Genomic DNA, 72,089 nt, shown 5'->3' on the forward strand with positions numbered 1-72,089 from the left:
AGAAGTGCAGATTCCAAAAGGAACTATAAACCTCCAGTACCTATCTCAGAGACTTCAGATAAGGATTTAATGAGATGACATGTTTAAGAAACTGGGGACAGTGCCTGGGACCTGGTGAACACTCATTAATGTGTAGCTGTTATTATTATCATCGTGATTTATCCTTCAGGGTTCCATTTAAATATCATGTCCTCTGCAAAAATTCCCTATGGCTAATCACACTTACCCTGTAATCCTTATAAGATCATTACAGGTGTGTTGCTCTTTGCCTCTTCATGTGATTAGTTTTTTGCATGTTTGTCTCCACCTGCTCCTGACTATAATATATTTAATGGCAAAGTATTTTGTATTTCCAAATCTGTACACTCCCAGTGCCTTTCTAGGGTCCATAACATCTCTTTCCATCTCTTCCCTCTGGTTTACCTGGATTCTCTTCCACATCCATTGAAGACAGTAATATGATTCTAGCTTTGTAGAAAAACTTCCTACTCAGAGATATCATGACTTCTCCCATTTTGTCTGGTGCAGACAGAATGTTATTAACTTGTATGATAGAAGCAAACACCCCTTCTTGGAACAGGATCTCTGCCTCTGATTACTAAGCTAGATGCTACTAAAATTTAAACACCTTCAAGGCTTGACATGGGTAATGTAATTTTTAATATCTTTGATAGAGATTTCTTTCATTTTACGTAATTAAATGCAGTTTGAAGAAACTGTCACAGGGATTTAAAAATCATTTTAGATTCCTTCTACTAGAGGAAACACTTAACTTTTAATAAAGTTTATTTGTTTTGAGTTGAGAGTATGATATTTCATTTTCATAATAGGTTTATGTAAGCTTAAACTCTGATGGTCTGGGTTTTTTTTTTTTTTTTTTTAATGTCAGCTTGTTTTTTTCTTTTTTAATCAGCCCTTAAAAGAGTCTAACTTGATTTCACAACTTTACATACATATACCTCCAAAATTTCTTGAAATTATTGTTTTGGGTGTAAAAAATATTATTCAAGAGATTATTAGATGCAGAGAGTAATAACACTAAAGATGAATTTGCAACTTTTGCAGAGGCCCTAGTAAGTGAGAGCTGCTTGATCCTTTGGGTTTATAAGAAAGAAGGGAAAAGGAATTTATAATAAACAACAAAAGATTAAGAATCGATTAGGTTGTTTAGAGTTAGGAAGGACTTCAATATGGAAATGAAAATGGGATTTAACTGAGATTACAAAGTGATTTTGTAGGGTTGGTAACTGTAACCTCTTGGAGAGCAGAAACTTGGTCTTACTAGTATTTGTTTCTTCCAAAAAAACTTGCATTTACATGTCATTGGCAGATATTCAATTAATACTAAAGTGATCTTAAACAAAAAAACCAACCCCGTTGCCATTGAGTCGATTCTTATTTATAGCAACCCTGTAGGACAGAGTAGAACTGGCCCATAGGGTTTCCAAGGCTATAATATTTACAGAAGCAGACTGCCACATCCTTCTCCCACAAAGCGGCTGGTGGCTTTTGGTTAGCAGCTCATCACTTAACCACACTGCACTACCAGGGGCACCTTTATGTGAAGAACCTTTTCTCTGCATTTTTTTTTTTTTTGTAAGTTATAATATATAGGTGCTTACAATGGCTCAATAGAAGTTTGGAAGAAAGATTGTGAAAGCACTTAGGAGGTGTATAGAAATGGATGAAGAATAAAGTTGATAGAGAAAAAGTGATGGCATTTTGAAGGGAAGGAGACGTTATGAAGAATTTAGTGCTTCTTAATTTGCTTGGTTAAACAAGCTGAACTTTCCAGAAACTCCATCTTTTAAAACATGACCATCACATATAACAATAAAGATAATAGCAACAATAGATAATAGATCTTCAAGAAGCTCTCTGGGTATACACAATGCGTTGTGCCTCCGGGATCAGTTCTTGACTTACAACCGTAACTTTTTTAAAAATTTCAAATATTATCTCCATAGTCAATTTCTACAAGCTTGGAAGTGTATAGTTAAAGATGAAAATGTTAAAAATTGGTTTTGTTTAATTACCAGGGCTTTTAAATTCTATGTTATCATTACAGTTATATGTTTATATTTTGAAGATTTAACCAAGGAGATAAATTTCTCATGTATTAATAGCTCTTTTCCTAATAGTTATTATCTATAGAAATTATTATGACTAAATTGTTTTAGCACTGATACATACCACTTTAACATAAGATAATTTTTATTTGAACATACTATAAAGATAGCATCCAGAATAAAAAAAAAAAATTTAAATCAATTGCATTTCATTTAAACTACTTTTGCTGTTAGCATTCGTTAAAAAAACTGACAATAAAAAAAATTTAAAAAAACATTGCCCTCCAGTTGATTCCAACTCATAGCGACCCCATAGGGTTTCTCAGGCTGTAAGTCTTTACGGAAGCAGACTGTTACATCTTTCTCCCACTGAGCCGCTGGTGGTTTTAAATGTCCAACCTGACAGTAGTGGATTTTAACTGAATGTTCTGATCAATAATAGAAGTCAGAACTTCAAAAAATAAGAATTACTAGCGGTTAATGTTCTTGAAATTGTTTATGTCAGTAAAAAGTTAAAAAAAGAAAAAGAAGAAGTAAATCAAGTTCCCCAGAATGAAAGAATAATCACTGTATGAACTGTCTTGTTGCCTTACCTTCCTGGACTAACATATTCAGAAATTAAAATACTCAACATATGCTATTATATGCTATTAGAGAAACAGTGGTGGTCTTCAGAAATCATACTTACTTCAAGCAAAGAAAATAACTTCAGTGAGAACTAGCTGAAATAATGACAGATTTGTAGATCATGGTCAAAATAATGCCATTACCCAGTGCATGGTTGCTACCTGCAGTTTTGAAATCTATACAGATAGTTTTAGAAGGCCTCTCCTATGTAAATGCAGTTGCAATAATAGTGATAATATGCAAATACAGAATAATTTGGGAGAGGAAATTTCACAGGAGTTATGTTTTAGAGCTAAAGCTATATTTGTGTAATGGTATGACCAATTTCACCTTTGGTAAAGCATCTCTTGAAATGAGAATTTTAGTATTTTAGGCATTATTACTTGAGTCTTCCTCTTCCTCAGCAAGGTGGAATTGACACAGTGATGGTGACAATGGGTTCAGGCATAACAATTGTGAGGATGAAGGACTGGGCAGTGTTTCGTTTTGTTGTATATAAGGGTTGCTGTAAGTCGGAACCAACTCAATGGCACTTAATAACAACAACTTGAATCTAGAAGTGACATTTTCCTGATTTATTTATATGCTGCTTTATATGCTCCATTCAAAACCGAGCACTCCCCAGGATGTCTATGTTTAAAAAGGAGACCACAGCTTCATATTGTTTTTATTGTTCTTAGTTGCGGTTGAGTTGATTCCGAATCATGGCGACCTCATGTGTGCAGAGGAAAACTGCTCCGTAGAGTTTTCAAGGCTGTGACCTTTCAGAAGCAAATCGCCATGCCTGACTTCCAAAGTGACTCTGGGTGGGATCGAACCACCAATCATTTGGCTAGTAGTCGAGCATTTAACCGTTTGAACCACCCAGGAACTCCCAGCTTCAAATACTCCAGAAAATATTTTTCTTTATTCAATTTCCAATCTCGAACGGAATTTAGTATTGAACCGAGTTTACTGATTGCATACAGTTCATTGTGGATAGATTTAACGCAGTGCCGTCGAGTGGATTCCGACTCATAGCAACCCTATATGCATGAATTGATAGATTTACATATGTGTAATGTAAAGCTTTTTTTAAAAAAGTGTTTTAGAATGAGGTATGTTGAGAAAATGAAAAAAGAAATTTACTTAGAAAAAATGTGAAACAAGAACATTCTATCCTTTGCTTCAGAAGCGAGGTTGGTAATATGGTCTCTCTATCTAATATTCAGCCAGCTTTCCTGCTTCCCAGTGAGCTCTGCCAGTTTTCTCTGTTCTATTTCAACAAACTACTTAAGGAGCTGCCCTAAGATGGTCATTCTGCTACTCAGTGTCTTGCCCCAAACCACAAATCAGCTCACAGATTTCCTTTAATATCCTGTAGAAAGGGATGAGATTGGTTGGGAAAGCATCTAAAAACCCATTGCCTTCAAGCTGAGTCCATCTCATGGTGAGCTCACATGTTAGAGTAGAACTGCTCCACAAGGCTGTCTTCACTGTAATCTTTCAGGAAGCAGATCATTGGGTCTTTCTTCTGCAGGCACAGCAGAATAGGTTCGAACTGCCAACCTTTAGGCTGGTAGTTGAGCCACAAACCTTTTGAGCTACACAGGGGCCTTTTGGGAATCCATGTAGAAGAAGTTATTTCTAAGAATATTATTTTTTATTAAAAAAACAAAACAAACAAACAGAAACACCCATGCTTCTCCCCTACTTCAGCACCCCCAGGTTAAAGACTATTTCTTACTTACGTCTATCCACTGTTTTGTGTATAGAAAATCCTTTCCTCGTGAATGTTTATAGAATAAGTTAGAAATTAGAAGCAAGAAGGATTCTTTTTTTTTTTTTTCTCATTGCTTTCAGGGTTAAGGCAAAACTGCTGGTATAAATCTTTTTTTTTTTTTTTTTTTGTAATGAACTATGGTCTATAGAGAGCAAGAGAAAGAACATCAGAAAGGGGAAGAGAATTAGCGAAAGTTGGTCAGTACTTAGTCAAGCCTTCCATTTTAACTTAGCATTTAAGGCCCTTCCCAATCAGCTCGTCTGAAACTCTCACCAGGCTTTAATGTGCCATACTTTTTATAACTCTATACATTACAGGTACCGTTCCACATGCGTGAAAAGTCTTGCTTTCCTTTTCCACCAGAAAAATGTCTGCTGGTCCTCCAAGGCTTTGACACATCCTTTGAAAAATCTTCCCTTCCTCCCCCAGGCAGAGTTGATTGTTCTTTTTTCAGAAGGTACATATCTCTATCACAATGAATGATTTTCACATTGACTTACAAATATGCATTTATATACATGTCTGCTCTCAGGCTAAACTGTCAGCTCCTTAGAGCAGGGACTATTTCTTACTTATCTTGAATTCCCAATACCTTCTATTATGCTTTTCATAGTTGGCATTCTATGAAAGGCTGATTGATCTCTCTAAGCATTCAGTCAGTCTAGAACAATAATAAAATACATTTATGATAAAACCATGTATGATCCCAAACAGAGGTTTATGCTCTCTGTTGCCTCGTTTTCCCCCCATAAAGTACTTAATTACAGGGGAAAAAAGCAGAACACCAAATTTAGGAATGAAACAAGATTTGCTTCAGAAACACTAAGTTGGATAATTTATATAAAATATCCAGAGTAGTGTGAATATCATATTAAGAGAAAACTGAGATTATAAAGTATTTTTCCTGAAAGTTGGTCTCCAGGAATGACTTCAGCCAAACCATAAACAGGTCCATAAAATAAACAATAACACCTGAGAGGAATGTGTTCCTGAGAACAATCAATTATACGAGAACAAAAGGGCAACATGTGCCCAAAAGCAAAGATGAGAAAGCAAGAAGGGGAAGAAAATGAGGACAAAAGGAAACAGGCAACCTAGGATGGAAACGGGGAGAGTGCAGACACATTGTAAGGAATAAAACAAACAAAAAAAAAAGAGAGTAAGAAAAAGTATATATTTTTCCAAACTGTCTCTCAGTTCTTCCTAGACAACTGAATTGTAGAGTAGAAAAAAAAATTAGATAATATCTTGTTCAATTACACTGTAAATGTACATTGAATAAGTGAATGACTGAAGCCCAGGATGTTAAGTGGCATACTCATGACCTATCTGTTGGCAGCAAGACTAGGACTAGAACTCAGATCACAAGGTCAAGCCAAAAATAAAATCTTGATATTTAAAATGATGTGATTTTTTTTTAACTTTTTGATTTTCAAATAATTTTAGACCTATAGAAAAGCTGCAGAAATAACAGAGTTCACATATATCCTTCATCCAGTTTCCCCTAACGTTAACAACTTACGTAACCGTAGTGAAGTGGTAAAAACTAGAAAACTGTAATAGCAACTCTGGGATCCCACGTTACATTTTGTTATTGGGCCTCTTTGTCTCCTTGATCTTTTACAGCTTTTCAGTCTTCTCTTCTTATGACCTTGACACTTTTGATGAGTCCTGAACAGTTGTTTTGTACAGTGTTCCTCAGTTTGGGTTTGTCTGACGTTTTCTCATCATTATATTAAGGTGCTGCGTTCTGGGCAGTAATAAGGGATGTGCCGTTCTCAGCATAACGTATCAGAGTATGTGGTGTCCACATATCTATTACTGGTGAAGTTCACCTTGAATGAAGTTCACCTTGATCACTTGGTTAAAGTGGTGTCCACCAGGTTTGCCAACGTAAGGTTACCGTTTTTCTTTTTGTATTTAATGTTAATCTAGGGGGAGATACTTTTAGATTATACAAATATCCTGGTTTTCTTCAATCTTTTGCTCACTGATTTATTTTGTGGCTCAAATTATTCCAGCTTTGGTCATTGGGGATTTTTTTTCAGGCTGGCTTCCCTGTTTATTTAACGTGTGTTTTTCCTTTTTTGAGCACTTTGTTTTTTTGGATCACAAGATATTCTAGATTCCTCTAGTGTTCCCCTAACAACCTTGAAATCAATCACTTCTGCAGGGAGTTCTGGTTTCTTTTATTGGAAAATAGTATTTAGAAACCAAGATCTGGGTGATAGATACGCTTAATGCTTGGAGTATTCTTACTTACAGGCCCTCTTAGAGACTACAGCTAGGGAATATATGTATGCATAGACACTCATCCATATTTTTTTGTATATTTCTCTCTCTGTACTGGTGTATTAGCAACTTCAAGTTATTACTGGTATCTGTGATTCCAGCCTTATACCCCAGGGTCCATTCTAGCCTTCCACCTTTACTTATTATTTGTGACTCTTTTCTCTAATGGTGAAAAATCCTTCTCTTATTATCTGTGCTATACTTATGTATTTTTTCAGTCCTAGTACACACATAAAGTGGTTACAGAGTTGGTAACCCTTACTCCTGTGAGAAACAGATTTACTAACCAAAGTAAAGTAATTATGTACAGTTGTTTTTGCCTTACAGGAGCCACTCAAAATATTTTGTTTTTCCAAAATTGCTCTGCTTAGTTATTTTCTTCCTCGTCCCCTTCGTTGGGGTTATGTTATTGATTTATAATATAATTAAGTTCCTTTGTTAATATTCCTGTTCACTTTGTATTCCTCTCACATTCTGGTTGATTTTAATGTTTTATTAATTTGGGGGGGGGCATGTGAGAATTTTCTAGAGCTATAGGAGGCAAAACCATTTCAAACGTTATACTCAGGAAGTGCTGCTCCTTCACGATCACACTTCCCCCTTCCCACCAGTTCCTCTCTCACGCCCTGTAGGTAACCCATTTCTTTAGCTTCTGGTTTATCCTTTCTGTATTTGAGAAGATACATGTTTATTTTCTTCTATAACCTTCTTTCTTTCAAGAAATGTAGCCTGCTATAGATACTCTAGCAATTTGCATTCTTTATTTAACAGTTGATGATGGAAACCACTCCACATCAGTTCATGGAGATCTTCCTCATTCTTTTCTATGGCAATATTGTACTCCATTATGTTGGTCTAATTTAATATATTCAACAACTTTCCTGCACATGAGTATTAGATCCTTTCCAGTTAAAAGCACACTGCAATAAATAACCTTGTGCATATGTATTTTTCTTACTATTAGGGTTGAGTTTTTAGTGTAGATTCGTAGAAGTTGGATTGCAGGGTCAATAGGTAATTGCATATGTAGTTTTGTTAGGCATTGCCAAATTTTGTTCCGGAAGGGTTGGCCCAATTTGTATTTCCTCAGTAATGTGTGGGAGTACCTGCTTCCCCATATCCTCATCAAGAGAATGTTATGTCATTCATTTTTGCCAACCAGGCTTATAGTTGAGAAATGGTATCTCAATGTCATTTTAATGTACCCCTCACTAATTACGAGTGAATTAGAACATTTTTGTGTATTAGGGAGCTATTTTTATATCTGCTTGTGGAAATTGTCAGTTCACATGTTATTCTAATTTTTATATCATGTTTTGATATTGTCCCTCAATTTTTAAGGAAGTGTTCTTAATATATTTTGGTTTGGCTATTTGTCTGTGATATATGTTCCATTTTGTCCCAGTATTTTGTTGTCTTTTGACTTCAAAAACTTTCTTGTGAAGACTTTTAAAAATTTGTATGTAGTCAAATTTACCAGTCTTTTTTTTTTTTTTTTTTTTTATTGCTTCCGGGTTTTTAATCATCCTTTGAGAGCCTTTACCTAATCCATGGTTAAAGAGGAATTTACTTATATTTTCTTCTGGTACTTGTATGGTTTTATTTTTACATTTATATTCCTGATTAATTTGAAGTTTATTTTTGTGTATGCTATGAGAAAGGTACCAAATTTTTGTGTTTTCCCAAATGGATACCCAGTTGTTTCAGCAGCATGTATTAAAATGTTTATCTTTACTTAGTGATTTGAAGTGCCACCTTTTACATGTCCCAAATTTTAGTATGAACTTGAGGCTGTTTCTGGACTTTGTATTCTATTTTCCTGAATTGTTTGTCTAAGTATTTGTAATACTACACTATTTTGGAAACCCTGGTGGTGTAGCAGTTAAGAGCTGTGGCTGCTAACCAAAAGGTCAGCAGTTCGAATCCACCAGGCGTTCCTTGGAAACTAAATGGGGAAGTTCTACTCTGTCCTATAGGGTTGCTATGAGTTGAAATCAACTCGACGGCAATGGGTTTGGTTTTTTGGTATTTTGGTAATATACTGTTTTAATTATAGAGGGTTTATAATATGTTTTAGTATCTGGTAAGACTATCCTCCCATATTTTTTTTTCTCTTTCATTGTTTTCTTGGCTATTCTTTCACATTTCTTTTTTAAATGAACTTTATTGTTAACTTGTCTAACTCCGTAAAATAGCTTGCGGGTATTTTTATTGAGATTTCATTGAGTTTGTAAATTAATTTAGGGAGAGCTCACATCTTTATAGAGCTGAATTGTCTTAGTAGAGAACTGGATATGTCTTTCTGTTTGTTTAAGCCTACTTTTATATCCTGAAGGGGTATCTTAAACTTTTAAAATTTTCCACATTTCTCGATGAATTAAACCTTAAGAATTTAATTTCCCTTATTGCTATTGGAAATGGGATTTTCTCTGTCTTTACCTATGTCCTCTAACTGTTCGTTTATTTGTATATTGAGCCTAGTGGTTTTTGTATTTTAATGTTATATCATGCTGCTTTACTTGATTCTTTAATTGTTTAAATTAACTTTATCACTGATCCTCTGGGTTTTTCTTGGTATACTATCATATCTGAAAATATTATTTCTTCTTTACCTATTCTTATGCCTCTAGTTAATTTCTTTTATCTAATTGATTGGCTTATACCTTGAGTACAATATAGGATAATCTTAGTGGAAATGCCTCCACTGTTTGTTTGTCAAGTTAGGCACTGGCTCTTATGAACTAAGACATATGTATTCATATTACCCCTGGTAAGAAATTATCCCTCAATTCCTGTTTTTTTGAGGTTTTTATATTATACTTTAGGTAAAGGTTTACAGAGCAAATTAGTTTCTCATTAAACAATTAATACACATATTGTTTCGTGATGTTGGTTGCCAATCCCACAACATGTCAACACTCTCCCCTTCTCAACCTTTGGTTCCCCATTACCAGCTTTCCTGTCCTCTTCTGCCTTTTTGTCCCTGAGCTGGTGTGTCATTTAGTCTCCTTTTGTTTTATGGGCCTGTCCAATCTTTGGCTGAAGAGTGAATCTCAGGAGTGACTTCAGTACTGAGTTAAAACGGTGTCCGTTTTTTGTTTTTAATGAATGGGTATTTAATTTTGTCAAAGCCTTTTTCAGCATCTGTAGAAACTTATGATTTTTTTCCTTAGATCTATTAATGTAGTATATGATGGTAATAGATTTCATAATAGGGAAGTGACCTTGTATTCCCGGAATAAATTCCACTTGGTAATACCCATTGCCGTCAAGTAGATTCCGACTCATAGTGACCCTAAAGGACAGAGTAGAACTGCCCCATTGAGTTTCCAAGGAGCACCTGGTGGATTCAAACTGCTGCCGTTTTGGTTAGCAGCAGTAGCCCTTAACCACTATGCCACCAGGGTTTCCACCTGGTCATAGTGCATTATTATTTTCTTAATTTGGTGTTGGATTCTGTTTGTTAATATTTTATACCATATTCTTGAATTAGTATGTATGTGTGATATTGGCCTTTCAATTTCTTTCTTTACGATGCCTTTATTTTGTTTAGGTTTTATTATTATAATTGTTTTTAAAAAGGAATTATGAAGCTTTAATTCCTTTCTGTTGTATTAGAATAATTTATAGAATCTTTGGAATATATGGTGTTTGAAATCATGGTAAAATTCCCCTTTGAGATCAACTTGGCCTGGTGGTTTTTTGTGCAGTAATCCTTAATAACTGTCTCTATTTTTCTATAAGAATTGGTCTAGTTACGATTTCTAACTATAATGGAATCATTTTGGTAATCTTTATTTCCCTAGGATACCAATGCAGTTTTTCAAATTTGTTTGAATAACATTCTGTTTGTGTGTGTGTATGTGGTAATACCAATTGTTATTTCCTTCTTGTCATTTCTTATTTTGCATATTTATGCTTTCCTACTGTTTTTTTGATCAAGTTAGTGAATGGTTTCCCCTTTTGTTAATATAAAAAAAACAAAATTTTGATTGATCTACTGGTTTTGTGTTCTGGTATTTTCCAATTTTTCTTTTTTTATCTTTATTATTTTGTTTTTGTTTCTAGTTTTTTGAATGGGGAATTCAATTCATTTATTTCCATTCTTTCATTCTTATTAATACAAGTATTCAGTCCAATGATTTTTTCTTTTATTGAATGTGTCGTGCTTTCCTTGTCATTATTTTTAAAATTTTGCTGTTTTGGTTGTATTTTACCTGTCACCCAAGAGTTGTTCAATGAAAAGTTTTTAAATTTTTCATCTATGGAAATTACTGATATTTTCTCTGCAACCTAATATATGATGCATTTTAATGAATATTCTATGAGTCCTTAAGAACACGTACTGTCCATTATCAGGAAGGAAACTGTGGTGGTGTAGTGGTTAACTGCTATAGCTGCTAACCGAAAGGTCCACACTCCTTGGAAACTCTATGGGGCAGTTCTGCTTTGTTCTGTAGGGTCGCTGTGAGTCTGAATCGACTCGATGGCAATGGGTTTTTATGGGTTATTATCAGGAAAGAGAGTTTAATATATATCCTTAAGATCTACCTTGTTGTTTATGTTGGTTAGCTCTTCTACTGCCTCACTTATTTTTGTACACTTGATCTGTCTTGTGCTGTGATGTTATTAGAGTTTCTTTTTATTAGTGTGTTTCTTATGTCTCCTTGTATCTCTGGTAGATTTGGCTTCACAAATGTGATATTGTGATTTCTTTAGACCCTTTCCAGTTAACATGTTTCCATGGATGATTCATAAGCCCTATCTCATTTAAAGAATGGGTAGAATGCATTGGAACAGTCTTAACACTTAACCAACAGAAACAAGGTTCTATTAGCTCTTCAGTCCATAAATCATCTGGACAGAATTCAAAATAAATTCAAAGATTTGTCCTTTCTTAAAATGAACTCTGTACCAAATTATACTGTAGAGCACTGTCTATATTTGTCATTATAAAACACTTTTTTCTCAAAGATAGCTTATTTTATATTATAATATTTAATATTAAATACTTCAGACCCTTAAACTGCTAAAATTTCATAAAATTTAGCCTAGTGCTCCCCAATTCTGGTTGTGTATCATATGAGGAGCTTGTTGAACATGTAGCTGCAAAGATCCCACTACTGGGATTTTGGTTCAGGAAATCTGAATGTGGCCTGAGTTCCTAAAGCAGGAAGTCTGGGACTACATTAGAGAATCACTGATACAGTCCTAAAAATTTTGCAGGTGTTCCTCTTAATCAACAGTTAAGGACTCTTCCAATCACTTTGATATCCCCATGAATTTAAAACTGTTATGGTGCTTTGCTGATGTCCTCTTCTGGACCTTTGGTATTTTGACTTAATGACTGTGGCACATATTCAACTATTCAAGACATGTTTCAGTTGGCAGCACACATACCAAGGTTCTCTCCTTGATGGAATATAATGCTTTTCCTAAATTTATCACCCTTATCTTCCCAGACAAGAGAAGTCAGAGGAAACGTACTAATACCTGATCTAACACCTTTAAATAAAACTAAAGGATGTGAAGCTTTAATAAATTTGTGCCCATAATACTAAGCTATAATAAACCCTTCTATGCTGTAAATATCTGGACATTTAGTAAAGACCGTGTGAGTTATATTGAAAATACAAAGAACAAACTTCAAAAGAGATTGTTCAGAAAACTGCAAAACTAAACTATAATTAGCAAACTCAATCAAACAACAGGAATATTAGTTAGGAGTGAGGCTTTTTATAGGTTAAGGTTTTCCTAGACTTTGAAACTACTGGTTACTTCATAATGACAGGTAGAGCAATATCCTGAAAAGTCTTTGTTCTGGGTTTTTAGTTATTTTGCTAAAGCCCCAGGCTCAGTTTCAACCAAGCCTACATTACAAAATTATTACACTGAATTCTCATTCAATAACTGAACAAACTGACGAATAGGAGCATCCCATCCCTACAATTCTCTACAAAATGCAAAGAAAAAGACTGCATAAATTTACTGAGGTTAAGAGCTGTGGCTGCTAACCAAAAGGTCGGCAGTTTGAATCCACCATCCGCTCCTTGGAAACCTTGTGGGGCAGCTCTACTCTATCCTGTAGGGTGGCTATGAGTCAGAACTGACTCCACAGAAATGGGTATATTGCAGTTTAGGGAGCCCTGGTGGCACAGTAGTTAAAATGCTTGGCTGCTAACCAAATTGTCGGTGATTTGAACCCACCAGCCACTCCACGAGGAAAGATGTGGCACTCTGCTTCCGTAAAGATTTATAGCCCTGGAAACACTATGAAGCAGCTCTACTCTGTCCTACAGGGTTGCTGTGAATCAGAATCGACTTGATGGTGGTGGATTTTGGGTTTATATCGCAGTTGGTTGGTAGTTTCTGTTAAGCTGGTAGGTAAATTATTTATCCCCTCCTTTGATTGCAAAATAGATGCATTTAGTAATTCTGAGAATACTCATATGTTCTTTGATACTGTGAGTTTCCATGTTGCACGCTGACATTCATTTTACAAAATGATTCTGGGAGCATTTGAGTATTGGTTGTTTTTTCAGTGGTGAAACAGAGATAAAGTGTTAAGGGACGCTCTGCTCCAGGCTATAAATGTAAGCCTCTGGAATGACTAGAAGCTTGGAAAGAAGTTCAAATTCTTGTCTTAATTTTTCAAGCCAGGGTTTCTCTAAAAACAAATTTTTAAATTTTGGTATAAATTTAACCTTTGATTCCTTTTCATAATGGCCATAACCATATGGAGCCTCCTTTGGCCTTATTTCAGAGTTCTTCACCTAATGCTGTTGGACGCAAAGCAGAAGTCAGGGAATTAGACTAATTTGAAAAACGACCAAATTATTATTATCCTGGAGCAGGGCACAGTTGGAGTTTATCAGTGAGTCATTTCGTAGCCTCTGGGAATGTTTCTATCTTCTGAATCCTCTGCTAATATTCTGTATCTTCCAAAGCAACTCTGTGGAGGAATTAAGAGCAAAATTGCCCTTATGCAAGGAAAGCAACTTTATTCACTGAAGGTAAAGCAAATCTTGTCACTTTTTACTCTGACTCAGAAGAAGTAAGACTAAAAAAAAAAAACCTACAGAAAATCATTGTTCATTAAATAATATAGTATAATTTTTTTTTTTTATATACTATGTATGGCATCATCTGTAATACATCAATAGCTGTACCGTGGGAATCTCATCAAATTCCCATTCTTGTTCATTGGAGCAACGTAGAAAACCGGATACAATTAAAGCTCCTTACAAAGTAATTCATGAGTAAAAGGGATTCAGTTACGTTCAGGGTCAAATTATGTCCCACTGGTAGGAGCCCTGGTGGTATAGTGGTTAAGAGTTTGGTTGCTTACCTAAAGGTCAGCAGTTCGAATCCACCAGCCACTCCTTGAAAACCCTATGGGGCAGTTCTACTCTGTCTTGCAGGGTCACTGTAAATCAGATCTACTCAATGGCAGCAGGTTTGGTTTCGGAAACCCTGGTGGTGCAGTGGTTAAGTGCTAAGGCTGCTAACCAAAAGGTCAGCACTTTAAATCCACCAGCTGCTCCTTGAAAGTTCTATGCGGCAGGTTTACTCTGTCCTCTAGGCTCGCTTGAGTCAGAGTTGACTTAAGGGCAACAAGTTTGGCTTCGTAGAGTTTATTTTCCTCATTATTACCCAGAATGCAGTGGCTAAGGGCTTGGCTGCTAACCAAAAGACTGACACTTCAAATCCACCAGCCGCTCCTTGGGAACCCTATGGGGCAGTTCTACTCTGTCCTATATGGTCGCTATGAGTGGGAGCTGACTTGGTGGCAATGGGTTCTATCCATGTCTCATCATGCCACTATTGCACTGTGATCAAGGCAGTGTCAATATTAAGCAAAGAAAGGAAAAATGACACAATTTTGAAATGAAATGACCAGACAGTATTTTATTCCATGTTTCTGATATAAATATGACTGAAGGAAAATCAGTGAAATTAGTTCACTTAAGTGTTAATCATGCATCTCGATAAATACTTAAATATCAATTGACATGCAGATGTTTTGCTGTTCAACAGATGCCTTACGGTGATATATGCACAGCTGCATTCATTTCAGAGTTCCGAATGTGTCAGAAATACCCTGGCGCATTGTTCAGTAGCTAAGACTAAAAAAGACTAGTAAAGGTTTATTTGCACAGATATAGATCTGAGGCAAGGTCGTCATCAGATCCTAGTCAAAAGAAAGCAGAGTCTATAGTTATAATAATACTATGCACATTTTAAACAATATTTAAGGAGCCCATTGTTTTGAACAGTGTCATTGGTGCAAAGCCCTGTGGTAGTGGCTTTTATGCCCATCACGTCTTTTAGAAACAATCATTATTAGTAACAAGATATTAAATACAATTTTAAACAACTTTGGAGCTAAACTTGGTCAGGTAATAATCATTTTTTAAGTAGTATTTTTTTTTTTTTTTTATGTTGGTAATAGCTGCTTCAGATTTATAATAAGCAGTATCTAGGAAACCCTGGTGGCGTAGTAGTTAAGTGCTAAGGCTGCTACCCAAAGGGTCAGCAATTCGAATCTTCCAGGCGCTCTTTGGAAACTCTATGGGGCAGTTCTACTCTGTCCTATAGGGTCACTGTGAGTCAGAATTGACTCGACAGGACTGGGTTTGTTTTTTTGGTTTATTAGAGGGATAGTTTCAGGATTTTTTTTTTTTTTTTTACCAGAGGGGAAAGGAGCATTTTAGTGAGTCTGAGTTCTGCTGTGATCATAATTTAGTTTGTGATCGTAATAATAATGCTAAGAATAATATTGTAGCATCTACCATGTATTCAATATTTGCTTTGTTCCAGGCTTGCTGCTAGACACTTTACATTGATCATGACATTTAAAAATCACAGCTGGTATTATATTAGACATTTCCGCATATACAGAAGCCAGTCTCAGAAAAAAACTAGGTAACTTAACCCAGGGTTTAACTTCTCCGTAATTCATTCTCATTTCTAAGTAAGTCTTCTCTCTTTGGTTAAGCAATATCTTTTGAAAAGCTGCCTTGTTTGCACAGTGCAATAGTGGCAGAATGAGACAAAAATATTATTGTTAGGTGCCTTTGAGTATATTTAGACTCATAGCATCCCCGTGTGTCAGCATGAAACTACCCTGTAGATTTCTTTTGGCTGTAATCGTTACAGAAGCGCGTAGCCAGGTCTCTCTCCCACAGAGAGCTTGGGTGAATTCAAAGTGCTGACCATTTGGTTAGCTGCTCAGTGCTTAACCATTGGCCTACCAGGGCTCTTCACGTAAGGGCAGGCCTCCTTTTTAGGCTTTCTGGGTAATAGTGAGGAAGTTATACTCTACTCAAGGAATAATTTGACCCTGAGCAAAACTGAGCCCATTATAATTGTGAGCTACATTGTACGGAGCTTTAATTGTATCTGGCTTTCTACATTGGTCCAGTGAACAGGATTGTGTGTTTGATGAGATCTCCACGGTATAGACATGATATTATAGATGATGTTATGTACACCATATGAGACAATTATGTAATGAACATTGACTGTTAACATTTTATATTGTCTTTCACTAGCAAATGTTTCATAAGAAAAACTTTTGTATTCTATGACGTGTTGATAGAGTACGTATTGTGTCTAATGGAAAATTATGAAACATACATATTGTATTAAAAATAGACCACTACTGTTTTCTCCAGTGCTCTGTACTTGTAAAGTACAGTAATGTCTGAACATCCATTGAACTGTTGTTTTTGTTGTTAGCTGTTGTTAACAGTTCCCAGGTCCTTCTTCCACAGTGCCACTGTGGATTCAACCCGCCAGTCTTTAGATTAATAGATGATTGCAAACTGCATCACCCAGGTATCTCGGAGTACAGCAGTTTGTGATAAAAATATCAATTTTTGGATATGTTCCCAAAAAGTGCACACTCATTTCTAAATGAGCAAGTAAAAAGATTATATTTTATTTAAAGGAGGGAGAAATTGAGGCAGAAAGGATAACTCCCTTCAAGACAGCCACCACCCTAGAAGAGAGATAGTGAAGGGTGTAGAAAAATAGAAGGATGAACATAATACTTTTATATCTACCAGGGCCTTTCCCTTTTTAGACCCCCTAAACCAAAAACCAAACCCATTGCTATCAAGTTGATTCCGACTCATAGCAACCCTACATAGGGTTTCCAAGCTTATGAATCTTTAAGGAAGCAGACTGCCACATCTTTCTCCTGCAGAGCAACTGGTGGGTTCGAACAACCAACTTTTTTGGTTAACGGGCAAGCGCTTAATCACTGCACCATCAGGGCTCCCTGGGTACTGCAAATGGTTCGCACTTCTCTACTAACCTAAAGGTCGGTTTGAACGTATTCAGCAGTGCCGTCAAAGGATGGCCTGAAGGGTTACTTCCATAAAGATTTCAGCCAAGAAAACTCTGTGGAGCTATTCTACTCTGTAACTTGACACCAATAGGTTTTTTTTTTTTTTTTTGGAATGTGGTTCCTGGTTTGTATTTCTTATTTTAACTCAAGTTATTCAGAGCAAATTATGACGTTAAAGTCCCTAGAGTTTTAATTAAAAAAAAACAAACTTTAAGAAGATATTTAAATGTCCATGTTTATTGAGTACCAACTCTGTGCCAGATACTTTGCTTGAGGCCTGAGGACAGAAATAAATGATCCAGCCTATTGGTTGAGGGATACAAAGAAATCATTGTTTATTTGGGGTTTCTTTACCTGAAGTTCATAGTCCCCATGAAAGTCTGTGGATAGGTTCCAGGACATTCATGAAACACTAAAATTATGTGCCAACTGGTGTGGGTGTAAGGATATGAGCATTTTGCTGGGGAGGGTGCTCATGGATTTCACTGGATTTCTAAAAGTTTCATAATGTAAGGAAAGTTAAGAATTACTAACCCCTTCTTCTTGGCAATGGAATAAGCTAGTTTTAGCTTTGAATTTTGTGACATGTGAAGAAATTGTTGTTCAAAAATGTTACCTAAAGTCAAAACCAAAAAAAAAAAAAAAAACCCACTGCCATCAAGTCGATTCCGACTCGTAGTGACCCTATAAGACAGAGTAGAACTGCCCCGTAGGGTTTCCAGGGAGTGCCTGGTGGATTCAAACTACTGACCTTTTGATTAGCAGCCATAGCTCTTAACCACTACGCCACCAGGGTTTCCACCTAAAGTCAAGTAACCGTTTAATGGCAGATCCTGAGTAAGAATTGTGGTCTCTCTAGCTAGCCTAGCATTTATTTCCCACTACAAATTCATTTCATTAACATTATTTCAGTCTTTGCTCAAACTCTAAAATGTTGACTAGCCATATAACCTGAAAGCTTTTTTCTACATTTTTTCACCTGTTAAATGAAAACATTGGTCTTAATAAGGAACATTCCAATCCCATCATTAAACATCCAAACCCTAATTCAGTTTTTATTTCTGCTCAATTCAAATGGCAACCAGAAATTTTTAAATGTATTTTCCTGGGTGTAGAGCTAATAACAGAATGCTGTTCATCCAAGTTACTATATCTTTTATGTCTCATGATCATTGGTCATTGTAATGGTAAATCACCAAAAAAAGATTCTATTGTATTTCCCCTATTCTTTGCCAACGAGGTCAAGAACATAAACTAACAGAATTTTAGATATTTCAGCAGGATTAGGACATGGCGTCCTGGTTAATGCTGCTATCCAGATATATTAATCTGAGGAGCCCATTCTCCATGCATTCTGATCATCAGTGCTTAGGCTCCCTTTTTTTTTTTTTGCTGAGCTCTCAGGTTTCATTTCTCTGTGGAAATAATTCAAAAGTATCAGAAAAATTGTGTTTATCAGTTATCAGTTTAAATGATAGAAATTCAGTCCTTTCTTACATAATCACAGATACTGTCATTTTTAGCAAAGCTTTTTATATATTTGAAAATTGATTAGAGTATTTACAATCATTGTTTGAGAGCTGTATTAAAGATTTTATTTATTCTTAATTAAAAATTGAAAGCCACGATCTTATCAAAAGAAGTAATGTGCCTTTCCTATTTTGCCATTATGAAGAATGAAGTTAATGTTACATTTCAAGTACTTATCTAGCATTTTGGAACTCTGGTGCTGAAAAATAGAAAAGAATTAGGTCAGGTTTCGCCTTTGAAAAAAGGCATTTTTACTCAGATACACCACTGGGTGGAGTACATTGCTAGCCCAGAGCCTAATATTATTGTGCTCTGGAGTCAGTTTTTCTGTGCCAAAAAGGAGAAACTCCTAATCAATTTTGAGGTTGTGTGTATTGTTTTAAAAATCTGGATATGTTTAATAAAGGCTAAATAGCTAGAATATAATGCCATCATTGAATATGCTCCGGCCTTGAAACTTTCAAGAGTCAATCAATCTTTCCTAGCGCCATGGGAGATAAGGGTTTGACACTCGGCCTAGAAAACTCCAAGGAAATTATTTGGAAGAAGGCCATCTTATATTCTTGTCAAAAGAGCAGCTGCAGTTTGGTCTGAATTAGAGCTTTAACTCTACATGGCAAAGCTTATTTTTGATAATGAAATCAACCTGTACCTAGATACTGAATTTGACTTTTCATTTGATGTTGCTTTGATATACCTTATGTTGGAGCAGAGCCCCAATCTTATAATAAAATGGAGATCTCTCAGATATGCTGTTGGACTGTTGTTGTCAAAGCATTTACTAGAATTTGACCTTCAAAAGTTTACGAATGAGAGTAATTACATAGCAGGTGTTAGTGTCACAAGACTTTCAAGTGTTCATTCGTTTTCTTCTACTTCTCTCATCTTTTCTGCTCTTGTCCCCTTTCTTTAACTCATCCTCTTTAAATGTTGGAGAAAAAAAAAATGAAATTTACCAACCAAGCCTAAAAATCTCCAGCTGTACCAATCAATTGTGCTTTGAAACTTTGGAACTCAGTAAATTTTCTTAATGAAACTATTTAGAATTTATAACTCTACGTAAAGATTTTTATGTTCTTTGAGAGAGAGGAATCTTACTTTGAAATTCCTTTGTCTTTCTTTTATTCCTTTAATTGTATTAACCTGCTTATAGGACTGCTTCATTTCTTCTAAGCTTTCAGCTTTCAGGCTTTGCTCTATAGCTTTCATGCTTCCAAGCCTCTACTCCTGCTCCATTTTCCATTCTAAAATGAGTTCTCTTTCATCTGTTTTTTTTTTTTTTTTGAAAACAACCTCATACTCTGCATTTCAGTTTTTCTTTCCAATGCTGTTAAAGATTCTTTAGCCTCTCCCTTCTCTCCCTCTCCCTTCTCCCAAGTATAGCATCTCATCTCGCTGTGGTTTACCCAGGGGAGGTACTTTCTTGTACGCAGCTCAGTGCTATGATGATTTCAATGGTGCCAGCATATTTTAACCACATCATTATCATGTAGTCCCAAAGTCTTGCTCGCTAAAAACACCATCTTTAACAGGATTTAGTTTCCATTAATCAATTTTAGAACTTGAGATGCAAGAACAGAAAGCATTTATTAGAATGTTCCCGGCTTGTTCCCACATTCATTTCATTCTCTTGACGATGGAAGAAAAAGGAATTGTGCAGGGGTCTTTGCTCCCTTGATGCTTACCTCTCCTTTCTGTACCCCACTGTGCCCCCCAAGCCTATTCTTCCGTACAGTAGTTAAATCGGACCATGCAGCAGGATAGTATTGTGTGAACTGGTGGCCACACAAGTACTTCGTATTCACTGGAGGTTTAGAGGTACAGCAGCTGCATATAAATATGCATAGTTGAGAGATTCATGATGGTGCCTCCTCATTCTAGTGCTGGTTGGCTGCAGTGCAGGCACTACAAATCAATGAACATTTCCCCCATCCATCAGCTGCTCGCTTGCAAGCAGACAAAACACTTACAATGCCAGAAACCCACAGAGAGCTCCTTAGTGAACGAAACCTCACTGTCACAAGATTCAAAATAGCCCTCTCCCTCCCAGCCTGAACCTCCACAGTTCTGGACCTCAAATGTCTCCCGCCCCCCCTCCCCCTACCCCAATGTGGATCACAGCACTTAAAAAAATAACACCAGGAAAGAAGGGGGGGCGGGAAGAGCAATGATAAACCAGGGGTTTGAAGGTCCTCACATTACACTTGTCACAAAACAAAAGAGTCTTTGAGCATTAACCCTTTGAGAATAAGACCCATCATCAAGATGGATCTGCTTATGTTGACTGAATTGCTTTACAGTTGTGGGTTTGAGTGTTAAGCCTTTGCGTATGCAAAACATTGTACCATGCTGTGGCAGACATTTGTAATTTATCTATAGCTATTAGATTGTTCTGGCAATGGAAGAAGTTATGATATGCTGATACGAGAATAAATCATAGATGCATTTAATAGTAGAAATCGTGTTTTCTCCCACTGATGAGTAATTTTAGCAGAGAGGTAAGATATATTTATATTGTCAACCATTCAACCCATATAGAAATTATAATAAAGGCATAATGTCATCTAAAAAATTTGCATGTAATAGATTAATGAACATTTTCCCCATCCATCAGCTGCTTGCTGATGATAAAAAAAATTGAATTTAATTCCTGATGAAAAGCTATAAATTCATAACATCTCTAGATGTAATATCTTTTCCATTTTTGGATGTATTAACATTGGCAATATAAAATAGTTCATACTTGCTTAGAGCACTTGGCTATTAGATAACAGCTTACAATACCTTATTTGATAACTTGCCAGTCAAGTTTCCAATAAAAACAGTAATCCATTCAATTTTCCACTTATTTATTTATTCATTCATTTTTTTCAACTGTCAAATACCGTAGCGCCACGGAACATAAAGCAATATGTGACAATTTCTGTAGACCCTGTTTTTAAAATGTGAATATTCTGGTTTGAGAGGTAGGAAGTATAGCTGTATAAATGGTCATGCTACTTTCAAATTTTAGAAAACCTATAGTTTGGCATGTCAAAGGTACTCAGTAAATATTTGATAAGTGTATGACATTTATTCAAAATGTACCTAGCTGATTAAGTATGCTAGATTACCATATAGCAGGAAGAGTAAAAACAAATTTTGTTAAGTTAGTTATAATTATCCATGACTTTAGCTCAGAGAAGCTGACTGACAGGCCCAACATTTATTTGCTTGTGAGGAGTAAAGTCAACATTTGAACCCCTGTCTGCTTAACTGCAGAGCTTACCCGTTCACTTCCCCTAAGCCATGTTGAATTACAAGGCAGAATGTGATAAATACCCCAATGGATCAGAGGAGGTAAAGATCACTTCCAGCTGGGATGACCAAAGAAGACATCATTAAGAAGGAGTAGCATTTGAGCAGGCCTTTGAAGAACAGCAACAGGAATAAAGCAGAAATTGCAGACAGGGCCAACACTGGCAAAACCTTGACTCTGAAAAACAAGTTGCCAGGCGGATAGGCATCGCTTTGAGTGAAATGAAGGCTTTAAATAACACCACTATTTAAAGACTTGCCAACCAGACGTATTAGAGATAGAATCCACACATGGATTTATATTTCACGTTTCAAGAGAAAGTAATTAAACTCTCTGGGCCTCAGTTTCTTCCTTTCTAAAGCAAGGCAGTTGAACCAAATAACCACAGAAGCCTCCTCTCTCGTTAGTTCCATTTTGCAGTGCTTTTTACTTTTTTCCAGAATTAAAAAAAAAAAGCAAGAAGTAACTGATTCAGCGTGTATCAGTTATGTAACCTGCGCATATGTAGTTATTCTTAGAACACAAAGCATATCTACATTTTACACATCTTTCTATGCTTCTATCTATCTATCTATCTATCTATATATATATATATACAACAGTTATTTGCATTTGCCTGGCTAATCTAAGCTCAAGATTTTATTTCAAGTGAGCATTTTTCTGCCATTTATTTCCCTCCAGTTTGCTTTCCATTAGTGTTTGAGCGTAAACTAATTATTGTAACAATTTAATCAATACACAATGAGAAAATAAACATACAGATGTGATAAACAACAAGATTGGGGTATTATGCATACTCATACTATCTGTTTCTGTATTTCACCATTGAAGAAGCGATACAGACTTGAAATATTAGACCTGAATTCATCAAAAAGGCATTTGCGGTTTTATACAAATTTTTTAGTAGAGTCGCAAATTTTCCATTTACAGTTTCACAAGATTTCCCCAGACAGTATTCAATGCAGTGTTTATCAGATGAATATGTTTGACAGTGTTTACTTATCAGATGAATGTATCAGATATACCAATACACATATATCAAATGAACATACAGTGTGTGTGTGTGCCCACGTGCATGTGTACGTGTATGTAAAAAAGTTGAGGGAATGTGAGAATTTGAAAGAATAATCCAACAATACTTATTTTTTCCTGCCTTGAAATCTTTTTTTTTTTTTTTCTGTCAATATTTTCACTCTGATTTTTCTTCCCACACAAGAAAAGAGAACAAAGAAAGTGGCATTTTGTTTGAATTTGGGGTGAGAAGAAAATTAAACATCATTTTTTTCCCATAATTTTTGCTGAGGTTACTAAGGGGATTTTAACTGGGAGCTCTTCCTACAATAGAATTGCCCTGGATAAAATTCCATCCTGCCATTGTTGTGCCCAAACCCATTCAAAGAGAACTGGATGTCATGCAAGGCCCAGACTCTTTCATTTTCCATCTTACACTTTCTCTTATGTTTTAAAATAGAATGTTTTCACAAAATCTGATTTGGCTTCCAATGTATTTGGAGTTGAGCTGAATTTATTAGGGTAGTTTTAGGGAGCTGAATAAAATTGAACCCAACTTGCAGAAAACAATGCAACGCCTTGATCATATTAATTTTGATTCTGATCCTAAGAGGGGATAGTTCAAGTTCATTTTAGTTAAATGAGTTCATGATCAAATTAGCTAGACTTCTTAACAAATATTAGCGAGCTCCAGCTATATTCATTAGTGCTCAGTGCTGTTAAGATGAAAGGAAACATAGTAAGGTGACTTATCTTTTACGTAGAGAAATAGGATTTGACCCCTGAAAGGTTACCTGTTCAAGGTATTACACAGATAAATTTTCAATGAGTTATAAGTTATTTAAATTGTTTGGAAGTTCATGATAAGAAATTTGCACAAAATCGCCTCTGTGTTAACTAACTCCTGGCACTACTTGATAAAGGAAAGGGCTCCTAAGTGAATTTGCCTTTGGGTACATTGTGAGTAGGTGGGAGCTGAAAATCACTGCTCCAGGTAATGAAAATAAATGGAAAAAAAAAATGAACCAAGTAGTCATTTAATAAAAGAAGATAAAACTATATCTATGGACAGATTGCACAGATTGCAGTAGATTTTGCTATTGCAGCCGAAAACAATAATCCCTTCAGAAGATGCAAGTATGTTTTTGTAGATATGATATTAGGTTAAAAGAATTTTTGTTATCTAAAGATATTTCTCATAATGAATCCCTGATGGTGGAGTGGTTAAACGCTGGGGTCGGTGGTTCGAATCTATCAGCTGCTCCACGAGAGAGAGGTGTGGCAGCCTGCTTCCATAAAGATTAACCCACTGCCGTCGAGTCAAATCTGACTCATAGAGACCCTATAGGACAGAGTAGAACTGCTCGATAGAATTTCCAAGGAGCGCACCCTGGAAACCCTATGGGGCAGCTTGCTATGAGGTGGAATCAACTCAAAGACAATGGGTTTTGGTTTGGAAAGGCATTTCTGGTGAAGGGTCTGAGTTACTTTTAAGTGGGACCATTAACTTTTGTGAAATAAATTTGTGAAATTTATGCCATATAAAAATTAAGGTTTTTTTTTTTAGTAATTTCACAACCAGTGATGGAATTGAATGCTTATATTTTAAGAAAAAGGAATATTAATACCAAGAAAGTACAAAACATCTTAAGACTGGAGCTTGGATGTTATGTTAACCTAATCCAAAAATCAAACCAAACCCGTTGCCAACTCATAGTGAACCTAATAGCGTTTAGTATTTCCTTTCTTTTTTTTTTTTTAAGGTACCGTCTATATTTAATCTGTTCGAAACAGGTGTAGTAAAAAGTTACATTGGAGTTAACTTCCAGAGCATGTGAATTGGCATCAAATTAATCCATTTACTATCTCAGTGAACTTGGATGTGTATTTTTTTTTTTTCCTTTACTATGGAGTTCTACCAAACATTTATTTATTTCATTGTACCCTAGATGAGCATTTACAGAACAAACTAGCTTCTCATTGAACAGTTAGTACACGTATTATTTTATGACATCGGTTAACAACTCCACAACATGTCAACATTCTCGCTTCTCAACCTCGATTCCCTATTACCAGCTTTCATTTCCCCTCCTGCCTTCTAGTCCTTGCCTCTGGGCTGATGTGCCCCTTTAGTCTCGTTTTGTTTAATGGACGTGTCTAATCTTTGGATGAAGAGTGAACCTCAGGAGTGACTTCATTACTGAGCTAAAAAGGTGTCCAGGGGCCATACTCTCAGCGTTTCTCCAGTCTCTATCAGGCAGTAAGTCTGGTCTTTTATTGTGTTAGAATTCTGTTCTGCATTTTTCTCCAGCTCTGTCTGAGATGCTATGTTGTGATCCCTGTCAGAGCAATCAGTGTTGGTAACTGGGCACCATCTAGTTGTACTGGACTCAACTGATGGAGGCCATGGTAGTTGTGGTCCATTAGTCCTTTGGACTAATCTTTCCCTTGTATCTTTAGTTTTCTTCATTCTCCCGTGTTCCTGAAGGGATGAGACCAGTGGAGTATCTTAGATGGCCGCTCACAGGCTTTTTAGACCCCAGTTGCTACTCACCAAAGTAGAATGTAGAACATTTTCTTTATAAACCGTGTTATGCCATTTGAGCTAGATGTTCCCTGAGATCATGGTCTCCACAGCCCTCAGCCCAGTAATTCAGTCCCTCAGGGATGTGTCTATGGTGCTTCCATGACCTTGCCTTGGACAAGTTGTATTCGCTTCCCCGGTACTGTGTACTCTCTTACCCTTCACCAAAGTTACCACTCATCCATTAGACATGTATTTTAAACCTTCTTAATAAAGCTCAGTTTTCTTTGCAACAAAATGTCAAATAAAAATTTCGGCTTTACCTACCTTCCGGAATGACTGTGAGGATTCTGTAAAAAGTAAGTGAGCATGCTCGAACAATGGTCAAGTCCACACTTGAGACGTTGTCATTGCTGTTGTATTACCTGCTTTGTTCTCTATTTTTTTTCCTTTGTTCTCTATTTTTTTCATCACCAGTATGTTTTAAATTCTACCTTTTAATAAATTTTCTGTAGGCAAAAATTATCAATGCTCTATTACTTTAGTCCTCTGTCCTTTTATACAACTCATAAAATCCTTACCTAATAAGTTTGTTTATTATTTTAATCTGTGGTTGGGTCAGAGGTGAAGTGAGAAAATTAAAAAGAACTGTAAAATGTAGTCACTAGAAAAATCTAATTTTGGGCAAAATAAATTATGAGAAAATAACCAAAAAAAAAAAAAAAAGCCGAAACCAAACCCATTGCCTCCAAGTTGATTCTGACTCATAGCGACCCTATAGGACAGAGTAGAACTGCCCCGTAGGGTTTCCAAGGAGTAGTTGGTGGATTTGAACTGCTGACCTTTTGGTTAGCAGCCAAGCTCTTAACCACTGTGCCATCAGGGCTCTGAGAAAATGACAAAAATTAATTATTAGGTTGTAATTGGTGGGCTCTTTAACAGTTTTATTGAGCACTGATTTTCCAAACCATGTTATTTCTTAAAAAACCTAAGTCTGTTGAAGTAGTTGAAGAACAATGCTTAAATGAACATTTAAAAAACAGTTTTTATATTCAAAAAGTACTATTGATTCTACAGTAAAGTACCACAAGGCAGAAATATTATTAGCTAAACAAACACATATTTGATTGAAAATAATTAACTTTAACCAAGTTGCCATTTTTTAAATCAGTGGCCATGAACCTCATACTCAGTTTTCAAATAAAACTTTGAGCACCAAAAAGCTTAGATAACAGGACACCATCTAATCTACAGAGTGATTTATTTGTTTCTTCATAAGCTAGTTGGGTCCAGATAATAATTTGAAGTATTATTCATCTCTGATTTGAAAATGATTTTGGTTTTCTTAATTTGGCATTTCCTGACTTACTCACTAAGTGGTTCTCATAGATAAAACCTAGAAATTTCCACCGGTATAGTCATGGCGATGCTTTGAGTTTGGGAATCACATTTTGAATGTTCTGATTCTAACTGTACCGTGTCATGCCTGGGTCATATTACTTAAATCTCTGAGTTCCAGGCTTCGTTCTGTGAAAAGGGGTATTATTATCACTTCCTTCCAAGTTTCTTGTGCAGATGAAATGGGATAAGGTACGTATAAGACACATGATTTAGCTTGATGCCTGCCCCATGTTTAAACCCACTGCCATCGAGTTGATTCCGACTCATAGCGACCCTATAGGACAGAGTAGAACTGCCCCATAGAGTTTGTAAGGAGTGCCTGGCACATTCGAGTTGGCCGACCTTTTGGTTAGCATCGGTAGCACTTAACCACTATGGCACCAGGGTTTCCATATTTAATGCTAAGTAGTTATTTATTTTTTATTTTTTTTAGTTATTAGTGTTGCTACTCACCCAGCCATCCGTTAGGTATTTATTAGGTTCTGTGCTTGGAAGTGAGAATTGGAAGATAAATCTAATACATTCTTTGCTCTTAAGGAAGGTTCAGAAGGATGGAGGAGCAAGTGATGAGGCAGACAAAACAGGCAATTACAGTATAAAAGTATGCAGAGAAATGCAACGGAGAACATCAAAATTTCTAATTCAGATTGGAGGGGAGTGAATGGTCACTCCGCAAATATTTATTTAGTACCTACTTTGTATTAGTCTTGTCGTAAGATCTGGGAATACTACGGTGAGAAGAAAAATAGGTATTGTATGTTTTATAGGGACAGGTATCATCTTCTGGGAGAAGATGGTATTCTAATATCACTTCAATAAATATAAAAACATAGTATAAATATAAAATACAGTTTACACTATAAAATATATGCATTTAAAAAAATTGTAATAGTCATGGCAAAGTAATGTAATGGTATTACAGGGGGCAATGGACAATGTCTGGAGTTGTCACAATGGGGGAAGTGCTCCTGACGTCTAATGGGTAGAAGCCAGGAATGATGCTCAATACCCTGCAATGCACAGGACAGGCCCTCCCACAACAAAGAATTATCTAGGCCAAAATGTTAATCACACCAAGGTTGAGAAATCCTGAAGTAACCTCACCATCGCTTATAGAATATAAGCCAATGAAGGCAAAGATGCTCATCTTTTTTTTTCTTTTTTTTTTTTTTAACTGTTATGTCCCCAAGGCCTAGAATTAGGTGCATAAAAGGTGCTCAGTGAATATCTGTAGGGTGAAGGAATGAGTTGTGAGTAATTACCAGGAAAAGGAAACAGCATGTTCAAAGGCCCTGGGTTTAAAGAAAAAAACAATCTTAAATTAAGGAACTGGAAGAAGGCCTGCAAGCCTGGAATCAGAGCAAGCAAGAGGGAGGTTCAGTTGAGAGAGCCTATGAGAATGGGCTTATAAATATTTAAAATCTAATTGCAAGAATCAGTCATTAATATATAAAACCAAAATTGTTTCTCCTACAGTTTTATTTTATTCTCAATGGAAAACACATTATACATGCATAAGTAAATCCAACCCCCCCCCCTTTTTTTTTTTTTTTTGGTCTTTGAGTGAATTCCAATTTATAACGACCATATAGGACAGAGTACAACTGTCCCGTAGGGTTTCCTAGGCTGAAATCTTTACATGAGCAGATTGCCAGATCTTTTCTCATGCTGAGGGATGGGTGGATTTGAACCAACAACTTTGGGTTAGCAGCCAAGCACTTAACCATTGCTCTACTAGAGCTCCTTTACTTTGGTCCTGGAAAAAAAAAAAAGACAATTTCAATTCCAACTCATAGTGACCCTATAGGAGAGAGTAGAACTGCCCCGAACAGTTTCCAAGGAGTGGCTGGTGGACTTGAACTGCCAACCTTTTGGTGAGTAGCCAAACTCTTAACCTCTGTATCACCAGGGTTCCTTCTTTGGTCCTAGAAGTCCAAAATTACCCAGCTTATGTTTTTCCGTCTTTGCTAATTTCTGTTTTCCAGGTTCTCAGAATTGTGGCCTAGATCAAGAGCCTCAGGAAAGGGTCCTTTAATTGCTTTTAAACAAATTCTGAAGCAAGAGCAGATTATTGGCCTCTGGAATAATCTGAGCTCGTAGAGGAGTGGTTCGGAGGGAGTGTTCATGAGGTGGGCAGAGTGCTAGGGCAGACATAGTATGAAAAAGCTGCACAATCCGCTCTTCCTGCCAGTTGCATCCAACCAGAGTGGGACGTGACTTCCTCAGGCAACGGTCCCTGACTTTCTAGACTGGGCTATGTCTCAGTGTTACAAACTTCCTGTCTATCATTTTTCAATGATGCCTACATTATAAATACTTTCAATTCTCATGTATTGATGAGAAGAGGATTAAACAGCGTGTGAATTAAATATGGTGAAAATAATGATAGTGATGACATTTGTGAAAATCTCAAGATGTCTTATGAGTCAGCAAAAATGTCAATGTATTTTTAGGTCTCTCTCTCTTTTATAATTATACTATAAGCTGTTCACTCCATCTGTGATTACCAGTAAGGAAAATAGGCCCCAGTGCCTCACTCATGGACACACACACACACACTCACAAACACAAACACACATACAAAAACATTTTGCCAAATTCCTCTCCCAGGAGTACAGCAGTAGCCAGCCAATTTGAAGGCAAAGTGAAGCCTGGCAATACATCAGAGGAATATAATTGAGGAAGTGAAGGAAGAAAGTAGGAGACATGCACCCCAGTGTTCATCTCTGCCCATCTCAGGTGCCATAGTTTTTGAGAAACTGAGAACTTTGTAAGAAACAGGCATTGGTAATAAACCATTTAAATCTTTTGGCTACATCAAATCAAACGATGTAGGCAATAACGTTCCTATTGTTGAAATTGTATTACTTACATACTTTTGTGTACTATTGTTTAATTGAAATGTGTTTCTAACTAGCTGATGTAATTTTAACCGAATTCTGTTACTTTGAGTCCAGTTTGTACAATGGTGTAATAAGCTGCTAGGATCTCTCTCAGTTTCCTAAGGGAACTCATCAATCTTTGGCCCACTTTGTAGCTCTTCTGGTACAGTGAAATGTTTCATCCTCCTGGCAGATAAAGGGACTTCAAGGTTAGCAGTTTCTACATCGAGGGATTTTATGTAAGTAGACTCAATTGAGAATGGGGACTGAGATTCTGCAGGCTCAGAAATCCTCACTGTCACGTAGGACAGTGATTCTTGCCTAGATATGCAGGTCAGTGTCATCTACGAGACCTCCTCAAAATGCACATGTTTGAGTCCAATCATGGACATTCTGCTGCAATAAGTCTGGAGTGGGGCCTTGGCATGCGTATTTTGAAAATACTCCCGGGTCATCCCAAGTACTTCTGGATTAGAAACTACCTATCTAGGGTTTTCTAATCAGAGCCATACTACATTTCCATTTGTCCCGTTAAGTTCCCTAATACTTGGAGTATTCACTATTAAACAGAACGTTAAGGGACCTCATTCTGAGGGACAGTGACCTCTGCCCTATGAATTCTGGAAGCAGACTAGCCTAGCTTGTTCTGCCTTTCTTCCCACATTCTTTCTTTCATAAAATATCAAAGCCCTAAATTTGTTGCCCAAGTGTAAATAATATTTGAAAGAGAATATATGTAGTTTAAAATATCTAGTCATTTAAAATGGTTTTGAAGATCCTGTGTGCTTCTTTGAGAAATCATATTTTAGATTATATTATTTACTTAAAAGGCAGTAATGAAACAATAGTTTTAAATACATAACGAGAAAACACAATAATTGTAATTATCTCCTATAGTTGTTTTTGTGTGCCACCCTGTCGATTCTGACTCAATGGGGCCCTAAATGACAGAGTAGAGTACCCCTAAATTTAGTATCTAACCCAGCTAGACTGTGGGCACCTTGAAGCTCATAAATACTTTAATTAAAATGTGATTCATTTTCTCGTATACTTGAAATGGTATAGAAATGACTTGTTTTCAAATTAATGTTTCATTTACACTTTATATATACGTGGAAGAAATCATAGGCTCTCTTTAATGTATTTGATATACATAAGAAGAACTTTATATATATATACATATATATATAATCACTTCCAACTCATAGCAACCCTGTATACAACAGAACGAAACACTGCCTGGTCCTGTGCCATCCTCGCAATTGTTGTTATGCCTGAGCCCGTTGTTGCAGCTACTGTATCTATTTCAATGGGGATCTTCTTCTTTTTTGCTGACCCTCTGCTTTACCATCCAAGACGTCCTTCTCCAGGGACTGGTCCCTCACGATAACATGTCTAAAGTACGTGAGATGAAGCCTCTGCATCCTTGCTTCCAAGGGACATTCTGACTGTACTTCTTTCAGGACAGATTTGTTCATTCTTCTAGCAGTCCATGGTATATTCAATATTATTCGCCAACACCATAGTTCAAAGACATCAATTTTTCTTTGGTCGCCCTTATTCATTGTCCAGCTTTTGCATGCATATGAGGCAATTGAAAATTCCATGGCTTGGACCTGAATTTAGAGACCATCTCAAAAATAGATTTGACACAATGAACCTAAGATCAAAGACCAGACAAGTTGTGGAATGACGTGAAGGAAATCACACATGAAGAAAGGAAAACCAAAACCAAACCCATTGCTGTCGAGTCAATTCCAGCTCTTAGCGATCCTGTAAGACAGAGTAGAACTGCCCCATAGACTTCCCAATGAGCGCCTGGTGGATTTGAACTTCCAACTTTTGGTTAGCAGCTATAGCTCTTAACCGCTATACAACCAGCAAGAGGTCATTAAAAAGACAGGAAAGAAAGAAAAGACCAAAATGGATGTCAGAAAAGACTCTGACACTTGCTTTTGAATGTAGCTGAAGTGAATGGAAGAAATGGTGAAGTAAAAGAGCTGAAAGTAAGATTTCAAAGGTGGCTCGAGAAGACAATGGAAAGTATTATAGTGAAATATTCAAAGACCCAGAGTTAGAAAACCAAAAGGGAAGAACATGCTCAGTGTTTCTCAAGCTTGAAGAACTGAGATAAAAATTCAGTCCCTGAGTTGCAATATTCAAGGATTCCATGGGGAAAACATTGAACAACGCAGGAATCATCAAAAGAAGGAACACAGAGTCACTGTACCAAAAAGAATTGGTCAGTAATCAACCATTTCGGGAAGCTACACGTGATCAAGAACTGACTGTACTGAAGGAAGAAATTCAACCTGCACTGTAGGCACTGGTGACAAACAAGGCTCCAGGAATGGATGTAATACCAACTGTGATCTTTCAACAAATGGATGCAGCACTTGAGGTGCTCATTCATCTGTGCCAAGAAATTTTGAAGACAGTTACCTGGCCAACTAGCTGGAAGAGATCCATATTTTTGCCTGGTCCGAAAAAAGATGGTTCAACAGAATTCAGAAATTATCAAATAATATCGTTAATATCACATGCAAGTAAAATTTTTTGAATATCATTCAAAAGTTGTTCCAGCAGTACTTTGACAGGGAACTGCCAGAAATACAAGCCAGATTCACAAGAGGACTTGGAACCAGGGATATCATTGCTGATGTCAGATGGATCTTGGCTGTAAGTAAATACCAGAAAGGTGTTTACATGTGTGTTATTGACTATAGAAAGGCATTCAACTGCATGGATCATAACAAATTATGGATAATATTGCGAAGAATGGGAATACCAGAACACTTAATTGCCATCCTGTGGAAACTGTACATAGACCAAAAGGCAGTCGTTTGAACAGAACAAGGGGATACCGTGTGGTATAAAATCAGGAAGGGTGTATGTCAGGGTTGTATCCTTTCACCATACTTATTCATTTTGTATGCTGAGCAAATAATCCGAGGAGCTGGACTGTATGAAGAAGAACTGGGCATCAGGATTGGAGGAAGACTCATTAACAATCTGCGATAGGCAAGTGACCCAACCTTGCCTGCTGAAAGTGAAAAGGACTTGAAGCGCTTACTGATGAAGATCAAAGACCACAGCGTTCAGTGTGCATTACACCTCAACAAAAAGAAGACAAAAATCCTCACAGCTGGGCCAATAAGCAACATCATGACAAACAGAGAAAATATTGATGTTGTCAAGGATTTCATTTTACTTGTATCTACAGTCAGTACCCATGGAAGCAGCAGTCAGGAAATCAAACGACATATTGCATTGGGCAAATCTGCTACAAAAGATCTCTTTAAAGTGTTAAAAAGCAAAGATGTTACATGTATATGTATATATACATATATATGTTGATTTTTTTTAATGTAAATTCTGTTCCTTCTGTTCCTACAACACCATTGAAAGCACTCCCTAAAGGTCATCCAATGAGCTCCTAATTTCCAAATCTAGGGAATATGTGAAGTTTTTACTGCATTGGACCTCTCAGATGCCTATGACTTGGTTGATGACTCTGTTGAAACTCTCTTGGCTTCTGTGACTATCCCTGTTCTTTTTCCCCCAGTTTTTCACTGTTCCTCCTCTCTTTCTCCTATCCCTCTATGGACCCTTGAGATATTATTTATAAATATTGGCTTTCTGCTCCCCTCATTCTAAACACTGTCCCTAGGTCAGATAATTGATTCACATAATCTCAATGGTAATTTGCCTAATGTTTATCTCCAACAATGACTTCTAATTTGAGTCACATATCCACCTGCCCTTTAGGTAGCTCTACCAGGATGTCTTAAATCTCCAAATCATATCTCAGCATTTTCTTCCTCAAATTTACTGTTACTCTTATACCTTCTTTCCTAAGCGATAACATCAGAATGACCCGCTTCCCAAGCTGAAATTTGGGAGTCATATGTGACCCCTTCTTCAACTCATCACCCGTATCATCTGACTCCTCCCAACAAGGCCTCGTAAATACTTTGTGAAACTTTCTCTTCTCTCTCCCTAAATATTCCCGTTCCCTTGGTTTTTTTTTTTTTTTTCTTGGTTTAGGCCCACATCACCTCTCTTCTGAACTACTACCAAAACCACCCATTGCTGTCCAGCTGATTCTGACTCATGGCAATCCCATGTGTTACAGAATAGAACTGTTCTATAGGTTTTCTTGGCTGTAATCTTTATGAAAGCAGATTGCCAGGCCTTTCTTCAGCAGCACTGCCGGGTGGGTTTGAACCACCAACTTTAGGTTAGTAGCCAAGTGTAAACTGCTTGTGCCCCACAGGGACCTTTGAACTTACAAAACCCTTTTAGTTTCTTTACTCCAAGTCTTGCCTGAGTTTCTACATTAAGAAAAATTTTAACCTATCACCTCCACATGCACCGAAGTTTACCGACTGTGTGTAGCAGGAATAGCAAACAGCATCGATGCCATGACTTCCCCTTCTTGCATCTATGTAAAATATTGATGATCAAGTAAAATGTTCTGTTTTACTAAATCCTAATATTCCCTTGGAGGCCTTGTGGCAGAGCAGTAAACAGCTTGGCTGCTAGCTCAAAGGGTGGCAGTTCAAATCCACCAACTGCTCTTTGGAAACCCCCTGGGGTTGTTCTACTCTGTCATGTAGGGTCACTATGAGTTGGAATCGACTCAACGGCAAGGGGTTAATGTTCCTTCAGGCTCTTTCTCAAAACAGAACTCAAGCTACCCTGGTACATCAGATAAGATCTGGCAAATAAGATTAAATTCATTTGCCATGCTGCTTAGGATAAATACCTTTGCCTGACGTGAGGTCATCAATGACCTGGCCTTTGTCAAATTCTCCAATTTCACTGAAGCCACTCTGCCTCATATTCCATGTAACATTTTGCTGATAGTACAGTGAAACCTGTGAGAGCGGGAACTCAATGGGACTGCCTTGTTTTTCTGTATCTTCCAAGTTTTCCACCTTTGGCAGGGTACAGTCTGACCACTTTTCTATTCCTTGTTTTAGTGGAAAATATTTGCATTTTCCTTCTCTGACAAGTTTTTACCTTACAGGGGTTCTAGCTTTTGCAGGTTTTCCTGTAGTTTCCTGTTTTTATTATGCTGTTTCTCTTTCTGCACTTTGGTTATGCTGGCCCCAACTTTTAGCTGATTCCAATCCTGGTTAGTTCTTACCAGTCATTAAAGAGTTGGCCTAATTCTCACCGTGCTCCTAACTCCAGCCTGGGATGAAGAACTTCATCCATATTCTTATAATTCCCTGGGCGTATCTCTGTCAGTGTCTATCATCACTCTTGGCACAGTCACTTACCATTTTTCTGACTGTGTCTGTGTAACTTGCTAGACTATAGGCACGTAGAAACAGAAAATACTCTTTTATTATCCTTTGCAGTTCTGGGACAACTTATATACTATCTGGCACATCACGAAGGACTGTATAAGATGCAGTAATTAATTTTAAATGCATTGCTGCCTATGGAGAAAAAATAGGCGTCCTGTGTAGGAGAGGCATTTGTCTTTCTTTTCAAACAAACATCACTAATTGTAGCAGCCATTCCCAGCCCGACACAGTCCACTCTCAGTGCATCTAACTAATTTATGTTGCCATGTCATTGTAGGAATTTGAATTTTAGACATCTGTATAAAGCATATAAACACTAAATAAATTTTCTGAAGAAAATTATGTATTTGTTGAAATAATGAGTTAATGAATGTAGAGAAAACAAAACTTTTTTGGATACATACATGTGTATATATATATAGGGTCGCTATAAGTCAGAATCGACTCAATGGCAGTGGGTTTGGTTTAGTTTATATATATGTGTGTATATTATATGTATATATAAAACATAATATATATAATATATACATATATGCATACATATATATATATAAAACCAAAAAAAAACCAAACCAGTGCCGCCGAGTCAATTCCGACTCATAGCGACACTATAGGACAGAGTAGAACTGCCCGCATAGAGTTTCCTAGGAGCACCTGGCAGATTTGAACTGCCAACTCTTTGGTTAGCAGCTGTAGCACTTAACCACTACTCTACCAGAGTTTCCATATATATATAAATATATATATATATATATATATATATATATATATATATATATACAACACATATACATAACTGTTTGTCCTTGCCCATGTTTCAAAGACTACATATTGGCTTGATTTTTGTACGATGCACAATTTACTCATCTCAGAGACGTGCTTTGGTTTTATGTGGTTGATTAATATCTAATAGAAGTATTTCAAGTAAGTTTTATAACATAATTCATACAAATTTTTTCATCTTCTTAGTCATACACTGAAAAGATAACTGTATATCCTGGTGAAGTTTGCCATTAAAATCTGTTCTTACAAGTCATGTTCATAGAGTCCTCAAGTCATATTTTTCTAAGTTTTCTTCAACATTTATTTGTGTTTTTCTTTTTTTATAAAACTAAACAGGAGGATTAGGTGTTAACTTAGTGATTGCCATATTGTCTGAGTCTTATTTATTGATCAAGCTGTGTGTGTGTGTGTGTGTGTGCGTGCGTGTGTGTGGGTGGGTGTGTGTGTGGGTGTGTTTGTATGTCTATTCACTGTTTAGAAGGGATGTAAGAAGAGTGAGGACTGAGGAAAAAGGGCTTAGTTTCAAAATACAAATGTTCAGTCATTTGATCCAGTAATATATGGGCTTTTGATCAAGACCTTAGCCGAACAGGATCTTGTATTTTACACGGAATGTTTATGAAAATCATGAGTTAGCAATGTGAAATATTTCTGCTTGACTCACTGAAATATCAATCAATAGTACAGAGTAGTTTTTTCTTCGGTGCTGAATATAATTTGGCAACGCTTAGATTTTGAATGTGTTGAACTGGATTTGTTTTAAAATATGACAGAACATGTGTACTGGCCAATTCACAGAGATGAGTGGGTGTATAATCAACAGTTGGGGTGAGGAAAATATCTGGGCAGCAAAGAGAAATAGTATCCTGTGATCTTTCTTTCATGTTAGCCAGGCAAGCCAATTTCTACTGTAGGAAAAATGGAGAGAGAAAATCTAACCAAGGATCATGGGCAATTTTCTGCATCTTCATGTATGAGCACACAGGTAGGAATCATTTCCTCTAGAATTATGCCATAACTCCATTCATTCATTCACTAGAGTTTCCTGAGCACTTCCCATTGTCAGGCATAACAAGTGAGCGCTGACTTGGTTCCTGCCTGGTGGCAAAGAGTGACAGATAATTCAACAGTCACACAAATAAAAGTAAAAGTTTAGTTGTTAGCAATGCTGAGAAGGAAGAGTGCAGAGTATATAATCAGAGGAGTGGGAAAAGGCCTGGCTGAGGAAGTAACACTTAGGCTGAAGTTAGGAGGATGGCTAGAAATTAACTTGGCACAAAGGGGGAGGGGGAGAGAAAACTATGCATTATCTTGGTCATGAATACATACATTCTTAGTAAATGTAAAAAGAACACATGGAAATTACACACACTGACTTCAAAATGTCGTTGGTATCGGGAGGAGGGGAAGGGAAAATTAAACGCGTCGGCTATAGTCAGGTATGTATTCCGCCCACAGCGTACATTTGAGAAACGGGGACAGATCGTGAACATTTAGGCAGATAAATATATAACATACAGTTAACTAACTACTAACCCGTTGTCACTGAGTCCCTTCTGACTCATGGTGACCCCATGTGTGTCAGAGTAGGACTGTGCTCCATAGGATTTTCGACGTCTGATTTTTTGAAAGTAGATCACCAGGCCTTTCTTCAGAGAAATATGACCCTTCTGGACGTTTGTGTTTTGAAGTATTTTTCAATGACTTTTATAAAGCATAAATTTCCAATCAGTGGTTCAGATCTATGAGATCCTGGAGGAGGCTAGTTTAGCACTGATGGCAAGATAATTGTACCATGTGTGTGGAACAACCCTCAAGAAGTGAGTAGAAGCTAAACCATCAGGTCCTTGTCAACTCTATGAAGAGGCTCAGTCTTTCTGCTAAGAGTAGTGGGAAGATGTTGAAGGATTTTAAGCAGAGGCGAAAGTGATAGAATTGCATCTGTAATTTTGAAGACATTAATAACTTCCATTTTTTCAAGAAATTTTAAGCTAGTGCCTATCATCTGCCAGGCTCTGTGATGAGTATGGGAGATAAATTGGTGATAAAACTGAATAGGTCTTTCTACTAGGAGACTCAGAAGTCTAGAGGCGGCTGAAATTTTTGGTGTCATCTGTGGATGAACTCATTAGTTAGACGTTTGAGATTTCCCAGTGAGTTTTTGTTCTGTACCTTCAGCAATCTGCCTATTATCATGTGTGACAAAGTTTGGGCAATCTCGTTGACTCTAATGCCTTAGGGAATTTTGGTAACTCACCAGTTTATTTGTAAAAAAAAAAAAAAAAAAAAGCTGGGGTTTTTGTGTAAATTAATAGCTTCTTATATTTTATCAGTTTTCTGTTGTATCGATGTACTATTAATGTGATCCTTTTCAACTTGAGGCTTCAAGTCAAGGTCAAGAAATCCTAGGTCAAGGACAGAAGGGCCATATGAGCTGCATGTTCATTGCTAAAACAAAACCAAACAAATAACACCACTTTCAAATATCAATTGAGGATTGGAGCTTAACAGCATTTGCCAAAAAGGATATTTAAAATTCAAATAGCAGTGATAAGTTCATTCGATATTTTCCTTTTTTCAAGTGTGTGTGTTTTTTTTTTCAAAGATACACTTTCTAAGTGATTAGCTACTGTGAAGGACCTGGGAGAAGTGATGAGAATATTTATTTAAGTAACTCTTGTAAGAATATATGATCATACGAAAGGATAGCATCTGATTCAAAAGATCTCTTTAAGATAATCTTTTGCGTGCTTTCCTCCGACTTCAATATTTCCCGTTGATTTGACATCGTTGTGATGTTTCCCATAGAACTTGGCTGATGCGCCTTTAGAGAGAAAGGAAGCACCATTGCCTGGCACCAAGAGAATGTAGGTATTAGTCTTATTTTGTTGTTGACCCACTCTCTTTAGTTGCATAGAAAATAGGGCTGCAAAATTATACTAGTGATTTAGTGGGCCTGGAAGTAGATTTGATATAAACCCAAATTTTATTTTAGTAATTTAAGTAGACATCATATAGAATAAATTACCTTATATTTTTCATAAAACAAGAACAGTTATCTTTCTGGACCATAGTGGACTTTTATATCTTAATTCTTGGAACATCTAAACCTCAGCTTATCATACTATGAAAAAATTACATTGTGTCCAAAATGTAAAATCTACTGATGAATTCTGGGGAGGAGTGTGAAGGCCAATAAGTGTCTATGCCTTTCTTAATTAGCAGTTTGATAATTACAAACAGATGATTTGTAAATACCCTTTCATATGCTTGAAGTTTCTTTACTTTTATAGCCAAATAATTAAGTGTTGTTACAGCAAATCTGTGGTGTCAAGTAAAAATGAAATTGTTTTTTAAAATTACATGAAATGCTGAATTTTCAAGAGATAGTATAGAAATCTAGAAATTGCGTTAGGGCTTAATAGTTATCTGAGTTTACCTACCATTTTACGTTTCTAAATTTAGCTTTCTGTTACAAATTTTACTGTTTATGTTTTTTAAATTATATATCCCTAAGCTAATATTGAGGAGCCCTGGTGGTAAGTGGTTAAGCACTAGGCTGCTAACTGAAAGGTCGGTGGTTCGAACCCACCAGTTGCTCAGCAGGAGAAAGACTTGGCAGTCTGTATCCTTGAAGATTACAGCCTTGGAAACCCTATGGGGCAGTCCTGATCTGTCCTATAGGGTCCCTATGAGTCAGAATTGACTAGACGGTAATGGGTGTTTGATTTAAGCTAATATTGACATACGTTTTTAAGATAATCATGAATAAAGTAACAATTGACAGAATTACACATATTTTTCTTGTGCAAATCTCAAAACATTGGTAGGATTGTGTTAAGCCTAATAAAGAATAACTTTATATGTCCCCAAATATGGCTAATTAAATTGTTTTGTTTGATTGAGGTCAGGGAACAAAGCGAAGAGTAAGGTAAGTTTATAAGCAGTAAAGAGTGAGAATCTTAATTTAAAAAATGGGGAACAACTAGATTTTCAATTATTTTATTTGTTACTACATAGATTCAACCCCAAAGGGGAAAAATAGAATTGCACTCCTGATTTGGGCAGCCACAGTTTCACTGTTTTTAAACCTAAAATTTAAGGCAGTATGATGCAGTATAAAACAAAGGGACTCAGAGTCCGAAATCTTTAGATTTGGTGCCATCTTTCTTACTAACATTTAGACAAAGTTACAGAACTGATAATTTAACCATTCATCTGCCTTCAGTTTCCTGAATAATATTTACATCAGAACTTTTATGAAAGTGGCAATTAATAATTAGGGAACATACTTTGGAGAATTCTAGGACATGGAAAAAAGTATGAAGGTTATCATATTAGATATTAAGAATTGAGAGAATTGCCATTGTGGTGGAAGGAGCTTTATGTTTAGTCTTCAGAGGCAGTCAGTAAGATAGATAGTACTGCAGAAACTGGATTTTAGAGGGACAGGAACACTTATGAAAACCCTGTTTTTGCCCCTTACAGTATTTGTGATATTAGCAAATTACTGCATCCTTTTAAGTATCTGTTTCCTTGTCTATAAAACTGAAATGAGTAAGTAACCTAGGATGCCATTGCTGTCAAGTCGATTCCTACTCATAGTGACCCTATAGGACAGAGTAGAACTGCTCCATAGGGTTTCCAAGGAGCGGTTGGTGGATTCGAACTGCTGACCTTTTGGCTAGCAGCTGAGCACTTAACCACTGAGCCACCAGGGCTCTTAACATAGGATGGTAAAGCTAAATAAAGCTCAATAAATTCACTTCTGGTCATTTATCTTTAATTACTATCTATGTCCTTCTTTGTAGATATTTACCTATAATATTTTTTTGTCAGATAATCTACGAGAAAATATATGTGCTACAAAAAGTTAGCAAAGTGAATGTGGCTATCCCATTTTATAGAAAGATCACACATTGACATAAAGTAGAATCTCAGGCACATCTGCCCTTAATAGCAGAACGAAGGGGAAGGTGTTGATAGCTTATAGGAAGTAGCTTTACCTCTTCTTTTTGTTCTTATTCTTCATCTACCACTTTCTCTGGAAACATGAACCCCCTCCCCTTATTTCCCCCTTTCACTGCTTTATTTCTCTTCACAGCACCTATCATTGTCTGTCATGTTACATATCTATTTATAAATTTGTCCATTATTTTTGATAGAGTATAAACTCTGTGAAAGCAGGAACTTTTTATCTTAGATGTGACCTTCTCCTAATCAAAATTATTATTATTCTTCCTAAAAGTAAAACTCGTTACATTTTTAGGGATAAAGTATTCTGTATTTCATTCACTGTAGGCAAAAGAAAATACATTTAAAGGCATTGTATGTCATGTGTGTTTTTAACAAATGACACATTAAACTTACTTTGTAATATATAAAGTAAACATAGCTAAAAATCACACTTCCTGGATCTGTGTGATTTTTCAGATTCAGCACATTTTACTTACATGGAATATAGTTCCTCCTAAGGATTTTTTTTTTTTTCCTAGGAAGGTATCTAACGTGACAACCTGACGATCTGTCATTGGAATGCTGTCACTGCTTTTCTCAGATCATCTGACAAGACCTCTGCTAGGCCTGTACAAGTTGCTTAAGAAACTTCTAGAACCGTCCGAGTGGGCGTGTTCCAACTGTCACTTGGGAAAAAATGATCACTTGAGATCAATCTGTACAGCAGGTCTTTTGGCCGAAAACCAGTCATATCATTCTCTCCAATAGAGCGTTTGTGGGAAACAGGCCTTATCAAATTCCTTGGGCATGAAGTTACTGCTGGAACTGTTCTCAAACTATTCTATCACCATGCAAGGAAGCTGCAGCTTTTTAAATGTCAGGAGTGGCCTTGTAGTGATTTTGACCGTCTTATGATTGTTTTTTTTGTTTTTTTTTTTATGATTGTTAGGGAATAAAGGTGGTTATAATACTATGAAAGCTTGGGGTCTTATACCCTTTTTTGAGAAGAATCTGTATGCCATTAACTAAACCACAGCTTCCTGATATAAAGAGAATAAGATTAAGAGACCCCAGACTTTGATTCAAAGTGTAAAATCAGAGTATTTAAAATGTAAAAATTAGGGGAGACAAATGAGTGTGAAATGCCTAGGAGGGAAAAGGTGCTTAAATAAAAACACAAATAAATTTAAAAATACATATTTTTAACCTGTGTTCATTCAGTAGAAGAATACAGGTTTTTAGGTAAAAATGAACTACTCATAGACATTACTTGATTGGAATACTAAAAAGGAGCTGGAAGGTAGACCTAAAAATCTAAAAATTGGGACAGATTTATTGCTTGTTATTCCTAAAAAAGGCAATACTAATAAGGCTTGTGGAAAAATCAGAAGAAAATAGACGCAGTGCTAAAGAAAAAAAACTTTGCTTGTAAATATCACAGTGTACATCTTAATTCATTTATGTATCTAAAAAATAATAAGACCTATCTAGACAAAGAGTTTTTAATCAGTTGACCTACAGATGATACATTTTACATTTTATTATAATAAATATGTTAAGTATAATTCCCTGTGTGTTTGTTAGAAAATGTGTGTTTATTTTGTGTTAGAGTTGTACAGTATAGACATTAGATTGGTTGTTCCTAGGTAGTCTTGGTAGAAATGGCAAGGTTTCATTTTGCTCCTGTTCTTCAAATGATTAGAGCAACTCGTTTTACTTATAGGGTATAAACTTGTTAGTTCTTCCCCTGGTGAAACAACTTAAGCCTTTAGGACTGAATACTTAAATACATTCATGCAATATTTTCAATTCCCTAGATTGTCAAAACTACATTTTGCTAAAAAAAAAAAAAAAGATTTGTTAAGTCTTTTTCATAGCTTCTTAATAAGCAATAGTCTCTTCAGTGGAAAAGAAGGAGTGAAGAATGCAAAAATGGAGTTTCTAGTTAATTTTATATTAAAAATACTAACTTGACTTGTCTCTTCTTTGTCCTCCAACTCTCATCTGGAAATGGAATGAGGGATTTTTTCAAAATCTCGCCTTCCACATTATGGTAATCACCCTAAATTGACAGTTATTTACATCATGTATGCAACTTCTTAAAATTTCAGATGTGTTTATTTACCATAACCCTGATTTTGGAGATATTGAAAGAGCCCCAGACTTTAGTATCTAATCAAGGGTATTTGAGAACATAAAATACCTAATGGATTAAAACCATTAGAAGTATAGAATTCAATGTTAAACCATATTTGCTTTTGTGCAACATAACGGTGTTCACCCACAGTGGCATATGATGTTGATTAATTCATATGTCTGTAAAATAAGAGGACTGAACTATGATGATACTTTTTCTTCTGGAAAAATAATACACACACATTGTACTTTACAGCCCTATAGCGTCGCTATGAGTTGGAATCAACTCAATGGCAGCGGGTCGTGGTACTTTACTGGTTAGTGAAATTTCAAAAAGTATGTTTTCTTGTAATCTACTTCGTGACTTCATTTCTCTTAAATATCAGTTGTTTAAACTTTGGCACAAAAATAAAATTGTCTCAAGCATTCCTTCTTAATAATTTAACAAAAATCGTAAAAACCAAACCCAGTGCCATTGAGTCGATTCCGACTCATAGTGACCCTATAGAACAGAGTAGAACTGCCCCATAGAGTTTCCAAGGAGCACCTGGTGGATTCGAACTGCTGACCATTTGGTTAGCAGTCATAGCACTTAACTACTACACCACCAGGGTTTCCTAATAATTTAAGCAAAATTTTTTTTTAATAATTTAAGCAGAATTGAAAAATTAGAGTAATAAAATCCAGCAAATATATTTTATTATTAAATAGTGCTTTATATCTTTAGAGACGCTAGCTACTCTAGTGTCATATATCCCAACCTCTCAAAACATATAAACTTCACATTATTACAATACGTTTTACCTAATGTCTTCTTTACACTTGATGGGACTTTTAAACTTCCGATGTTCATCTTTTCATGTTCTGCAAAGGAAACAGGAATTAATCATTCCCTGAGTTTGCTCAGCAAGGGAAGATGCATCTTACTGATACTGTGAGCTTGCAACACGGCACACACCAAGCTGTTTCTGAGATTATAGCTTGGGAAAACATTCCCACACCTATTGTGATGTTGCTTTCTCCATTGCCAGTCTCTTAAAATTCTAGGTCTTGATGCTATAGGGGTGGATTCTAGGCTTACATAATGTTGATTCTGTTACTGCACTTTCTAAAAGCATGGAGGTTACTATCTGTTAAAAACAAAACAAACAGGGCCCGAAGTTAATGTATATCTCTTAAAAGCATATACAAGAAATGGTTTATTAACTGTTATAAAACTTACATTTCATGGATTAAGAGTCACACATGATTATATGTTTTTTAAAAACATGAAGTTGAGCTAGGCAGCAAAGGAGAATGATTCCATTACTGCTTATAATGGTGCTGATAAATTTAGAAAAGGGAAGCATACGTTAAAGAGGTAGTGGTAGGTTTTTTTTTTGGTTTGATGTCTGCCCAGAAAACAGATTTTACGTAAGGACTACTGTTCAGTTACTCTCATAACCAGCTAATAGCGTTACCTACTGGTTTTGTCACCTTTGTAGCTCATGTGTGTTGTCTCAGGATTTTTTTTCTGCTTTTTCTCATTTACTTGTAAGCAGCTTATTGGTATCTTCCTCCTCCAAGGACTGGGGCTTTGAACCTGGTAGATACAGTAAATGTTGATGACATAGGTCATTCATTCAGGCAGGAATAAAAGCTTCATGGAAAAGATGCCACTTATTGAGAGTAGAATACACTATTCCACTTCCTCTGTTTCTTTCCTATCCTGAAAGTTGCAAACAATTAAATAACAATGCTGTGGAATGAGTATGAGGCTGGGAGACAGAAATTCTACCCTGAGTTCTGTCATGAGCTAGCTATGCAACTTTGCTTTGCTTCTCTGTAAAATGAGGAAGCTGAACCCGTTTATTTTTATATTACCTTCCGGTTCTAAGACTAATTCTGTTCTAATGAAGGGCACCAGAAACTCCTTACAGTGAGTCCCAGTGATAGGTCATATCTCTCTGAAATTCCTAGGATGTAGAAATGGGCCTTACTCTGAGCTGAAATCTTAAAATCATATCCACAAAATATACTGCAATCTCAGTACCTGTGTTTTTAATGATATGTTGTTGTTGTTGTTAGGTGCTGTTGAGTTGGTTCTGACCCATGACGACCCCATGTACAACCGAATGAAACACTGCCTGGTCCTGCACCATCCTCACAGTCATTGTTATGCTTGAGCCCATTGCTGCAGCCACTGTGTCAGTCCATCTCGTTGAGGATCTTCACCTTCTTTGCTGAACCTCTACTAAGCGTGATGTCCTTCTCCAGGAACTGGTCCCTCTGATAACATGTTCAAAGTACTTGAGATGAAGTCTTGCCATCCATCCTTCTAAGGAGCACTCCAGCTATACTTCTTCCAAGACAGACTTGTTCGTTCTTCTCTCACTCCATGGTATATTCAATATTCTTCACCGACACCATAATTCAAAGGCATCAATGATATAAGATGTGTTATTAAACCTATTCAGTCACCTCATATGCACGCAGAAGCTGGACAATAAATAAGGACAAACGAAGAAGAATTGATGCCTTTGAATTATGGTGTTGGCAAAGAATATTGGTTATACCATGGACTGACAGAAGAACGAACAAGTCTGTCTTGGAGGAAGTACAGCCAAAGTGCTACTTAGAAGCAAGGATGGCGAGACATCGTCTGGAGTACTCTGAACATGCTCTCAGGAGGGACCAGAAGTGTATTGGTTAAGAGCGCAACTGTTAACCAAAAGGTCGGCAGTTCGAGTCCACCAGCTGCTCTTTGGAAACTGTATGGGGCAGTTCAACTATGTCCTATGGGGTTGCTATGAGTTGGAGTCAACATGACGGCAGCTGTTTTTTTCATCTGTTTGTTTGCTTTTTAGTCAGTAGAAACCAGTCCCTGAAGAAGGGCATCATGCTTGTTAAAGCAGAGGGTCAGCGAAAAAAAGAAAGACTGTCGATGAGATGGATTAACACAGTGGCTGCAGCAATGGGCTCGAACATAATAGCAACCATTGTGAGGATGGTGCAGGACCAGGCACTGTTTCATTCTGTTGTACATAGGGTCACTATGAGTCAGAACCAACTCGCCATCACCTAACAACAATAAAAATTAAATCTAGATCCCTTTTTTGGGTGTTACTTTGTTGTTCTTTAGTTGTGGTATTGCTTTGTTTAGCAGTATGGTATGCTTTTCTTCTTTCCTTTTCGTCTTTACCAACTGTCAATAATAAAATTACTAAATTGACTAATGCTTGTGAACAACAGTCTTAATCTTTACACCCATGCTCTATAACCCGTTGCCATCTAGTCGATTCTGACTCATAGCAATCCTATAAGACAGAATAGAACTGCCCCACAGGGTTCCCAAAGCTGTAAATCTGTACTGAATCAGACTGCCACGTCTTTCTCCTGTGGAGCGGCCAGTAGGTTCGAACCACTGAACTTTTGGTTAACAGCTGAGTGCTTAACCACGGTACTGCCAGAGCTACTTCCATGCCCTGTAGTATCCCCCAAAATGCTCAACCCACATCTAATGTTTTTATTCAAATACCTTGTGTCATTGTCAGTGTTGTCAACCTCATGTATACGTGTGGAGGGAAGAGACGCAGCCTTGCCAAAATGCATGGTTTTCAGCAAATGGACAACTAACACTTGTTGTTGAAAATAACGCTAAAGCAATCCTGCTATTTTCTTATTCTCCAAGTCATATGTTTTCTGTTTCTTTTTCAGGACATCCTTAAAGATTATTCAGAGAACATTTCACACAGCTATAAAGGTAGGAAAAAAAATGCTTTTTTGGTTATAAAATATACTGCATTTGTTTTAGCTGTGTTTTAATAATTTACTTCCCATGATGAATAGGGAAACCCTGATTAAGTGCTATGGCTGCTAACCAAAATGTCAGCAGTTTGAATCTGCCAGGCCATCCTTGGAAACTCTACAGGGCAGTTCTACTCTGTCCTATAGGGTCGCTATGAGTCGGAATTGACTCAACAGCAAGGGGTTTGATTATGATGAATATAGATAAAATTGATGTTGCTTATTTCCTAAAAGTGAAAAGTATATCTAGTTCCTTGTTAAACCTGAAATCATCCAACACTTAGTTGTTTAATCAGTTTGATTTTTTCCATATTATTATATTTTATGTATTAAAAGAAGAAAAATCCATTGTCGTTGAGTCAAGTCTGACTCACAGTGACCCTATAGGACAGGGTAGAACTGCCCCATAGGGTTTCCAAGGAGCGCCTGGTTGATTGGAACTGCCAGCCTTTTGGTTAGCAGCCAGACTCTTAACCACGGCACCACCAAGGTTTCCTTTTATGTATTATTGTAGACAAAATTCATTTTATCTTTTATATTTTTATATTAAGCTCTCCAGAGCTTAAATTGTATTTAACATTATTATATACAATTTCCATGTATCAGGGAAAGAAATTTATATTGCTAGAGCTGAAATTCTGTTCTCTACCATGATTTCATATTTTCTTGCTATTCTAACCTGTAATTTTAAAGAAACAACCAAAGTAACCATAAGCATAATTAGTTTTCAGTGATTTAATATCCTAAGTGTTAATTTGGAGGAATTTACTTCAGTATTAGGTTTACTTAACACAGTGCCAGAAAACATGGCCCTTTTCTTGGCTAGAGCATATGGGAAGGTAAATTTAGAATTTCTAGTCTAATAAATACTTCTTTTCTGATAATAGCTTAATTGTAGCTATTTCAAACAAAATTGTTTAATTGTGGTGAATCATATGCAAATTGTTCAGATGTAGGTCAACCCCCACTCCTGTGTTCAAGCATTTTTTCCTAATCACAACTAACTGTTCAATGCCTAAAAGAGGCAGAATGGTAAGATTTAAAACAAAAACAACCCCCTCCCCCCCACCCCCAAAAAACAGCAGAAAGCAACGGTGGGCCGGGAATCAGAAATGCACCATAAAAATGGAAAAGCTAGGTGCCTTTATTTCTACCTTGGCTGATCATCTCTTATGCTTGTTGTGTGTTTTCAAAGAATAGTTTCGTCACCACTCATCTAATGGATGGCTAACAAACCCTGGTGCCTCTGGGCCTCTTAAGTTTCTTCATTGTGTCATTCTTGTGTACTCATTGGACTGAAATAAGGATTGAGTAAAACAAAGAATGTAAAATGAATCCGTGAATCCTCTAAAACTGTATGGAAAAAACTGATTGCTGTAGAGTCAATTCCGACTTTTAGCAACCTTATAGGACAGAGTAGAACCCCATAGGGTTACCAAGGCTGTAATCCTTACAGACGCAGACTGCCATGTCTTTTTCCCAAGGAGCAGCTGGAGGGTTCCAACCACCAACCTTTCGGTTAGCAGCCCAGCTGCTTTAACCGCTGCTCCAGAGCGTGTCATAGTTGGTGTTCTGGTCCAGTGACAGAGGAGGGGGCCTCATATACCTGAGAAGCAAGAGTACTTTGCGTGGTTCCGGATGAGGGCCCCCTCAGACGTATTACAGTTGTAGAAGCTAAAGAAACCTTTTATTTTTCTTAGATGTTACATTGTAGTCCATCATGTGTTGTCTACTGTACTTTCAAAGATTTTACCAATGCAATAAATAATAATAAAGCTGGTTGCATGTTTTATTTGTTCCATTTGCTGTCTTTCATCTTTAAGTGATTATTGCCAATGATTTTGGTATAGTGACAGAAAATAGTGAGCCTTGTTGGTTATCGATGACAATCTTATTTTGGCTTTAATTATAAAATTAGAATTCTAGCTAATGCAAATATGATTTTTTTTAGTTTTTTTTATTCATTGGAACTTGATTATTCAATAATTGGAATTTATATTCCCATATGATGTTTTATCTTTAGCTCTTTCTGTACATTAATTTTTGAAATTAACTGGGCAACTATTTTTCAAATGATTAGAGCAGGAAAAACAGATGGAACATACTTTATATTTCTTTCAGTGGAAGTATCTTTGTCACTTGAATTATTTAAAGTAAGAAAAAATGGAAAATTTTATCAAAGAGAATGTGATGTGTCTGTCAAAGTCAGCTACTACTAAAGTTTGTATATTTATTCTTCCAGGTTATCTCTGTCTTTCTCTCTATATATAGATCAATTAATACCAATATATGCATATCACATTTACATACCATTATACATGATTCTGAGTTTTAACATTTTAATTATGGACAGACTTCCAAGTCAATATAACTAGGTTATCTATTTCATCCTTTTTTAATGTTTGCATATTAGTCAATTTCTGGATGTGCCGTGATTTATTAAATAGGTACTCTAAACATTTTTTAAAATAGAATAAAAGGAGATTCCTCCCCCCTCCTTAATTATACTTTTGGCAGGCATACAAAAGAATTCTCATTTGTACACTGGATCAGGAAATTAAGGAGTGAAGAAAAAGCGTTACAGTAAAGAGACATAAAAGATATTAGGAGTGTGGACATAAATGATCAGGAGAAAGAAAAGCTAATAATATGAGTATTTGTGCAAGTGTATTGTAGGTATGTAAAACTGAAATTCTACTGATTTTTTTCAAAATTCACTCCAGATGACAACTCCTTGTCTTACATCCCCATAGCATTTCTGGGGGAAATAGATGTTATCATACTATGTCACTGTCTTGCTATAACAGGAATACCACTAGTGGATGGCTTTAACAAAGAGAAATTTATTTTCTCACAGTCTAAGAGGCTAGAAGTCCAGGGTGCCAGCTCCAGGGGAAGTCTTTCTTTCTCTGTCGGTACTGCAGGAAAGTCCTTGTCATCAATCTTCCCTTGGTCTAGGAACTTTTCAGCGCAGGGACCCAGGTCCAAAGGACACGCCCTTCTCCTGGCACTACTTTCTTGGTGGTATGAAGTCCCCATGTCTCTCTACTTACTTCTCTCTTTTACATCTCAAAAGAGATTGGTTGAAGACAAAATCTAATCTTGTAGATTGAGTCCTGCCTCATTAACGTAACTGCCACTAATCCCATCTCATTAACATCATAGAGACAGGACTTACAACACATAGCAAAATGACATCAGATGACAAAATGGTAGACAATCACACAGTACTGGGAATCATGGCCTACCCAAATTGATACACATATTTTTAGGGGACACAATTCAATCCATGACAATCACATATAAAAATTCATTTTGTCTGTCTCTTCTACCTACTAGGCTGTTAGCCACTGCAGAGTAATGACTCCATGTTCATTCTTGAACTTTATGCATGCTGAATAAATGTTGGTTCAGCTAAACAGGAATGAAGTGTGAGAAAGTGAAGGGATCAGGTAGAAATGCTAATCTTGCTATAACTTTATAGAGTGCCGTAATCTGCCTCTCCAGTAGTAGTGGAGTAAATCATAATCAATTCTGATAGATTAGACACAAATAATATAAATACATGGTTTTCATATGTAATCAAAATTATTTTAAATCAGATTCGAATAGCCGTTTGTGGTATTCATGCTCAAAATCATACCTACAAGTGAAGTATTGAAGAAAAAACAACTTTGTGAAAAAATTAGTGTAATTTTAATATTGCTGAACTTTTTTTATATGGTGCTTCGTATGTCCCTCACAGCCTCCTGTGTTGTAGCAATTACTCTGAGCATTTTAAAGATGACAAGGCTAAAATCCAGAGGCTTTCTTGAGTCATTCAGTTCTGAAACGATCAAGCCAGAACTGGATCTCCACATCCCTTAAATCATAACTTGAGAACAATTAGCCATGGTGGGGGTGGGGGCAGTGGTGTCTGCGGATATTTCTCAGTTATAGTTTATTTTGCAAAAAAAAAAAAAAAATGTATTAAGTTATGCTAGATAGATTAATCATGGAGTTCAATTTTTTTTTCTCGTGACTTTCTTAAATATGCTCTATACTAAAATGTAGAGTAATACTAAAAAGAGGGCAGGCACTAAGATCCAGATTCTCTGACTACAGAATTGTTTCACCTTCAGCGTCATTATTGGGGAAGAATTGCTTCACACTTTGTCTTAGTCATTTTTTTTAATAAGGGTACTAGTAACTGCTGTCCTTCTCCTTCAAAGGTGTATCTGAAAACACCTTGTCGGCAGTAAAGCATTATAGATATGCAAGATATTATTACCATTGTTGTTGCTATTGTTAATACTAAAATAGAATGGGCTGAATTGGATTGAAAATGTACATGGTTATTTATAAAATAGCCTACTGTGTGTGTGTGTGTGTATATATATATATAAAGAAGCAATTTTTTATACTATTCTGTTACAAGAAAGGGAATATTGTTTTTAGTACTTTGCATAATGCAGGTTGCTACTTATCTTAGGGTTCTCTAGAGAAACAAAAAACACATACATGTACATACATACACATACACAAAGAGAGAGATTTACTTCAAGGAGTTGACACTCACAATGAGAGTGGGGAGCTGACAAGTCTGAAATTCATAGGTCAAATGACAGGCTGGAGATTCCTGCAGGCTTACTTTCTAAAACCCGGGGGTCAGGTGATAAGAAGAGTAAGGGCGTCAGGGTGTTCTGGCAAAATGTCTACTTATACTGTAGAGGTAGAACACACACTAGGGAAATTCCCTTTTTGTTCTTAAGATCTTCAAATGATTGAGGACTATGCACATTATGGAAGATAATCTGCTTTACTACCTGAGGTCAACTGATTTAATTACGTGTAATTACTTTATCAAAGCAAGTAGGCTAGTGTTTTACCAAAGAACTAGGCACCATAGCCTAGCCAGGTTGACCAATAAAATTAATCTTCGCACTGTTCATGCCATTTGAATCTTTGACATTGTCTCAGTTGGCAAAAGTATAGTTAGCATCAATTCGAATCATGCTTGAAAGAAACTCTGATTTCATATAACTCTGAATTCCATGGTAATATAAATTTAAAATGCCGTAAGCAGATGTACCCATTTCAATTTTTTTTTTTACAGAAAAAGATAAGACTTCGTGGGTGTAAACTTCTGTTTTGAAACTATATGTAACACCTAGCGCATCATGGTTTTTCTCTTCACCAACACCAACTCCGATTTCACATTTTACTACTGCACAAGTTGTTGGAAAGGACCAAGGTCCGTCTTTCATCTTTTCCTCTTCCCTTTCTCCCTTTCTTCCTTCCTTTTTTGAACCGGTTGCTGATCTTTTTAGATACAGAGCTTGAAACAATGTTTCTAGTGCATACTTTTGCAATTGGTTTGTTTTCAAAACCCTGGAATGCTCATTGTCATTTATTTAGATGGGTTGTAAACTCAAGTGCTTACAAGCAACATAAATGAGTGTATCAGATCAAATATCAGACAATAGGGAATAGTGTGGGCTGAGGAACAGGTGATCAATTGTATGTTCAATATAAAAGGGCTGTTATTGTTGTGTGCTATTGAGTCCTGGTGGTGTAATGGTAAAGTGCTATGGCTGCTAACCAAAAGGCTGGCATTTCGAATCTACCAGTTGCTCCTTGGACACTCTATGGGGCAGTTCTACTCTGTCCTCTGTCCTATAGGGTCACTATGAGTTGGAATCGACTCAATGGCAGTGGGTTTGGTTTGGTTGGTTTAGAGACCTAATATGACAGAGTAGAACTGCCCCATTTACAGGGATTTTCTAGGCTATAAATCTTTACAGAAGCAGATTGCCAGGCCATTTCTCCCATGAAGCTGCTGATGAGTTCAAACTGCTGACCTTTCAGTTAGCAGCCAAGTACTTAACCATTGCGCCACCAGGGCTCCTTCATAAAAGAGTTCCTTCTATTCATTTCTAGTCAATTTTTCTAGCCAATTGTACGTTCCTGTAGCCAGGATTTCTGAAGCTTTAGGAAGTTGTAAAATTTGGGATTTTTATGTAAACTCAAGATTTTTGAATGTTGGCTCAAAAAAAAAAATCTATGTTAAAGAAGCTGACATGTCATAGGCAGGCAATTTGGCATGACTTTGAACACCCTGGTGGTGTAGTGGTTAAGAGCTATGGCTGCTAACCAACAGGTTGGCAGTTCGAATCCACCAGGCACTCCTTAGAAACTATGGGGAGTTCTACTCTGTCCTATAGGGTCGCTATGAGTTGGAATCAACTCGACAGCAGTGGGTTTTGGTTTGATTCATAGATACTTGGTAAATATTTGCTCAATAAATGAATGAATATTAGACCTCTACAGGAAATAGGAAAATTGAAGAACACTGTGGCCTTGTACTCTCTGTCCATTAGCAATTTTATATAATACTTTAGGCAGTGCCGTAGTCATTGCAAAAAAATCTAAAGACCTACCTCTCAGTCTGTCTGTGAATTCCAGACACCAGAAAGATCAGAAAGGGAGAGCAAGAGTGAACCAACTAAGAGAGTGCTGTTAAAATGTATTCCTCTCTGCTAAAGAATTATGACTGGGAAACATTTTATTTTCTTTGACAATTTTTTGTCTACATTTTATTTACTTTATGCCACCAATCTTTTCTTCAAGCTTTCTTCAAATTTTTAGTCTTTCAGTATCTTAAAAGAAAATTATTATCATAGTTATCTAGTGTTGCTGTAACATAAACACCACAGATGAGTGGCTTTTGTATTTTGTCACAGTTTGGGAGGCTAAAAGTTCAAATCATGGTCTCAGCCATGGCCATGTTGATTCCTTCTGGGCTCCTCTCTCCTAATTTCTTGTGTCTGGTGGTAATCATTGGCATTCCTCGGTTTCCCATGGCATTCTTTGGCATCTGTCTTCTCCCTGTGGTATTTATTTTGGTATTTTTATAACTCATAAGTGACTAGATTTAGGATCCACCCTACACTGGTATGACCTCATTAACATAACAAAAGAAAAACTCTGTTTGTGAACAGAATCACATCTGCAGATACAAGGACCAAGAATTCAACTCATATTTTAGGGGAACACAATTCAGTCCATAACAATGATGAGTATAGATAATGGGTGTGGAGGAGGTTAAATGGAGTCTGTCACAGAATAATTACTGAATACGCGTGAGTCCAGTGGATGAATAGGTTGTTTTACATTATGAACCTTTAAAATTTACCTTCTTTTTGATATCTATCCCACTTTCCCTGTGCACAGACTCCTCCTTTGTTTACATTTGCTCATACGTCTGTCTTCTGTAGTAGAAGTGAGAATCTAGAGGCTATAAACAATGTCTTTAATTTTTTTTGAAAGTTATAAACTTAGAGAAAATTTGCAAGGAGAGAACAAAGAACTTTCTCTACTGAACTACCTGAAAGTAAATTGTGGACCTGATGCCCCTTTACCCTCAAATACTTTAGCATATATCTCTTACAAACAAGGACACTCTCCTACATAATCACAATAAAATAGTCAGTATCAAGAAATTAGCATTGATATATGACTATCATCTAATCCTTAAGTCCCATTCAGACTTCATCAGTTGTCCAAATAAATTCCCAGTAGTGTCGCTATGAGTCGGAGTTGACTCGATGGCAATGGGTTTGGTTTTAAAGTCCTGTTAAAAAAAAAAAAAAAAAACTGTTGCCATCAAGTTGATTCCAACTCAAAGTGACCCTATGGGACAGAAAACAACTGCTCCTTAGGGTTTCCAAGGAGCAGCTGGTGTGTTGGAACTACCAACCATTTTTTTGATTACCAGCCGAGCTCTTCACCACTGTGCCACTTGTAGAGTGTAAGAATTCATTTCAGAATGATGCAACTGACTTTGTAGTCATATTTCTTTAGTCTCTGTTAGTGTAGAAAAGTTCCACAGACTTTTCTTGACTTTCATAACCTTGACACTTTTGATGATGGTACATGTTATTTTGTAGAATGGCCTCCAGTTTGGGCTTGTCTGATGCAGGGACCATATCTTATGCAAGCATGGATCCTAGCATCTAGGACAGTGTCTGGCATGTAGATGGTGCTCAATAAATGCTAATTGAAGAATGAGTTAGTGATTGAAATCGTCTGCTGAGTAACTGAATCTAAAATACGGAAGGGAAAAAAAAAAAAAAAAAACCCAAAACTCAGATTCTGGTGTCTTTATGTTGTGATATAGCTTTTTGTTCTTCAGTTCATGTAGTAAACATGCATACACTGGACACTAGTTTCTTTAGAGCCATGCTTTTCCAAATGTGGTATGTAGACTGCTTTCAGTTGGCAGACAGCTTCTGGTTCATGATAACGTAACTAGAGAAACTGGGAATAAGCACTGAGAAACCTTTTTAGTATTTTGCAGAAAGACTTCTCTTCTCCTTCAATCCAATAATAATTCTTTAAAATGGTTTGCATTTTATCTGTCTTTGCTTTTTAAATTTAATTTACCTAGTTCTTAATTTACATTGTAATTTGCAATTGGGATTTGATTTGGAGCCTGAAGAATGGGTAGAATCTGTGTAGTTTATGAAGTGGAGAAATGGACCATTTAGGCATAATCAACTGTTAGAGTATGCGTGTATGTTTGCACCTGTGGGCGTGTGTGTACTTGTTCGCATGAGTATGTGTGTGTGTGCATGTGTGAGCATGCTTGTGTGTGTGATCATTTTCTGTGCATGTGCACTTGTGCATGTTTGTGTGCATGTGTGCACGTGGGTGTGTATATACAAGTGCATGTTCACATATGCATATATGTACATGTGTGCATTTAATAATGTGCGTAAGTTCATAGAACTGCATGATCTTGACCTTTGCTTTAAGTTTTCAGCTGTAAAATAGGGATGGCATCGGGCAGTTCTCCTCTGTCACTGGCGTTGCTATGAGTCGAAATCAACTCAGTGGCAACATAACAATAACAACAGACTAAATGGTGATATTATTCCTTTCTTCTCGGAAGTTCGTTAGGAGCTTGAGAAGGAAAAATGATGGTAGAATGGACTGAGCATAAAAAATAATATCAGGGGAAAGAAAAATAAAACCTGAAAGGAAAGAATGCATTGTTGTATGAAATTTAATTTACGTTGGCAGCCTTCTTATCTCAGCAACACTCAGCTGAGTTCAACACATATTTATTAAGTGACTGTCACAGAACTGACAATGGACTTGCCCATAAACAAAAAAAACCTGATGTCATCAAGTTGATTGCACCTCATAGCGACCGTATAGCACAGAGTAGAACTGCCCCGTAGGGTTTTTGAGGAGCGGCTGGTGTATTCGAACTACTGCCGACCTTTTGGTTAGCAGTCTGAGCTCTTAACCACTGTGGCACAAGGGCTCAGAATATGAAAAGAAAAATAAGACACAGAACTTGTCTTAGAACCACTCCAGTGATTTGGGTAAGACAGATAAGCAAACATGACTTCAATTTAGTGACTGAGATATTCTTTGGGTTGTTTGCTAGCACAGAGGGAAGGTGATAGGTAGACCAGCCTCAAAGGCTCCTTGGAGGAGAAGACACCCATAAAGACTCTTGAAGAGTAAACTAGACTGAAAAAGCAGAATGGGGAAGGAGTACAACTTGATAATCAGCATTCAGTCCAGGAGATGGTGCTTTGTTAATGCTTAATAAATACCTGTTGAATGAACAATTTAGTTAGAATTAGCTGACAAATTAGTGGTTAATGTGATTTTTAGGAAGAGGAACTAGGCAGAGGCATAGAATGTTAAAAAAGCATGACGTTTGGGAGAAAGCGGTCTTTTTACAGTTCAGCAGTAAACCTGTTGCCATCAAGTCGAGTCCTACTCATAGCGACCCTATAGAACACAGTGGAACTGCCCCAAGGGGTTTCCAAGGTGGATTCGAACTGCCAACCTTTTGGATAGCAGCTAAGCTCTTAAGTACTGTGCCAGCAGGGCCCCAAGTTCAGCAGTACCAAAAAAAACCCAAAAACCAAACCCATTACTGTCGAGTCGATTCTGACTCATAGTGACCCTATAGGACAGAGTAGAACTGCCCCATAGAGCTTCCAGGGAGTACCTGGTGAATTCAAACTGCCGACCTTTTGGTTAGCAGCCATAACACTTAACCACTACGCCACCAGGGTTTCCAAAAAAAGCAATAGTGGAGCATAAATTATGAGACAAAGGGAGGTGAGTTGAAAATACAGACATAAGTAAAAGCCTGGTATTAGGGACCTTTCTCTGAAATACTAAGGTTCATAGCTTTATCTATGAGCAACAGGACCATGGTAGTGCGAGATTTGTGTTGTAGTTTGATCATAGGTGACTAAGTGTGGATATGGGGGTAGTGATACTCATTAGTAAGCTGTTTCACTAGTCCTGGCAAGAAACAAGGAAGACCTAACATGGAGCAATAAAGGTAGGAGAATGGATATTGGTGTACTGATTAAGGAGTTCTTTGAAAAACAAAATCAGTGGAACTTCTCACTTATTTAGTGGAGGAAGAGGCAAGTCACAGCTTAAAGAGAAAGGATGAAAGTTAGAACAACTCGCAGATTTCTAACCTGTGCTCCTGGATGGATAATATCCTGAATTAAGAAAAAGTACTTGGAAGGACAAGTAAGTATTTGGAAAGATGGAAGAGACATAAAAAATAATTCCATTTGTGCTATGACGTTTGAGGTGCCTGCGTGCACATGTAATATACAGTGTGTATATATAGCAGGGGCTGTCTGTCTACACAGAGTAATGTCAAAGCTTTACTTTCTCATTAACTTATTGCTGTCAAATTAACTTATTACTTGGCTACACTGTTTGAAGCTGTAGTAATTAATTCTATATTTCAAAAAATGCCACAGACAGAGGAGAATGTTGTAGCTTAAAACTGGTTCCAGGCCTGTGAAAAACATCATGTGTCTCTATTAAGAAAGCAAAGAGGAAAACTGTGGCAATGACGTGCCTGAACCTGTCTCAGTTTCAATTACCCGGATTATTGAGGCAGAACCCACCTCTGTGCTTGATTCACCCTTATAATTGCATTAGTTCTCTACTTTACCTTGCTTGTGGATATCTTCCATTTTTTCTACTATTATTAGAAAGGAAAAAATTCACTTTTTTTTTTTTTTTTGGTTATTCCATTAAAAAAAAAACATTCACAATAGACTTTAAAATTCTAAGAAGTAACATTTTATTCAGCCTCAGTATTTAGAGCAATATTCTGAGCTAAGGAGAGACAATTAACCAGCATTCACCTCTCTGTCATCATGTGATAGTTGACTTACTGCTTACTCCATTTTCACAAAAAGCCTCAGTGACTTAGTTCTATCACTACTGAACCTGTGCATCTCCTGGTTCAAGATGCCCAAAGAGTTCAAATAGATTCTTGAACTGTGCGTATATTTGGGTCAGTTAGGCCTCCAGTCAACTTAAGCACCTGCAGTGAAACTGAGAATGGATTAGAGTCAATGGAAAGACAAGACTTTCCCCTCCATCCCTCAACCATAGCCTCAGCTTTTCCACATAGAAACCCAAAAGCCTAGGATTTCAATGAGGTAAAGACTTTTATTGACAGCACTGCCATCATCATTCCCCATTAATTTTCCCATAATATCTACTTAGTTACTTTTGAACTGTTTCCATTTTAGAAAAGGCAGAATAGTAAGGTAGCACATGAATAAATTATAACTCTCAAATAATCTCATTGTATTATCTTTTATGTAAGAGAAAGACAAAATTTATGTGATGCCATTAATTTTCCCTGCCCATCGTCGATGAGAAAAGGTAAAGTTATTAGTAGCCAATTCCATTTAAATGCCTAAAATACTAGAGGAAAAAAAAAAAAGGCACCAATAGAATCCAACATACATAAACCTAAGTTTGAGTGTTTCAGATAGCATAATGTTTAGGGTACTGAAACTCTTCTGCATGATACCATAACACTGGGTATATGACAGCATGCGTTTGTCAAGACTCATAGAAGGAACGCCAATATAAGCTATGGACTTTAGTTAATGATATTGTATCAATATTTACTCATCAATCATAACAGATGTACCACACTAATGCAAGAGTTTATAACAGGAGAAACTGTAGATAAGAGAGAGGTGGTTGTTGCTGTTAGGTGTTGTCCAGTCGGTTCCAATTCATAATGACCTTACAAACAACAGCATGAAACTCTGCTCAGTCCTGCACCATCCCCACAATGGTTGCTCTGCTTGGGCCCATTATTTTAGCCACTGTCAATACATATCATTGAGGATTTTCCTCTTTTTTGCTGACCCTCTATTTTAGCAAGCATGATATCCTTTTCCAGGGACTGATCCCTCCTGATAGCATGTCCAAAGTACATGAGAAAAAGTCTCGCCGTCCTCACTTCTAAAGAGCATTCTGGCTGTACTTCTTCCAAGACAGATTTGTTCATTCTTCTGGCAATCTATGGTATATTCAATATTCCGTAGTTCAAGTGCATCAATTCTTCATTCTTCCTTATTCGTTGTCCAGCTTTCACATACATATGAGGCAATTGAAAATAACATGGCTTGGGTCCGTGGCACTTGAGTCCTAAAAGTGATATCTTTGCTTTTTAACCCTTAAAGAAGTCTTTTCAGTACACAATATAGGGGAAGGCAGCATAATTTGACCAAGGCAAAGTCACAGAGAATTCAGACATACCCAAACACACAGAGGTACTGAGTTACTGGGACTGAGGACTGGCTGTGGGGATCACCTGGGTCAATCGGCATAACAAAGTTCATAAAGAAAATGTTCTACATCCAACTCTGGTGAGTGGAGTCCGGGGTCCTAAAAGCTTGCCAGTGGCCAACTAAGATAAATCTACTGGTCCCATCCCATCCAAAGCAAAGGAGATTGAAGAAAACCAAAGGCACAAAGGAAATATTAGTCTAAAGGGCTAATGGACCACAATACCACAGCCTCCACCATCGTGAGCCCAGAACCACAACCACATTGACAGAGGTCACAAATAGAGGGCCCCGGACAGAGTGGGAAGAAAATAGAACAAAATTCAAATTCACAAAAAAGAAGACCAGACATACTGGTCTGAAAGAGACTGGAAGTACCTGCAAGACTACGGCCCCCAGACACCTTTTAACTCAGAATTGAAGCCACATCTAAAGCTCACCCTTCAGCTAAATATTGTTGTTGTTAGGTGCTTGTTGGTTCCCACTCATAACAACCCTATGTACAACAGAACGAAACGTTGCTGGGTCCTGCACCATCTTCGTAATCGTTGTTATGCGTGAGCCCATTGTTGCAGCCACTGTGTCAATCCATCTCCTTGAGGGCCTTCCTCTTTTTCCCCGACACTCTGCTTTACCAAGCATGATGTCCTTCTCCAGGGACTGATCCCTCCCAATAACACATCCAAAGTATGTGAGACACAGTCTCGTCATCCTTGCTTCTAAGGAGCATTCTGGTTGTACTTCTTCCAAGACAGATTTGTTCATTCTTTTGGCAATCCACAGTATGTTCAATATTCTTCACCAACACCACAATTCAAAGGCATCAGTTCTTCGGTCTTCTTTATTCATTATCCAGCTTTCACATGCATAGGAGTTGACCGAAAACACCACGGCTTTGGTCAGGCACACCTTAGTCTTCAAGGTGACATCTTTGCTTTTTAACACTTTAAAGAGGTCTTTTGCAGTAGATTTGCCCAATGCAATATGTCTTTTGATTTCTTGACTGCTGCTTCCATGACTATTGATTTTGGGTCCAAGTAAAGTGAAATCCTTGACAACTTCAATCTTTTCTCCATTTATCATGATGTTGCTTATTGGTCCAGTTGTGAGGATTTCTATTTTCTTTATGTTGAGGTATAATCTATAGCAAAGGCTGTAGTCTTTGATCTTCATCAGTAAGTGCTTCAAGTCCTCATCACTTTCAGCAAGGAAGGTAGTGTCATCTGCATAACGCAGGTTGTTAATATTTTTCCTCCAATCCTAATGCCCCATTCTTCTTCTCATAGTCCAGCTTCTCGGATTAATTGCTCAACATGCTGATTGAATAAGTATTGTGAAAGGATGCAACCCTGACGCATACCTTTCCTGACTTTAAACCACATAGTATCCCTTGGTTCTGTCCAAAAAACTGCCTCTTGATCTATATACAGGTTCCTCATGAGCAGAATTCAGTGTTATGGGATTCCCATTCTTCACAATGTTATCCATAATTTGTTACAATCCACACAGTTGAATGCCTTTACTTAGTCAATAAAACACAAGTAAACATCTTTCTGGCGTCCTCTGCCTTCAGCCAGGATCCACCTGACATCAACAATGATATCCTGCGTTCCAAGTCCTCTTCTGAATCCAGCTTGAATTTCTGGCAGTTCCTTGTCAATGTATGGCTGCAGCCGCTTTCTAATGATCTTCAGCAAAATTTTACCTGTGTGTGATATTAATGATATTGTTCAATAATTTCCACATTCACTTGGATCACCTTTCTTTGGAATAGGCATATTAATATAGATCTCTTCCAGTTGGTTGTCCAGGTAGCTGTCTTCAAAAGTTCTTGGCATAGTCAAGTAAGCACTTCTAGTGTTTCATCAGTTTGTTGAAACGTCTCGGTTGGTATTCCATCAATTCCTGGAGCCTTGTTTTTTGCCAGTGTCATTAGTGTAGCTTGGATCTCTTCCTTCAGTACCATCAGTTCCCAATCATATGCTACCTCCTGAAATGGTTCAACGTCAACCAATTTGTTTTCGTATAGTGACTCTTTGTATTCCTTTCATCTTCTTTTGACACCTCCTGCATCATTTAATATTTTCCCCATAGAATTCTTCAATATTGCAACTCAAAGCTTAAATTTATTCTTCAGTTCTTTCAGCTTGAGAAATGCCCAGCCTGTTCTTCCCTTTTGGTTTTCTAGCTCCAGGTCTTTGCACATGTCATTATAATACTTTGTCTCCTTGAGTGCCGTTTGAAATTTTCTGTTCAGCTCTTTTACTTCATTTCTTCCATTTGCCTTAGCTACTCGAAGTTCAAGAGCAAGTTTCAGAGTGTCTTCTGACATACATTTTGGCCTTTTCTTTCTTTCCCATCTTTTTTTAATGGCCTCTTGCTTTCTTCATGTATGATGTCATTCCACACCTTGTCTGGTCTTCAGTCATTACTGTTCAATGTGTCAAATCTATTCTTGAGAGGGTCACTAAATTCAGGTGGAATATACCCAAGGTCATACTTTGGCACTTGCGGACTTGTTCTAATTTTCTTCAACTTCACCTTGAACTTGCATATGAGCAATTGATAGTCTCTTTCACAGTAGGTCCCTGGCCTTGTTCTGACTTGAGCTTTTCCATAGTCGCTTTCCACCCAAACCAAAAAAACCAAACCCACTGCCATCGAGTCAATTCTGACTCCACAGATGTAGCCAATTTTATTCCTGTGTATTCCATCTGGCAAGCTCCACATGTATGGTCACAGTATATGTTGAAAAAAGGTATTTGTAATGAAGAAGTCATTGGTCTTGTAAAATTCTATCATGTGATCTCCAGCATCATTTTTATCACCATGGCCATATTTTTCAACTACTGATCCTTGTTTCCAACTTTTGCATTCCAATCTCCAGTAATTATCAGTCATCCTGATTGCATGTTTGGTCAGTTTCAGATTGCAGAAGTTCGTAAAAGTCTTCAATTTCTTCATCTTTGGACATAGTGGCTGGTACATAAATAGCTGTATTATCTGGTCTTCCTTGTAGACATATGGATATTATCCTATCATTGACAATGTTGTACTTCAGGATAGATCTTGAAATGTTCTTTTTGACAATGAATGCAATTCCATTCCTCTTCAAGCTGTCATTCCTGACATTGTAGATCTTATGCTTGTCCTATTCAAAATGGCCAATACCAGTCCATTCCAGTTCAGTGATGCCCAGGACATCAATGTTTATGCATTCCATTTCATTTTTGACCATTTCCAATTTTCCTAGATTCATACCATGCTAGACTTTAGAGACTCAATATGAGTAAGTAAGAAGTATGTGCACAAATTTTTAGCAGAGTGAACAAACCCTTAACCCTAGCCTTCGCAAAAACTTCAGGTATTGCTGCCCAGAGAAGGGAAAGTGAAGGCTGAGTTTTGAAGATTAGGCGGACTGACGTGGTGGATAAGGAAATTCTGAGAACCATAAAAAATAATGATGGAATGAATAACAACTTTGAGGAATAACAATATAATGTTCCTGGAATTCAGAGAGCAGTTAGGTGAGAGGCTAAGCAAGTAGGCGTGTGCTAAATCACAACTAGAATTGATTCAGTGGCACTGGGTGACTGGATTGAATGCAATACTGACAAGTTTGACTGAAATTCTGAAGATAGTGAAGATCAGCTGAACACATTTAAGCATGAACATGAATTGATCAGGTTTACAATTTAGAATCATCCCTTGATGTTCTGGCAAATGTGAAATTGATGTTCAAACTATAAATGGTAATGGTTTGAACCAAGGAAGGATAAGTGAGAAGATATAGTTGTGTAGGTTACTGGAGATATATTTTGGATATCAAATTGACAGGACTTCACCATTCAGTGGTTGTGGGAGGCTAGGTCAAATTGAAATCTAGAATGACTCCAAAGTTTTGTAAGAAAAGATAGATAATATGAAAACAATAAAATAAAAAAAACAGGTTTGGGGAATGATGAGTTTAGTGATGAACATGGTGAAAGTTTGAAATGTCTAGGATACGCTCAATTAATTATGTAAGCAGAGTGTCGAATAGGTACACCTGACCCTTAAGAGAGAAACCCAGGCTGGAGACAGCGATTTGGGTGTCGTCAGCTAAATGCGTAGATGGAAGTTGACACATAAGTGTGAATGTAGTAGTTGAGCAGTATGTTTATGGCCAGAACTGAACAGAGCTTGAAATCATGGTGAGCCAGTGTTGTTGGTATTGTTGTTAGGTGCCATTGAGTCGGTTCCGACTCATAGTGACCCTATATGCACAGCAGAACAAAACACTGCCTGGTCCTGCATCATCCTTACAATCGTTGTTATGCTTGAGGTGAGCCAGTAGATTTCATAAAATTATAATTGCAGTACCGATGTGTCAGATGAGTCTCACTCATAATCCTGATGCCTTTGAATATTAACGTGGAATGTTTTCTTTACTATATCCCTTGTATTCAAAAGACAAGGATTCAGGGCGTAAGAAAAACCTTTCTAAAATAAAAGCATGAACACCCAAATCTTGGTATGTTTTACATTTCTGCGAATCTTATTCAAAAAAAAAAAAAGCTTTGTATTTTGATGCACAATGTTCAAACCTGTAACGTTCAGATATGAGCACAAACATATGATGAAAATTACTCAGCACCCAGGATCCCACTTCTTCCTACCATTTTTTAATAGTTTTATAGCACCAAATGGCAACTAATAACAACCAATAGCACCCAACCACTTGAAGATCTTTCTCAAAGTGTGAAGTTTTCAAAGATCTAATTCACTCAGCCATGGCAATTTTTTCCTACATTAGCTCATCTGAAAGAATGCCAACGACATAAAAATAAGTGGAGTAAAAATAATATTAAATATTTGATCTTAATAACATATTGCTCAACTCCTATTAATGTAGTGTCACCTTCATATGATTTAAAATAACTGAGCAGAAGACCAATTTCATTTTCTACACTGGAGAACAAAGTTACAGAAAGGTTAAATGACCCCTGAAAAAAACGTAGCTGGACAAGGTTTTTTTTTTTTCTTTGCAATTTAAACAGGTTTTAGACACCTATTAAATCTTATAAAACATATTTTAGGCCAATATTTTAGTCAAGCAGATGGTCAAGTTTTAATGAGACCTATAAGCATTAGTGAGGTCTCTGCAGTCAATATCAGGAAGGATATGTGGTTGAATGTCACAAAAATGAGTTGATCCCATAGTCGTGAAGTTTTTTAGGATCGCTCACTTGTTAATATATTTTATTGTCGTTAAGATACAGGGTGTTATTCAAGCAAATCAATGATCTTTTGTCAAAATTAGAGATAAAATATAATCAACTAATTTGATAATAGCCTTTTTCTTATTGTCAGAAAGCATATCATTATTTTCGTCATATTACCCTAATCATCCCCTCAGTGGCAGAAGTGGTTAAGCGCTTAACTCCTAGCCTAAAGTTCCCAAACTACCCTGAGGCACTTTGGAAGACAGGCCTGGTGATCTGCTTCCCAAAGGCCTTGGAAACCCTGTGGAGCAGTTCTACTCTTCACGTATGGGGTTGCCGAGTTGGAATCGACCGGACGGCAACTAACATCACCACCGTAATCGTCATTTTAAATTATATTGAGCCATATTCAAGTCATAAATAAGCAGAGTAAGCCTCTGTTCTTTAGAAAAGTCATTTATAGTCAGATTCGAAAACTGAATTTCTTTTTAAAATCGCATCATCTATTTTTACAACAATAAACTTTTTTGGAAAAATATATTGCATCGCAAACAAAAATTAACTTAATCTATTATCATGTGGGATAATTTGAAGATCAGTCATTACTCACTAACCCATTGGATGAGTAGATCCTTTGTCATCTCAAGACCTCAGCTCTCATTCCCTCCCTGCCCCACCCCTCTGCTCTCTTGGGTGAAATATGTCCTTGTCTAGACAGCCACTTATTAACTCTGACCTGTGTACGGCCAATAAATATCAAAAGCATTGGAATGTTTGCAAAGAACACTTAAAAAGAAAGCAAAACAAAACACTTTTATAAGAGAGATAACAAACTCCCTTCCTAGCTTCTAAATTATCTATTTTGTCGTCTGGAGTATGGTTTTGAGGGTTTCAGGATGGGCAGGATAAGGGAAAACAGGGACAGTGTGTTTGTTTGAATCAATGTTGAAGAATTATGTCATCCAAGACTGGTATGTTCACAAGTTTCTTGATGTAATATGTAATTAAAATGAGTGCTTGTTTATTTTAACATTGCTCCAGTCTCCTTTTAGCAGGACGCTTATATTCTGTTTTTATGGGATATATATTTAATTTAGTATCTAAAAATAGATGTCTCCTAAAGCTTAATTACTAACATATTTTTCCAGCTTAAAATTTCATGAGAAAAAAAAAACAAAAACCTGTTTTTTTATTGTCAAGAACCCATTAGAATATAAAAGTTTCAATCATCTTAAGTTTTAAAGAATTCATGTATTCATAAGGCAAAAAAAATCTTTAAGAACACTTTTGACAATAAGTTGCATTAACGAGAATAAGTGTTTGCTTTGTAAAAAGAAAGCCTTTCCTCTCATAGACAAATGAGTCAGATATTTAATTTTTTGAAGGAAATGTATTTGAGATGTTTATTTTCTCATTTATTTAACTTTCATATACATCCCTCCTTTGACATCTTCACCCCATTCGGCTTAGTCTAACTCACTGTTTCCTTGATCCACAGCTAGCTTCTCTTACACCTTTGGGATTTCTTTTTTTTTAATTATAAAGATAATTTTTATCTTTTTCTCTGTTATTCTTCCTCCCTGTACACCTTACAAGAAATGACCTCATGGACTTCTCTAACACCGCCCTTTTTTTATCATTTTCTTGTTACTTTCTCCCTGCATATCTGCTCTTGCTCTGGCCTCAGTGTTGTCTGGTAAGGGCCACTTTCCCAGGTATGGCAACACTCTACCATGTAACCCACTCTATGAATAAATGTCCAGCAGAGCAATTTATTGTACTTATTTGATATCTGGATTCCCCTAAAATTATATAGGCTGAATCATTTTTGTATTCCTAGAACCATGCTAAGTGATGGCTGGTATGTCCTAGGTGCTCAATAATTGTTTATTGTATGAATGAATATATGAACAATCCCATAATCCAGAAAAAAACAGTTATACACATTTAAGATTTCCCTTAAGTGTTATTGCTTAATGTTTATGCAATATTATTTTTAGTTGATATAAAAACATTCTACCTGCTTTTTATCACCGTTTTAATGTTTTTAAATAAGTATTTTCTCAGACAAATCAAATTTCTTTGTATGTAAAAATTTATCGGCAGCTCAATACATTTCATGTATGTACCATACCTTAATTTCATTAAGATAATTATGATTTTATAAAAATATTTATATGTATTTTAATGTTCCCTTTGGCTATATCTCTGGAAATGAAATTACTATGATCCTGCATAGTAGTACTTTTGATACATTTTTCAAAATTCATTTTGAAAAAGATAGTACCAATTTATATTAAAAAACCAAAAACCAAACCCATTGCTGTTGAGTGTTCATGAGACTTCCAGATTCACCCATCTCTTGCCAATACTGGAAACTGCTATGATGTTTAATCTCTGCTAATTTTTGAATTTGATAAGCATAAAAAATTATAACTTGCCACATGAAACTAGATTTCTTTCACTTATAATAGGTAGTGGAGAAATTTTTGAAATGTTTTACACTGATTTTGCAATAGTCTTCTAGCTTCTAGTTTTCACATTTATTGCCTCTAAGCCACTACTACCAAAGTGATATTCCTATAGCATACTTCTGACCACACCAGGCAGAGAATACCAATGGTTTAGAGTTATCCACAAAACAAATTCCAAATTTGTGACCCAGATTACAGTCTAGTCCCAACCTCCTTTCTCCTCACGGAATTTCTTAACCCTCCCTCACACACCCTGTGTTTGTGTCCAGTTGATAACATTTTTCAATCTCCTTGTCTCTGTAACTTTTTTTCTCTTAGTTTAATGTGTATTATTGCATTTAGTTTTCTATTTTTCTGTTTTAGATGTTCAGTTGTACCTGAAAAGTCTCAATACTGATATTTCAAAAGACCTTTGAGATCATATCCTACAGTTCCAAGATTTAATTGCAATGGAGTAAAACTCCATTCAAATCTTGTGTTTTTCAATAACTTCCAGACCCACATCCAGAACTTTCCAAAAATGTTTATAAAATTCTAGCTGCTGAGTCTTTGAAAAATAGCTAAAGACATATAAATAATAAGTATGTGAACCAATCTGATGATTTAAAATAATTTACATATGTTAGTTGTGTTCTATATAAGTATGAATGTACATTTAAGTTTAATTAGATGATTATGTAAACTAACTTCATATAACTATCACAAATGGTAGTCGTTAAACTCAATTTATTTTTGCAGGATTCTTAGTTTACATGTGTTTCTTTTTTTTGATAATCTCCCTTCCATTCAGCTGAACACATGTATGCTCCAAAGAAAAACTGAAAACAGTAATCAAGATATACACCCAGTTTACAAGTAAATTATCAATGTAAAAGATAGACCAGTTGGTTCGATATCAGTTGCATTGGCTTGTGTTTAGGCCTGCAACTTCAAAAACTAGAGAATAAAACAAGGGGCTTAATTTTTGTTTTGTTTTGTTTTTTTCCCATCCCATTTTCTTTTCCCCATAGTCAATATCACCTGCCTGGTTTGGTTCTATGTCTACATCTACATCTTTGTCTATGTCTATATCTGTGGCTTTATCTTTATTTTTGTAATTATATGTTTTTTAACTTAATATTTGCACCTAATATTCAGTGAATTGTGGCATTCTTTTAATAACGAATAATAGGTCCAATTTTAAAAGCTAGAGATACACAGGAAATCGATCAAGAATTTTTAAATTGTTTACGTTTTTCTTTTTAAAGTAACTCTCTCTGAAATAGCTTGTTATTCCTCTAGTCTAGGTAGAGTTTGAATTTTTTTAGCATTTATTCATTATGATAGTGTGACAACAGAAAGTATAGTTATTGATTTAGGTTAATTTAGAATGAAAAGTAGATAAGATTTTCAGGTCATACACTAAATTATCAGGATCTTCATTTATTAATGCATTTAACTTATCAGAAATATAGATTAACTTTCAACAGACTTGATGTTTTTATATTATTCAGCTTAATTCAACTAAAGTAAATAAAATGCCTCTATGGCAAGAAATGACTTTGGTTTTTTGGTTAGACACTTTATTTCTAGAATCTTCAAACACCATAGTAACACAAGGTTCAATTCCAACGGTTTAAGACCACACAAATAGTACAATGTTTAATACTTGGTTTAACAAAATAGAGGCATTAGCACTCACAATTTTGCCTCTTTTACATATTGACGGGGCTCTTTAATGCAAAAGATCAAAGACTCCCTTTTAAAAAGAAAACCAAAAATCTCCATGCTAGAAAATGGGGAAAAGCTGAGTTTGAAATTAAATCCTTAGTCTCATAGGTTGGCTTTTCTACAGTTTCAGCCTCAATTTTTTGCGTTAGTTCCTATTTGAAGCAAAATGAAATTTGCCAAAGCTAAGTGCTGTCTGTTGCTAGTTTCTTTTTGTTTTCTTTATATAACATTTCTCTTTTTAATCAACCTGTCTCCTGTTTTATTATTTTCTTTGATCTCTGTTCCCTTTTAATTTTCCTCTTTTTTTATGTAGTCTTTTTTTGCATCACCCTGTTCCTTCATTCTCTTCTAAATCCTCATACTTGAATATAATGACTAGACTTCGATGCAGTCTCATACTTTTGTCTGCTTGGAATAAGTAGGCATAGACAAAAATGTACAACTTTCTCAGTACCATCCTCCCACTTCTACTGTTGTCGTAATTTATGAAACTATAATATAGGAAATTTGAGTAAAGGTTTTCAGCATGTAAATTCCATCTCTTATAACTCTGTACTGGTTTGGAGTGTCATTTATCTACATCCTTACCTTTGATGAGTGTTGATTATTATAATCTGTTTCTAATTCTAAAAGAGGTGACAGTGCCCATCTTTAAGGTATATATTTCTAGTGCTTGCATCTCATTCCACTATGAATTATTCTTGCTTTATTATGGAAAGAGGTACTATGTAGGAAAAGTGCTCAGGAGTCATGGACCAAGGAAAGACCTGAGAACCTAAATATAATGGAAACTCATCTAGGTTCAAAAAAAAAAAAAAACAAACTTATTGCTGTTGAGTCAATTCCAACTCATAGCCACCCTATAGGACATAGTAGAACTGCCCCATAGGGTTTCCAAGGAGCATCTGGCAGATTCGAACTGCTGACCTTTTGATTAGCAGCCAAGGTCTTAACCACTGCACTACCAGGGCTCCTCATCGAGGCTAGGTTGCACCAAACCACAGTATTTCAGACCACACACTATACTTCGTCAACACTTTAGTTAAACTGGTCTTTTTTTTTTTTTTAAATCGTATAATCAAAACCAAAATAAAACATAACCAACCAAAAATATTTTAATTTTTCACTTTTTGGTTGGTAGTTTTGGCACCAAGCACTGATGCTTTAATCATAGATGTGCCTTTGTTACTGAGGAATAGAGCAAGAAAGGCATTTAGAGCAAAGCAAAATGCATCTCTTCACATAAATGAACAGGACATTCATGCAGATACTGTGGCAGGTAGCCTGACTCTCCCTCATCTCTACTTTGACACTTGGAACGGGTAACTGAGTTTATAAGAGAAAACTAAATACTGCTTGTCTTAATGTTTAGAGAGTATGAATTAGAGCTCACAAAATGGAGTTCATGAATATAACTATGTGCAATACTGGTGGAAATTACTAAGTCAATGATTTGGGTTTCAGGCACCAGTACATTTCGTTTATTAAAGGGATAGGTGGGTGTAGTCAGCCTCCAGGGAAATGGCTGCCTTCACATTACTGAACTTGGGCTTTCATTAGCTTAGCTGTGCAGGGCAGAGGGTATGAAAGGGGACCATTAGACATTGTATTGTGAATCATTTAGATTTTTCTCAGGGTAAATGAAACACAAATACTGATAGAACTTCTGCTTGATTTAGTATTGGTGTTGAAATAACAGTTGTTTTGGAAAATTAAGAGCAGGAAAAATAGGAATAGAATTTTAAATTCAATACCCTGCATCATTTGGAGAAGTAAAAAGAAAACAGACATTTTGGATTTGTGGAGGCTTCTTAACTAATTTCTGAGTTTTCTGAGCTATCTCCTATGCCTTAAAGTTGTGTAAAAAGACACAGTGGCCATAGATACTGTAAGAAGAACACACCACATGTCTTTTGTTGTTGTTTGAAAATGCTTTTTTTAAATTCAAAATTTTTTTAAAAATCAGATTTCTGGGAATAGTCCTACAATGCTAAAACATATAAAGAAATAAATTGGCTACCACAGTCCTCTTACTTTCCACATTTATATTATATCCACTCATTTCCATAGATCATCCATGAATTTGACCTTTCCATTCCATTTCATACAACCTCTTGTATTTCTCAGTCCTCCACCTTTTTAAACAATTTCCTCAGCTCTATTTCTTTCCAGAGCTCTAGGCATCCCACTATATATTAATCAAGCTCCACTCTTCAAATATGATTAATATATGGGGCACAAACTATTAATAGCCTTGACTGCTAACTAAAAGGTTGGCAGTTCTAGTCTACTCAGAGGTACCTTGGAAGAAAGTCTGACAATCTACTTCAGAAAAATCCGCCATTGAAAACCCTGTGGAGCACGGTTTCATGCTGACACACATGGGGTCGCCCAATTGGAATCAGCTCATGGGCAGCTAGTTTTATGTATGCAAAAGTATTAGGATTGGCAGATTACATGGTTAAGAAGAAGGGACAGGATATAGCCATGTGAACCTAAGGAAAGAGTGCTGTTCCAGACGGGAAATACCACCTCAGAGAGCTCCTCCTGTTAGACTCCTTCTTGTTGTTTGGGTTGGTTGGGATCATTGACCAGTAAGTCCTGTAATTTTAGCTGAGTCACACTTAAAGTGCCTATTGATTTAGACTGTCACTTCTTTATAAGTCTATAACAATTATACAGGAATTCTGAGGAGAGCTTATTTCTAGAATTAAAAGTAGCATTTAACAAAATATACAGACAAAATAATAAACTGAATAATTTACAAAAGGACAAAAGGCTTTCAAAATGGTTAATCTATCCCATGCATAACCATGGGATCACTAAACTACCCCATTAGTGAAATTGAACAAGAATTGATCACATCTGGGGTATATGGCATTGTCACTGACCACAGAACTCAAAAAACTATAATTGCTAGCTTTTGAGGGGGGGTTAAAAAAAATGAAAAGAATCAGAAAGAAAATAAAATTACTTCAAAAATTCAAAAACTAATTTTAATAAAAAATGTTAAGTGTGTTCATTGCCGAGGTCTGTAGTATTTATTAATATAGTTGTGCCAGTTTTTGAGGAAATAGCAAAAGCCTTAAATGCCATATGGTGTTTTGGGGTTGATTCCTATACTGTTCAGTGGATGTAAGTGTACACTTTGGTGTTAGCAAAAATTAGGCTTTTTACCTGACTTCTGATGATTCTACAATATCATCTTACACAAGTGTACAGACACTGGAAAATTATTATGTATAAGAGTTTTACCTTATAAAGTCAACAGCATGTAACAAATATTAACTTTCCCAATAATCATAGTTTAATTAAAAAAAAAAATTTTTTTTTGTTG

The sequence above is a fragment of the Loxodonta africana genome, chromosome 20 (genome assembly GCF_030014295.1).
Source record: "Loxodonta africana isolate mLoxAfr1 chromosome 20, mLoxAfr1.hap2, whole genome shotgun sequence".
Taxonomy (NCBI): Eukaryota; Metazoa; Chordata; class Mammalia; order Proboscidea; family Elephantidae; genus Loxodonta; species Loxodonta africana.